Below are 72089 nucleotides of genomic sequence, written 5' to 3'. Positions count from 1 at the left end.
GAGTTTACCTCTTGGACAATAGCATGCTCCCTTGGATAATGGAATTATCTAATGATGTCATCTCTTGAGGTTATCCCTAATTCTTACTTAGCATCTAATGCTTGCTTAGCATCCTCTCAAGCCATTTCAAGGTGACATTTGTCAACTTGAGATTGGATTGAATCCCCCTCATGGATTGATAACATTCAATCCTATCCCTTGTTAAGATTGCTCAATCTTGGCCATCCATTTCTCTATTTTCTCTATAAATAGATCTGATTTCTTCAATCTAAGGATCCATCATCTTGTGCGTCAAACTTATAGTCATTTTGTAGGTTATCAAGGAGCTCAATTTGTCATTTTCAAGCATTTAGATCATCTGAGTTGCATGCTAGTTTAGCTTTCATCATGTTGATAGTATCATGCTAATCCCATTTTCATTCTAGCTTAATTCATAGCCTTTGTATATCAATTTCATAGCAATATCCATGCTAGTATAATTAGCACACCTAAGCTTTCAATTTGGAATCAATCTTAATCTCATATCTTATATTTCAAATTTTCATATCATTTGATCATCTAGCTAGGATCTTAGTTGCATTCATTTTTATCTTGGCATATCCTTCAATCTCATTCTTTAGGTTGATATCTAAAAGATCAAGAGCTCTTCCAAGTGAGAGCCACCTTGAATCTTGAAGATCCTTGGAGATAGAGGAACATGAGACATGATTGGGGTTCTTGATTTTGAAGCTAACTTAGTTTAGTTTCTATTTTGATTTCTAACTCTAACATAATGTTTCATGTGTGTGTTTGATGTTGTTTGATTCTCTTTTGCATATTCCACACTTTCCACCACACATTTTATATGTGTCAGTCCATGCATTGGCTATAAATTTCACCTTGGTTCCTTGTACCCTAGTACATCACATACAATGATAAATCAAAATAGGTACTCACTATTGTTGTCACCAATATTGCACCCTTGGTGCTTAAGCTGAAATATTGGCAATCTTGTGAAACATGGGATGATTTCTAGGCTTGTGGGTTGCCTATGATAGAAATCAACCTCTAGAGAGAGTTGGTTCCCTTGATGAACCTCCTAAAAAATGACTTTCTGGGTAAAGGGATGGAAGGATAACTGACATTTAAATCTATCATAAGAGAAGGCGGTGCACCAAATGCTAATTGAGATATGAAACTTGTTTAACTCACAAAACCTTCAATAAATAGCCCTGAAACTCTCATAACTCAACTAAACATGTGATGCATAAGTATTTCATGAGAAAGGATTGAATTTAGAGTCTTCCTAAAGGAAAACAATGTATTTTCACAACTATAGACCACTAAAAATAGCTAGCACAATCTATGACTTGAACATGTCATGTATCTACCTACACCAATCATATTTAAATGAGACATATTTAAAGGATTAGGCATAAATCACAATAATAACATCAAATCATTCATCCATGAAACAATACAAGAAGTGCTACGAAGGAAAATGTTGTTATTTTATTGAAAATAAAGGTGTTTCTACTGTTACAAAACTCAAAAAATGAGCTACAATGCTTCATGCCTTGCTGAATGCAAAAGGCAGAGAAAAAAGAACTAACTGAAAAGTGAGAAGGAAAGAAGAATATATAGAAAAGAGGAGCTTCTTTGAACTAAAAGATGTGACTAATGTTGGACTCCACCTCTTCATATTTTATCTCAACTCTAACTGGTTGCTTCCATCTTGATTTTATCTCCAATTTGCATGAATGTTGCTAGGGGTCGAATTTGATGAGGAATCATGCAATAAGGGAGGTGGAACTGTTGGTAATTGAAAGTTGAATGCTCAAAACATGTCTTGACCCATGTGCACCTCATGTGGGGTCCTTAACTGGTGTTAGATAGCTTCAAATTCCTCTTTCTAAGGTTCTTAATTGATAAAACAATTAAGCATTCACCTCTTGCTTCTACAAGTAGCCTTAAACTGATATGCAAGATACAAAACTAGATCTGAAGCTTGAGTTAGCCTTTTTAGGCGTAGGAAGATTATAAGGATCTTCAACTTATTTATAATATTACTCAAGCTTGTCTCATCTTGTTAAAAGATTGACAATTTTTCAATCTTTCTCAACTCTATCACAAAAAAGGATGTTCTCATTGGCTGCTCTAGCCTAAAAGGCTTCTTGTTGTGACTTGACCTTTTACTATAGGTTATCATTGTTCATGGCCCAACTCACTGTTAATGACTTTAAACACTGTCTTTTTACTACCCTGTTCATTATGGTGATTGATCTTCATTCTCTATTTGATTCTTTATCTTTGTAGCATCGTAAATTGTACACCCTTAATTGGGTGGTAAAATTCCACGATTATGTTAGCACTCGCCTTAGTCTATTTGTATTTTGCATTTCAAATTCCTCCTTAAGCATTTAATTAATTGATTTAATTTAATTAAAATTATTCTCTTATCATTCTACCCATCATAAAATTGGGCCCTTTACCCCAAGTGTGCCCCTTTTTATTTTTATTCTCCCAATTAATCATTTCATCAAATACCCTAATTAAGGTCCAATTTCTCATATCTAAATGTGGAAAATACCCACATACTCCTGGAATTTTCTTTAAAATCACAATATCTTGCTTCCCCAAAGATTTGGCGAAAAGTTGGTTGGACCGTGTGTTCGGACCATGCTGGTACCAACATTGTCCCGACTTTTTCTCCCCGAATTTCGGGAGCATGTTTTGGTTGTATTTTTATATTCAAATCCAAGAGATTGGAGAAAATTATTATTTCTAAGCTGGCCTATGACTCAAAAAAAAGTTAGAGTCTCCTACATAAACCCTTCCTTTCCTCATTTGAAGATCTAATATCTAGTGATTGAAGGAGATTCTTATGAAGTGAAAGTGCAGGTTTTATGAAGTCTACAACAACAAATCAAGCATTAACCAAGTATACATCAAGTATTTTCAACACCCTTTAGGAGCTTTGAAGACATTGAAGAATAATAGATCACTGACTGATGATTGGCTTGTACCTCTCCCTTAGGGTTTGGTATGGTTTCATGTTGTTTTCATGTCTTTGTATAAGCTTCATTTTGTGATCTACATTCATGCTTTATATCTCTAGATCATTTATGATTTGAAGCATTTGCATTTATATTTATAAGTATTTAGGGTTTTTCTCTCCAAAGCGTAGGGTAGAACTCTAGATTTAATTTCTTATTCATTTAGGATATTTCATACACACAAGATTCTTGCACATACATTTTCAGTACATTATCTACTATTTGTGGAGGTGGAAATCACCAAAATGAGGGGTTTGACTAAGGTAAAACCCTATATAGCCACCTATACATCCTTTTTCAAGTTGCAAGTACAGGTACAGGAATCTAGCGGACACACAAATTTTGGGATCGACAAAAGACACAAAGATAGTCTCAGTGCTAGAATCTAATCTCAAATCACAGAAACAGTGGTGTGGCACCCTAGGATAGGACTAGAGCGTGGCGCCCTGGGATAGGACCAAGGCGTGGTGTCCTAGTCCCCAAGGTTTTGCAGTTTTCAATGCTAGATCTACATTTTAGACCCTCTGGACCTCAGATCTAGAAATCCAGCCTTCTGTCTGCACAGGGACCAAGGTGCCCAATGCCCTGGTCCTACCCATTCTACATCAAATTTCAACAGCAGGTGCACCTTTGAGTCCATTTTATAGTCCTTCTTTCTGTATCTTAGTTTTAATTTACATAGAATCTGCATTTTCAGTTTAAGTGTGCTTTGTTTCTCATCTCTTAGTTTAGTGGATTGTTGCATCATATTTCACATATCTACTCCTCATTTACAGCAAAGGAGTAGAAACTCTAAGAGATATTCCTTGACTCTCTCTTCCCTACAAGAAGTAGTCAAAGCGAGAAATCACCCTAGGTTCTTTCATATTCCACTATGTGTACATGAGAGTGGGATTAGGTCTCAGTTACTTGGTTCCATTTTTGTGCATCACAATCTCACGTCTTTGTTTTTAACATGCAAAATTATCTTTTGACAGTGATTTTTACCCTAAAGGCTGCAAAATAAAATGCCCAAATCTTTCATCTCTTCGTATTGTCTCTATTTCCTTGGGACTGTGGCCTTTTCCTTACTATTCTTCTTTTTATAATGGTCTTTGCTCCTTAAAAATGTAAGCTACTATCCTTCATTGTTGTGAGAATTGTTGTTATGATTGCATTTGGATTATCTTTTCTTAAAATTGTGCCTTGAAAGGTTCTTTGATTTTTGTTGAAAGTCTAATAGACATTTTTATTGCTCTATGAATCTTCTTGACTGCATTTTAGAGTCATAAGGAATCTACTTGACTATCTTTTAGTAGATGTTTGATTCCAGTCTTATTGTTTTATAATCTCTATGTCAAAGGCATGAGGTCTTCTCTATAATATGACAATTCCTTTGTTGAATCCTACTCTCTATCTTCCTTGGACTGGAATGCATCCCATTCATTCATCATCTATTCTTGTGACATGACTGTGTTTTGATGAATGCCCTACCCTATGTCTCAAAGTCTTGCAACATAACACTATGGTATTTTCAAATCAATATATCTTTTGTATAGGTTGTCTTTATTGCCCTTTCTGTCAAAACCTCTACTCATCTTTTGTTTGGATGAATGTTTGGAACCCTATGCTGAGGAAGTCATCTTTTCCTTTACTAACTGCAAAAAACTTTGTCTAGGCTCTCCTTTTGTAGCATTCTTATCATTGTTCACTATTGTGAGATCCTTTTTTGATTAATGTTATAGATTACTAGTATTTGCCCCTTTTGGCAAGCTTTTAGTTGCACTGTCTATGGTTGTCATTACTATCGACTATCCTAAAGCTTGACAATAATAAACATATCTACACCCATTGTTATAGAGGGTATGACCATACTCTCTTTGGGCTTAAAACCTTTCCTTATCTACCTTATGAATGGCTAGCTCCACATAGGGACTGTATTTACTTCTCACTGCCTATGGCTCTGTCTCTTTTGTGTCAAGGGCTTCCATTCATTAATCTATAATAGATGATTTACTTGTTACTCTTTATATTCATTGTTATAGTATCAATCCATCAAAACTACAGTTGTCACATGAATTGATTTCTTGTTCTTTTGGGACTACACTTCACCTTCATTTAGCCTTTAGCTTCTTGTAACCCTATGTATCTCAAAACCCTGTGAATTTCATGTATCCTTGGTTCTATCATGAGTAGATATTTGTTATTTTGAGGCTTCCTTATTGTATAATGTTGCAGATTTTTAAATATTTAACCTGACTGCTACAATAATTATTACCAAACTTTGGTCATGCAAATCCTTGATACATCAATCATGCAAATAACCATGATTTTTCTTTAACTGCTTTTTTTTTGTTCATGAAACCTACACGCTACTCACTATACACTGTGTATGACTGATTTTCATTAATGTTTCTATATGACTGCTCATTTGTAGCTATGATCTGAGATCATCTTTTGTTTTTTGATAGTGATCATGATTATACTAGTGATGAGATGAATCTAGGATTGCTTTCCTATATATGATATCATGGTTGTCTTGATGATATCTTTTCATGATATGAAATCTTACCTTGCTTCTATGGCTATTAAATACCACCATGAGTGTCTTCTTTGTTGTGATTGTAAGGGTTTGGCATTGAAATAAACTTGAATATGTTTTTTTCCTCTATCTTTTGAAGCCTTATCATTGTCTTTTTTCTTTATGCAAAGTACTTAGCACACTACCTCTTCATTGTTGTTTCATTCATTCAAATCTATCCATTGTTCCATATAATTGTATTAAAATCTTCATGACTTCTCTATAGGCTTTGATCTTGGTTTGCTCTTTCTAGCAAGATTTTGACCAAATCTTGTTAGCCTTACTAGGGCTTTCTTTGATGTCAACAACCTTTTCTACTTTTATCTTTATAAAAACACTGTCACTTCTTGCTAAGGACTATTATTTCATTCTCTATTCTCTGATACAAACTCTAGGGTTTGTCATTATTTCTTATATTTCTCTAAGCGCCAATGGTCTTCGTAGTCCATGAATCATAGCATGAAGGATGGCAACAATAATTTCAAAAGGTTTACTCACAAAGAGAACAACCATTCTCTTTCATTAAAAGATGCCTTTTAACCATGATTCTTTAGGAATAGAAGAAGTAAAAACAAAGGAAGACCTTCACTTATGTGCAAAAAAGATTCTATTTTTGAATGAAAAAAGAAAGCCTTAATGAGATAAAGGCAGACCTGGGAGGTGTAGAACATGATGCATGGTGTTTGTATGGAGTTTTCATGGCCTTTCCAGCATATAAACAACTTCTTGGACATTCAAAATTGCATGATGAAGGGAGATTATACGTGAAATCTTCTGAATCGCTACTTTGGAACCCTTAAGAACTGAAGATGCAAAGTGAACAATGCTTATTCCTTTTGAGATAACAATGACTTATACATGAAGGGCATGGAGGGACTTGGAAAGTACTGATAATTGTTGGAATCCAATAACACTGAGAGGGGGGGGGTGAATCAGTGTTATACTGGAATGATCAATTTTAGCCTTATTAAAACATGCATACACCAACTGGTATACCGATGCATACAAAATTTAAAGAAGTAAAGCAACCAATAAGCCAATCACATAAATGAGAACCATAACACATTTATATGTGGAAAACCTTAAAGAGGAAAAACCATGGTGGGATTTGTGACCCACAATATCAATCCACTGGCCATATGAAGAGATATTACAAAATATAAGGGGGCCTGCACTTGCAGGAAGGCTTACAGCCTAGAGCACACTGCTCAATCACAAAAGGAGCCTCACTAACTACATATAAATCCAGACTACAATCCAGAGAAGTGTTGAACTTCTAAGATAGCATCTTCTATGCCAGAATACAGTTTTGGTTTAAGCTCTGTATGTTCCGATCTAAAACTCTAAACCCTATACTGGAATAACCCTTGCATACTTATCCTCACATACATAATATCTCTAATATTTTTTGCATCTCCTTCCAATTACATATTCGTATCTTAATCATTATCTCAAAATGATCTATCAAACTGACCTATATACCCTATACAAATTATCATGCCTTATGTCGGCTTACAAAGATATATACAATATCAAATTACATGTCGGCTAGATAACATGAATGCATAAATATTAAGAACAATTGTCAATGTTGGATCCAAGAGATATTGGCCTCCAATACTGATAACCATATTCTAAACTATGTCGGCCTGCATTGTCGGTAACAAAAGAAATCCTTATGTCCTGTCGGTGCCGGTGTTGGTGTAGTGTCTGTGAAGTGCCTATCGGTACACAATTGAATCAAAACATGAAGCTGGAATAAGATACCATGTTGCCATCAATGACAACATAGTGAAACCAACCAATTAAGTGTTAATTGCCAACAATCTCCCCCTTTGGCATTGATGGCAACACTCATGTGAAAAATGGTCAAGGTTTCATCTGTCGGTTTCATTCTGCCTGCTCCCCCTGAGTTGAATATTCCTTAGTGCAAAATACTCCACATCTCCATAACTCCATATCTCCCCCTTATGTATGCAACTCCTTCTATTCTTTTTCACATTTATATCACTCCCCCTTTGACATCAATGCCATCAAAAATTCTAAAAAGAATGTCAAAGATCCAAAAAACTATACAATGAATATCCCAAAAATATATTACCAGAGCTTAACAAATTTTAAAATTTCTGGATAAGCCTTCTCCAGTAGCTCAAGGTAGGTATCCCAACCAGTTTGGAATGTGCCATAAATAGATACAAATCAACTTAATATATATGCAAATGACTCTTTCTCATTTACCTCTACCGGTGTGGGCTTTCCCACGATATCCATACATTCTTTCTTATGTACACTGAGTGAATCCAATGGGAGACTCACCAAGTCTCTCAAACTTCTGGCTCTTCTTATAATTTTGTCTCTTTCCTTCTCAAGAACAGAAATTTGGGCTTCCAAAATCAAAATTTGACCATCAATGGATGTAGTCAATGAAGTTAACTCGTCAAAAGAGTTAGCTATATTTGTAATTTTCTCCTGAAGTTCTTTTATCTTTTTATCCACATTAACTGTAAGTATATCAATGTTACAACATACCCTATAAATATGTGTACACTGCTTCAAAGAATTTTCTATCAGTTTGAGACTTTCTTCAATCTTCTTCTTCTCAGATTCAATCACCTGATCAAATGCATCTCTCTTAGCCTGAGTGAACCTCTCCAATGCTTGTCAGTTTGAAATCTATTGTAAGGATTGAAAATCCTTTGAAATATGCTCAGTAATTGTCTTAAGCTTGCCGAATGGGCTCACTTCATTGTCAATCTTGCACTCAGGGACTAGTCTGTGTAAAACAGTGATTGATTGATCAATATCCCTTTATCTGTAGATCCCTCCTTCATTAGTTTTTGTGTTGCCATCATCATGAGTTCAGTGGGACTCATCTTTGTTATGTTTTTCTTTTCAACCTATGAGGTGTCAATTGGCAACAATGATAGACCAACTATCAGTTCTCTATCGGTTTCCCCTTTCTTCTCCTCTAATGATTTAGCCTTTATAACCTCCTCACTTGCATCGGTGGCTTCAACACTTGGTGCAGTCTCTGTAACTGACAGTTCCTTTGTAGGAACTGTAATCTCAACCTGTACATTTGTATCTAGACGATTGTTATCCTCAATATTAGTATCCTATACATCATTAACTTTTTCACTCTCTGTGTTAACCAATTTCTCAATATTTGTTTGTACATTTGTATCAATCGGGGGTTGGATTTCCACTATCTTAATGTTTTCCAAAATTGAGGATGAAGTACCCATAATCCCTTTTCCTTTTCCTTCAACCGGGGTGTCTACAGTGTCTATCTTTGATTCTGGTGAAGTAAAGAATCCTTTGTTCTCTCCAAAAAACTTAACCCATGCTTTTTTAGTCTCCTTTATTATTGCATTTACCCTTACTAGCATCAGACTGGTTATTCTATGTTTGCTATTAAAAACATTACTATCTGCCACCTCAAGTGTCCTTTCCATTTCTTCTGGGGCAATAGTAACACAAACAGATAATATCTCTTGAATTTTAATATGCTTATGTTCTTGCATAGCTGACAGTCTTCTAGCATCTAACATATTATACAATTCTGTTGGTATTTGATTTTCTATTTCTATTAAGGCTTTCTTATAAATATCCAAGTATAATAAGACTGCTTCCTCTACCTCTCTTTGTTCATCATCCTCTAAATGATCATAGTAAAAATGTACATTCTTTAACATGCCATCCTTAGTGATTTCATCTACTAATTCTGCACAAGTTTTTGGTGGAACATTACCAGATTGAATAGTTGTATCAATGTCATTCTTCTTCTTCCTCTTTGCAGTACTGGATGTAGCTGAAGTGGTTACTTTTGGTGCTTGCTTCAGTGCCAGTATTTTGAATGTAACCTTCCTAACTAGTTTCTCTTTAGCTTCTACTTTTGTTTCCCTTGTTTTCTTCCTTACAACCCTCTTGAATGTCAACGGTGTGTCATCCTCAAATTCAGACTTTGCTGCAACATGCTCAATGTGTACTTCTGGATTCTTCTGCTTCCTGCCTTTCTTCGAGACAACATCAATTAATGCCTTAATGTCCTATGAGACCTTCTCAACAACTTTGCTTGCTTTTCCTTCTTGCTTCTCTCTCATATTCTGGTTGAACTTTGTTTCAACCTCATGTGTTTTTTGTTGTGTAGTACCATAGGGCTTCTTTGCCTCATCAATAGGTGCATCAATCAACATTTTTGCATAAGCATCAAGAATCTGTGCATCCACCTCATAGCCCATTTCCTCAATCCAAATCTTTCGGGGCTTAACCACTTCCATAAGTGTTTCATCCTTCTTCACCATGAAGCATATGTCAGCTGAATATTGTTCTACAATATGCTTAGGAACCCTTACCCTAGACTTCATAGATTTCTGGAATGCTTTCAAATATCCCCATACCTTATCATCTCTTTGACTGCCTAAAGCAACAATTGACTATTTCAATTGTCTCCCTACCAGGACGTCAAATGCCCATGGCCTTTTACCAAAACTGGGTGTATCATTTATGAAAAATAACATTAAGAAAACTATTAAGTTGCCATACCAGAAGGTTCCCTTCTTTTCTCCCTTAATATTTCCTAGGTTTATTAACAACTCATCTAACATCCAACCGCATAGATCCAATTTCACATTTTCTCTCATCATTCTGTATGCATCCAAAATCCAGGAACTAGAAACAGAATTCAGTCAGTTTTACTGAGTTACCTTATACCTGATGATCATGCTACTGAATCTGATGTCTGTGTTGGTAATAGTGCTTAGTCTCATAGATGTAATGCCCCGCCAGGAAACCCCGAAGGGATAAGCCAAAACACAAGAATAGAGTGCAATAATTTTTTTTTTAAAGTTACACCACATTAAGATACAACAAGATATCAAAGATTCAGATTACATAGCAGAAGACATCAACTAACACCTAAAGAGTTTCCCAACGAGATTACTTAAATTTCACAATTCACTTAACTCACACAATTAATCCAATATCAACGATAATCGCATAACGAAATCTCGATTAATTTAGTCCATTAATCTTTAATGCACAAACAAATATTTAATCAAATTAACTACTAAGGACTAATTAATAAATTTAACCATACACACCAAGCACGCAAACCAAGAAAGTTGATCAGACAGACGACTCGCAAACCCAACCAAAAAGGGAGAACCGATGACGAGTGACGATGCTCACTTGAGCATGACTATGGTCAACTAGGGTCCTACGACCACCTAATCCAACTCTAAGGATTAAAGAGGTACACTCAAACCTGTAAATCCAGGTGAAGACGAACCTCGCACTCATGCGGCGTTGTACCTAAAATCTCCTGCAACCAAGAGTCATACATGCATACATATATAAACTTAATGAAAGCGTTAGCCCGATATTAATACCACGAAATAGGAACACTAAACAACTTGCATACAACTAGTGCGAAAACCACATCAACAGCTATGCATTAAATCAAACATCTGACTATAACATTATATTAACATAAACTAACCAAGATTAAACCGAGATTAGAAATTGATTAGGGCAAGGGTACTACAATAGATCTCCTATCAGATGTCGCGTCGATGAGTTTTTTCATGAAATCATTTGAAACCTTCTTATCTGGATGTTGCCCAACCGATGGTAAACCAGTGATTGCCCTAATGACTTCCTTAGTGATCTTGTAAGGTCTATCTAGCCAGATAAACTCCCCATGTACTCTGCTCAAAACATACCTAATTATCTCATCTTTGAATTCTGGGATGTCCAGAATGTCGGTAAACCCTAAGTCTTCAATGTGTTTGTATGCCAGTTTGATCTTTCCAAATTCTCCCATCAACTCACTCATGTACATGCCCTTTATTTCAAATGTTCCCAAGTCCTCTATGTGGTAGTGTATGTATGCCCTAACATCTTCAACATAGACATCTCCCTCTGGAACACGGGAAAATGCTCCAACTGAATCTTCCAGGATAGCCACATGCGGATACCACTTGAAAATTGGCCTGGGGCGATCCTTGATCTCTGCTACAGTCAATTTTTCAACAAAGATAAGAATAGATGATGATCTCACTTCCATATTTAAAGATAAATACCTATTGATGGATTTCGGTGAAAACCCTTAACAAATTCTTCCAGTCGTTGGTGAAATCGCTCAAGGAGAAATTAGATTGCTCTGAAATGCCTTTGATCGCTCTTAGTCGCTCTTAATCACTCTAAAATCACTCTAAATGCAAGGTGATCAATAATGAAGTGAATTTGACCTTTTAACCTTTGAGAAAAACCCTAATCTTTCATTGACATAAATGACTACCGATGAAAGATACCGGATCTCAAACAGAACATATCCATGTCGGATAAGAATCTCCAATGTCTGGAACATCTTCCAGAACCTCTTCCCAGGGAATATGAAACATCTTCATGAATTTTTCCTACCCCTAAGGCATTTGCCTCAGTTACCAGATGAGTTATCTGTTAGTGCAGGAGCAACCTCCTCTGTCGGATAAGTAACCGGTGCATTTCCATCTGATGATTGTTCTTCAGTCTCCTAACCCATCTCTGAGTATGATCTTTCCGGATTTCACTAACCTTCTCTTTCCCTTTCTCATTTGATCCTCCATTACCAACCGGTGGAATTTTGCTTCTACAGAATTTAGCAATATGTCCAACCTCATTACATGCATAATATGTAACATTGTTCCTTTGAATTACTTTGCTAAAATCGGTGAAATTGCTTGACCTACACTAATTAGCCATATGTCCAAACTTTCCACATGCATACCATTTAACATTCATTCTGCAATCTTATGTCTTATGACCATACTTATTGCATTTAGAACATTTACTGGGAGCAGAATCAGGGTTCTGATTTGCTTTGTTTCTACATTGTCTAGCCATGTGACCAAATCTATTGCAAACAAAATATCTACCATTAAATATATAAGCATTAAATTGCCTTACCAATGCCTTGTGGTTTTGATCTTCATTAGAAGTACTGAAACTCTGTCCTTGCTCAAATCCAAGTCCACTGGAATCTCCAATCTACCTTTGTCTCTTCAATAACTCATCTAGCTGTGTTGAGCTAATCTTGAATTTTTCTTTATACTCACTTGCAGTAGTTAGATCTTCTCTAGGAATTATCATTTGTCTCTCAAGCTCTTGTTCATTACTCTGGGATTGTACTAAATCAATTCTCAACATATCATTCTCATGAACCAACCTACCACATTCTTCAAATTTGTTCTTCACGAATACAACAAGATTTTCTTCCTTTTTCTTTTGGTCCTCAATCTACTTAGACATTCTCATAGTTATAACTTGCATTTTATTTTTCATAACCATGTTCTCCTGACTCAATTTCTGACATTGTTCCTTAAGTGCATCTTTTTCTTCATCATCCCGACTTTGGAAAAGTTCCTTCCTCCTAGCCTGAATAGATGATAACCTTTCTTGTAGGATAAGAATGAATTCCTTAGCAAAATCCAATTCATCTTGTAGCTTTAAGTTCTTCAATCTTTCAGCATCATAATCTTCAAGTGCCATCTCAAGTTGCTTCTCCAAAGCCATATCCATGGATTCTGGATTCAGGATCTTCCTCAAGCTGTTAAACTTCCTCTAAGGCACAAGGCTCTGATACCAATTGTTGGAATCCAATAACACTGAGGGGGGTGAATCGGTGTTATACTGGAATGATTAATTTTAGCCTTATTAAAAAATGCACACACCAACTGATATACTAGTACATACAGAATTGAAAGAAGTAAAAAAAACAATATAAGTCAATCACATAAATGAGAACCATAACACACAAAATTATACATGGAAAACCTCAAAGAGGAAAAACCACGGTGGGATTTGTGACCCACAATATCAATCCACTGGCCATATGAAGAGATATTACAAAATATAAGGGGGCCTGCACTTGCAACAAGGCTTACAGCCTAGAGCACACTGCTCAATCACAAAAGGAGCCTCACTAACTACATATAAATCTAGACTACAATCCAGAGAAGTGTTGAACTGCTAAGATAACATCTTCTATGCCAGAATACAGTTCAGGTTTAAGCTCTGTCTATTTCGGTCTGAAACCCTAAACCCTTTACTAGAATAACCCTTACATACATATCCTCACATACATAATCTCTCTGATATATTTCACATCTCCTTCCAATTACATATTCGTATCGTAATCATTATCTCAAAATGATCTATCAAACTAACCTATATACCCTATACAAATTATCATGCCTTATGTCGGCTTACAAAGATATATACATTATCAAATTACATGTCGGCTAGATAACATGAATGCATAAATATTAAGAACAATTGTCGATGTCGAATACAAGAGATGTCGGCCTCCAATACCGATAACCATATTCTAAACTATGTTGGCTTGCATTGCTGGTAACCAAAGAAATCCTACTGTCATGTTGGTGTAGTGTCTTTGAAGTGTCTATCGGTACACAACTGAATCAAAACATGAAGTCGGAATAAGATACCATGTTGCCATCAATGACAACATAGTGAAACCAACCAATTAAGTGTCAATTTCCAACAATGATGTGAAGATTAGGACCTCAGCAAACATAAGAAAGGTTTACATCTCCTTGAAAACATAGACTTTTCTCCTTTACAACCCGAGTTACATCTCCTATGAGTTAAAACATGGTTAAGTCAAAGGAAAGCATTGAAAAGGTCTATAGGGTTTTCCCTCCAAAGCTTTATTAAAACTTCAACATTTAGCTTGCTCATCATGGAGAAGGAAACTTTGAGAGATTATTTAGAGCTTAAAGTAAATAAAAGGATATTATTTACCTTTCAGTCTACTTGGACAACCTAAACCAAGACTTTTGGAATGATTATTTTCCCTTTTTAGACCTTAGGAACAAACAAAGTAATTGAAGATACCTCTTTCTTGCTTTTCATAATCCTTTAACAATCCTTTTCAATAATAATTGAGGAGACAAATATGCCTTGATATGCCATTTTGACGTGAAGGGAGAAAATTGGCAACATTTACATTAGCAACTCATTCCAAGGGTGCTCACGCTCCATGATCTTCTCATCTACATTTTTTGTTGAATTACGTTTGCCTGATTCTTTTCCTTTTTCGGTTACAATTGGGAATGTGCACACGTCCCTTGTTCTTCCATCCATCTTTCTATCCTCATCGAATACCCCTTGATAATTCTAACTTCATCATCATATTAGTCCTACATTCGCACCTCATTACACATTCAAGTGCATCACATATTGCATCACAAATAGGTTAACACATAATCCACATACATCACATCTTGCATCATAGCTCTAGGTTAGTCCATAATGCATATTCATCCATCACATAGGCATCTCATGTGCATCCATACATGTCATATTGCATAATCATAGGAATGCATCATTCATATCATGTCCATACATCCATAATCTCATTACCCATACATGCATGTCATCCACATAAGCATAAATCACATAGAGAACATCATAAACACATCCCATCCTGCACCACAAATCCATCAGCACATGCATCTCATATCATAATCACATCATATAGTACAATCATCATGCATACACATCCCATCCTACATCACAAACATGTTAGTGCCTCCTATCAATTGCATCCATACATACATGTATTACAAATATAAAATGTATCATACACATGGGTCGAATCAGTCTCCATCACACACATATATATAGATAATGTCTATCAAAAATATATGTACAAGTATATCAATATATGCATCATATGATACATTAGATATGAAATAACTACATCTCTTATCATTATGAATGAAATAATGGAGTACACCACTCGTGCTAAAAAAAACGTATAGGGTGCAAATAATCAATTCAATATCTGAATCAAATCATGCGTATGGTACATCAAAAATAATCATAGCATCTACATCAAGTTGTATCAAAATGATCTGAGGAGACTAGGTCGGTCCTTGTCCATGATCTTGCCCCTGGGGTCCATGTATGGATCCTGACATTGAACCTATACTCTGCCCACTACCCTGTGTGTGGGTCCTCATGCCTGATTTGCCAGTAATCTAGCTAAATCTCCCTATCCCCCTGCTGGATCCTCCACTCTGGGATAAGTTGGATCATCTTTCTCTTAGAGGAAATGTGTATACCTCCCTCTACTAAATACAGATGACTCTCTCATATTGGGCCCTATACCATCCTGTTTGATGCGACGGTGCCTAAATCTCCTAAAGCTACCCCCCAATCATCTCGGCTGGGACTGCCTTTCCTTTGCCCTCACTGTCAACTATGCATCATACCTCATCCCTCTTCTGCTGGTACTAGGAGACCCAATCCTCTGTCCTCAACCATGCATGCTACATGGCATCCCTTGTAGTTAGGGTTGCATCCCTCTCCTAGACTAGTTTGTCTCTATCAGCCTGTAGTTGTGCTCTTGCCTACTCTATTGCATCTATCTCCTACAAAAGACTTCTTGGCATATGTGTAGAGTATGATGACATGATGATATTGTATGTTGTCATTGATGTCAAAATGTTGAAGAGTGAACCGGTATATGTGAAAAAAGTGAAGCGGTATGTTTGTCCAAGTGAACCGGTATGTTGAAATATGAACCGGTATGTGAAAAAGTGAAGCGGTATGTCCATCCAAGTGAACCGATATGTTGGTATGTGAACCGGTATATCGAATGTTTTTTATCAAGGTTTCATATGGTATGACTACTGGTTGGTAGTCTTAGCTTCAAGGTTTTTGGTTGAAGTGCTTTATGCCTGTGTGATTCAACCGATGACATTGTGTGATGAGTTAGCATTGTAATGCAAAACAGATTGTGTTGCCACGTCAGGATCGTGCATGAAGGAGATTGATCCTATCTACCTTGGGAATGTGTGAAGTCTCTGTAAACGGTGGAGAATGTGTGATGGGTTATCATCCTCCAAGAAGTGATGAAGAATGAACGTTGGAGAACATCTTGAGATCTGTTCAAGACTGTTGTAATCAATGCAATATGTTCAACTATTAGGATTGAACCGACTGAATTTCTTAACCTAAATGTTTAGGGTTTAGGTTTTATGCTACCGACCTATATGTTTCCTATAAGGCCGATGTTGATTTTCATATTAAGGTTGTTGGCAAATGTTGTGAGTGTATCTAAGTGTAGAGATACGTGATTCTTGCCAAACCAGATAAGAGAATAGAGACCTGCAGAGTGTAATTGTAGAAGGAAGGAACTAAAGCGGATCTACATTGACATTGAAGTGTTGTTACCAAATCATTGTAATACCTATTGACCTCTAACCAATTCAACAGTTGGAAAATTCCTTAACAGGGTAGCTTTAACCAGCTTGTTGTAAATCCTTTAACAAGGTGACTCAAAATCATTGAGTTCTTAAAATCCTCTAACAAGGTAACCTTTAACAGGGTTTAACCCTTAACCGAGTATTTTAGCCATCCCTTAACCAGATGATCCCTAGTAGGATCGGTTCCTAGCAGAACCTATTATAAAGTCTTTAACCAGACTAGGCTCCTAACAGAGCGGACTTCAAAAGGGTTCAAAGAACAGCTTGTGGGTATTCATCCCCACCATGGTTTTTCCCAATTGGGTTTCCACGTGAAAAATATGTGTGTTATGTGTTATGCTTTTCATGTGATGCTTTGTTATTCTCTGTCAAGCGGTAAAGCATGTTGAACTAGCAAGTCTTTACATTTATGTTGAAGTATTACTAGTGTATGCATATGGGTGAAGTGGAAATAAGATGTTAGATTGTGTGGAAAGCTGAGTTACTGGTTTATGTCTTTCACATTCTTACTGTGTTGAACTGGTAGTAATTTGGTTTAGACCAGTGCTATTGCTTGCCAGTCAAGTGCAATGTTCTCAGTCAAACCAGTTCAAGGAAAAGTGTTTTTGTCAGTACTGATTAACCCCCCCCCCTCTTAGTACCGATTTGGTACTAATTGTTCATCATTGATTCATCAATTGGTATCAGAGCATCTTCCAGGTCCTCTGTGTTGTAAGCTTAACTTCTTGAGGTAAAGATCCTACTCTAATGATGAAGAGGGAAGGTCCAAAGTTCAACAGAGATAACTTTAAAATATGGAAGGACAGAATGAAGATATACATCAGAAGCATGGGTGCCCAACACTGGAGCTATGTTGAGAATGCTTATGTTATCCCTACCGGTACTCTCACTGATGATCAAAAGAGAGAGATTCAGGAGAATGGGCAAGTCATGGAAGCCCTAATCAGTAGTTTATCTGACATTGAGTTTATTGATGTTCAAGATAAAGAGAATCCCAAAGAAGTATGGGATGCCCTTGAGAATATCTATGGCAGTGATGAGCATGTGAAACAAGCTAAGGAAGAAAGCCTTAGGGGAAAGTTTGAAGACATGAGGATGGTTGAAGGAGAGACCATTCAACAATATGGAATAAGAATCAAAACTGTTGTTGGAGATATCAAGTGTGTAGGTGGTAAAATGGAAGATTCCACTGTTGTTAGCAAAGTTTTGAGATCCTTATTACCGGTCTATGCAATAAGGGTTGCTGCTATTCAGCAGTTGAGGTCTGTAGACAAGACAAAGGTATCCCTGGACTCCATCATTGCAAAGTTAACAACTTATGAGCTAAATAATTATGATGGTTGTATTCAAAAGATTGAATCAGCCTTTAGAGCATCGGTTGCACCATCTACAAAAGGCAAAGAAGCTAGTACCAGTGGTGAACCAAGACAAAGTAGAGAAATGGATGATGAGGAGATCCTGATGGAATTTGAAGCTCTTCTGGCCAAGAGACTTCCCAAGGGAACCGGTAAATACAGAGGTAAGCTTCCTTTGAAATGTTTTTCTTGTAACCGGATAGGACACATTGTTGTAAACTGTCCTAATGGTGATAACAAGGACAAACCATAGAGGTTCAAGAAGTTCAAAGGAGGAAACCAGAGAAACTATTTTGTAGCGGTTGATGAAGGTGTCACTGATGAGGAATCAAAAGATGAAGAAAATGAAGATATTGTGTTTGTAGCAGTCAAGGAAGATGTGTCAGACAAGAAGGCTCTTATCTCCCGCTTTGATAATTCCAATGAATGGATTATTGACAGCGGTTTTTCTCACCATATGACTAGTGACCGGAGTAAATTTCTATCTCTAGAAGAGTATGATGGTGGTGTGGTTCATTTTGGTAATGATGCACCATGTATGGTAAAAGGCAAAGGGTCCATCTCTCTGAATGGAAGAAGCAGTGCTAACAATGTGTATTGGGTAGAAGGTCTTAGACACAACCTTTTGAGTGTTGCTCAACTGAATGATAATGGACTCACTCTGGAATTCAGAAATGGAGTGTGCAAAATCAAAGGAAAGAATGGTGAACTGATGGCTACCGATATGCAGACTAAAGGTAACCTATTTCAGCTAAATGCTAATGTCAGTACATGTCTAATGGCTAAGTTTGAGGATAGCTGGATATGGCATAAGAGACTCTGCCATGTAAAATTTGATAATATTGTGAAGGCCAATAAGATCAAGGCAGTTAGAGGATTGCCTATCCTGAGCAAACTAGAGAATCCTTTGTGCAGAGAGTGTCAACTAGGGAAAATGTCTTCCTCAACCTTCAAAGGTAAACCTTTCACTGCAGACAATTTACTTGATCTTGTGCATACTGATTTGTGTGGTCCTATGAAAACTAGGAGTGTGCGGGGAGATAGGTATTTTATGATTCTTACTAATGATTTCTCAAGAATGATGTGGATCACATTCTTGAAGGAAAAATATGAAGCTTTTGGAAAGTTCAAAGCCTTCAGAGAACTGGTTGAAAAATAAAGCGGTAAGAGGATTAAGTGCTTAAGAACTGATCAAGGAAGAGAATTCACTTCCAGTGAATTCAACAAATACTATGAAGAGAATGGCATCAAGAGGCAATTGTCTGCCCCCTGGACTCCACAGCAAAATGGCCTAGCAGAAAGGAACAACCGGACTGTGGTTGAAGCAGCTAGAACTATGTTGATCCAAGGGAAGGTTGCTCACACCTTTTGGAGAGAAGCGGTGAGCACTGCAGTCTACACAATGAACCAGGTACTCATCAAAAAGGGTAAGGATAAAACACCTTATGAGTATTGGACCGGTAAGACAACAGTGGTAAGCTACTTCAGAGTGTTTGGTAGTAAATGTTATATCAAGAGGAGTGAACATCAGAGCAAGTTTGATGCTAAATGTGATGAGGGAATATTCCTAGGATATTCCACAAAGAGCAAAGCTCTAAAATGTCTCAACAATAGGACTCAGAGAATTGTTGAAAGCATCAATGTTAGAGTTGATGAAACCTCTGAGAAATCTGAGGAAATCGGCAGTGAGCAAGTAGGAGATGAACCAGTTGTAACCTTCTGGGAACTAGTTGCAAAACAACCTAGCACCAGTAACAGTGCCCCTACATTGGTAGATGTTGATGTTGATGAAGATGAGGATGAAGAAGAAAAGCAAGAGGAAACAACTAAGATCATTCCTAGGTATGTAAAGATGAATCATGATCCAAAGCAGATCATAGGAGACAAGGATGCGGGAATTCTTACAAGAAGAAAGGTCAAAGAAAACTCTTGCATGATCTCTAAATTTGAGCCTAAAACATTTAGAGAGGCACATAAAGATGAAGACTAGATCAAGGCAATGGAAGAGGAACTTGACCAGATAGAAAAGAATGGTACATGGTCTTTGGTACCTAGACCAGAGCATAAAAATGTCATTGGCACCAAATGGGTTTTCAGAAATAAGCTGAATGAAGATGGTTCAGTGGTTAGAAACAAAGCCAGACTGGTGTGTAAAGGATATGCCCAAGAAGAAGGAGAAGACTATGGAGAAACATTTTCTCCAGTAGCCAGATTGGAAGGAGTTTGTATGCTTCTTGCATATGCAGCATTCAAGGGATTCAAAGTATATCAAATGGATGTAAATTCTGCATTCTTGAATGGAATACTAGAAGAGGAGGTGTATATAGAGCAACCAGATGGGTTTTCCCTATCAGAAGACAGTGACATGGTGTGTAGGCTACATAAGGCCTTGTATAGACTAAAGCAGGCACCTAGAGCATGGTATGAACGCTTGCACTCCCATCTTGTGAAGATTGGATTTGAGAGAACAAGTGAGGATAGTAATATCTACCTGAAGTCAGAAGGAGATCAGATTTTGATCTATGAGGTATTTGTTGATGACATAATCTTTGGAGGAGATGACAAGATGAGTCATGATTTTGCAGATGAGATGAAAAAGGAGTTTGAGATGTCACTTATAAGGGGAGATTAAGTTCTTCATTGGACTACAGATTCAATAAATGAAAGATGGAATCTTTATCACTCAGTCCAAATATGTCAAAGAGGTGTTGAAGACATTTGGCATGGAAGACAACAAACCGGTTGGTACACCGATGGTGACTGGTTGTAAATTATCAAAAGAGGATGACTCAGGGTTGGTAAATGAGAAGGAATATCGATCAATGATTGGTAAATTGCACTATGTAGTACATAGCAGACCGGACATTGCACATGCAGTGGGCATTACTACACGGTTCCAGAAAAGCCCAAGAGAATCCCACTTGGTAGCAGTCAAGCGGATTCTGAGATATCTGAAGGGAACTATTGACTATGGATTATGGTATCCATACAGTAATGATTTCAACCTGAAAGTATTTACAAATGCTGATTGGGTTGGTAATGTGGATGACCGGAAGAGCACAACCGGTGGTGCATTCTTTCTTGGTGGCAGACTAGTCTCATGGATGAGTAAGAAACAGAGTTGTATCTCTCAGTCTACAGTAGAAGCGGAGTATGTTGCAGCATTTATGAACTGCACCCAAATAATCTGGATGAAGCATGTATTAAATGGCTTCAAAGTTCCTATATCTGAACCGATAAGTATATTTTGTAACAACACAAGTGTGATTAACATCTCCAAGAATCCAGTTTTACATTCTAGAGCCAAGCACTTTGAGCTTAAGTATCATTTCTTAAGGGAAAAGGTTCAGAACAAAGAAGTTGTACTAGACCATATTTCAAGTAAGGAGCAGTTAGCAGACATATTCACCAAGCCTCTATCGAAGGCTACCTTTACCTATTTGAGAGGTGAATTAGGGGTGCTGCCCCTTCAAGAGGTGAACTAAAGGTGTGTGCTCCACATCAGTCAGGACTTACACTAATATATCTTTTTCAGGATTGGTGTGATGAAGGATGCTACTCCTTAGGGGGAGCAACATAGTAGAACATAGATGTATCTACCTTCACTTTGGCATTGTTGTCAAAGGGGGAGAAGATGTGAAGTGGAAAAGATATCTGCAGCATTGGGGGAGAAGATGTGAAGCGGAGAGATATCTTTGTATATTGCCATCAATGCCAAAGGGGAAGATTGTTGGCATATATGCAGAGTATGATGACATGATGATATTGTATGTTGTCATTGATGTCAATATGTTGAAGAGTGAACTGGTATATGTGAAAAAAGTGAAGCAGTATGTTTGTCCAAGTGAACCGGTATGTGAAAAAGTGAAGCGGTATGTCCGTCCAAGTGAACTGGTATGTTGGTATGTGAACCGATATATGGAATGTTTTGTATCAAGGTTTCATATGGTATGACTACCGATTGGTAGTCTTAGCTTCAGGGTTTTTGGTTGAAGTGCTCTATGCCTGTGTGATTCAACCGATGACATCGTGTAATGAGTTAGCATTATAATGAAGAATAGATTGTGTTGCCACATCAGCCTTGTGCGTGTGAAGGATCTTGCATGAAGGAGATTGATCCTATCTACCTCAGGAATGTGCGAAGTCTTTGTAAACGGTGGAGAATGAGTGATGGGTTATCAGCCTCCAAGAAGTGGTGAAGAACAAATGTTGGAGAACGTCTTGAGATCTGTTCAAGACTGTTGTAATCAATGCAATATGTTCAACGGTTAGGATTGAACCGACTGAATTGCTTAACCTAAATGTTTAGGGTTTAGGTTTTATGTTACCGACCTATCTATTTCCTATAAGGTCGATGTTGATTTTCATATTGAGGTTATTGGCAAATGTTGTGAGTGTATCTAAGTGCAAAGATACGTGATTCTTGCTAGACCGGATAAGAGAATAGATACCTGCAGAGTGTAATTGCAGAAGGAAGGAACTAAAGCGGATCTGCATTGGCATTGAAGTGTTGTTACTAGATCATTGTAATACTTGTTGACCTCTAACCACTTCAACAGTTGGAAAATCCCTTAACAGGGTAGTTTTAACCGGTTTGTTGTAAATCCTTTAACAGGGTGACTCAAAATCATTGAGTTCTTAAAATCCTCTAACAAGGTAACCTTTAACAGGGTTTAACCCCTAACTGAGTATTTTAGCCATCCCTTAACCGGATGATCCCTAGCAGGATCAGTTTCTAACAGAACCTATTGTAAAGTCTTTAACCGGACTAGGCTCCTAACAAAGTGGACTTCAAAAGGGTTCAAAGAACAGCTTGTGGGTATTCATCCCCACCATGGTTTTTCCCAATTGGGTTTCCACATGAAAAATATGTGTGTTATGTGTGATGCTTTGTTATTCTCTGTCAAGAGGTAAAGCATGTTGAACCAGTAAGTCTTTACATTTTTGTTGAAGTATTACTAGTGTATGCATATGGGTGAAGTGGAAATAAGATGTTATATTGTCTGGAAAGCTGAGTTACCAGTTTATGTCTTTCACATTCTTACTGTGTTGAACTGGTAGTAATCTGGTTTAGACCAGTGCTATTGCTTGCCAGTCAAGTGCAGTGTTCTCAGTCAAACCGGTTCAAGGAAAAGTGTTTTTGTAAGTACTGATTCACCCCCCCCCCTCTCAATACTAGTTTGGTACTAACTGTTCATCATTGATTCATCAAGACTGTCCCTCTCTATGGTCACTATCTTGATCCACTCCTTTTCTCTAGCCATTGCCTCCTATAATGACTGAATTTGTGCTATAGGATCTAGCGGTATTGACAACCCCTCTCCCCTCTCCTCCCTCCTTTGTATGTTTGTGTGCCCTGCCTCTGCCCATGTGCCTGTATTGGTGTTGGTAACTGTGCACTCTCATCTATGTCCTTATTCTGGGTATCCCCTCCTCTGGTCCTTGCATCTCCTCCTCCTGTCCTTCATCGCTCCCTCCTGGTTAGTGTTGTTGGTGCCACCAGTATACCCCTAGCCCTCCTCAAAACTGTGGCTACTGGTGCCATTTCTCTCCCTCAGGTTGGCTAATATGTGTCAAGATGGACCATACATCACCCATGCCACCCTTCTCCATGCACCCAAAGGTGCCAAACCTACCCTCCCAACTATTGATGACCTGCTCTACCAACCATGTCCTTTATGCATATGTCATCCTAATATTTGCAACTCCTACTAGAGGATCCCATGTTATAGGTGCAAGCCATGTCCTCTAATCTATCAACACCTACTTGTCTCCCAAAAGTGACCCAATCTCTACAATCCACTCTCTGGTAATCTGCCTAAATCTATGAGGAGCCTCTAGTACATCTTGTGCAAATAAAAAATAATGTTGGACTCTATTGGGTCTATACCTCTTGATGACGTACTCCCATTGGCCAATAATTTATATGTGTATAATCACGTAAGGGATGTGTTGAGGATCATTTGGCCAGCCTGTCATACCCATGTATGGGTGCCATGTAATTTGTGATGCATCTAGTTTGTCAAAAATGACCCGCTAGTGGTCCACATCCTTTGTCTCCTCATAATGTAATCCATATCTATAGCTATATACAATGGGTAAATCTATCACCCTATATGATTAGCCTATTGGCCAAGTAATTGCAATATGCTCCCATGTCCATACCTATAACAGTGTCACGTGAATTTAGCTATCCTAGATGCTTTTAAATAAATAATTACACATTATTTAATTGATTAGTGTTCCCCCCTTCTAGCTATAACTATGCTATAATCCCTTTTATTTTAATTATTTGACAACCATAAATCATTTAATTAATTAAATCCTATCTCTTCTTCTATTAAATAAATTGAATGCATAATTTGATTATTTAATTCACTTTTGTCCTTTCCTTCCTTTATGGAATTAATTAATTAAATTAATTAATCTTATTTTTCCCACATGTCTCCTAACCTAGACCCTTCATCTAACCTAACCCTTGGGTTCTAACCAACCCTATCCTTTCTAACCTCCCCCCTCATATTTGTGTGCACATTCCTTATATTTTCTAATATTTGGAAAAGAACCTTTATTTGGGTGTTTATCTCCCAAATAGACATGTGTCCTTGGGGACACATGTCATTCCTCTCCTTAACATTTGCCTTTCCCAAGGACACTTGTCATCTTTGGTCGAGCCACTTGTGTGGAGTCCCATTCCATGTGGCATCTTGAGGATTTCCACTCGTCCTCTTTGAGGATGAGTGTTTTCTTTTCAAGCCCTCACACCTCCCATCTTGGCCTATTTAATCCCTCCATTTTCCTTCCAATTTATCCACTTTCATGCAACCATATCATCATAATTCTGAATTAATTACTCACATCATTCTCATTTGCAACCTCATATCACATCCATTTGCATCCATTTTAAGTCTAGTTTGCATACTCATAATCATGGAGCACATTCAAGCGTCCTTGGAATCATAGAAATCGAGCACACATTGAAACAAATCGAAGGACAAATCCTCAACAAAATGAGCTATTGAGTTTGCATTTCTTGATCATTAATTGTCTTTCTAGCTTTCTTTTTATCATCCTATCTTGAGGGTTTTGCTTGTTGATTGTGTAGTTGGATTATTAAATAGCTTTTCAATCATTTTAATACTTACATTTTCACGCACACACTACCACTTTCTATTTGGCAATCAGTTCTCCTACATCAACGCTCCTTGATAAGATGCCCATGGAGGTGTGGTTAGGAAGAAGCCTTTTATAAGACATCTCAAAGTATTTGGTCGTGAGGCATATGTTCATGTGACAAATGAGAAAAGGTTTAAGTTTAAAAATAAGGTTTTAAAATGTATTTTCATTTCCAATGTTGTTGGTGTGAAAGGGTACAAGCTTTGGAATTCAATAGTTGAGAATGTTTTCTATGGTAGAGGTGTTATTTTTAGAAAGACAAAACCTTCCTATGTTGAACTGTAGACAAAGAAAGAAGATGTGAAAAATGGGGTAGCCTAGAATTCCACTCAATCTAATAAAAGAACTTTGTACTCCTATTGGATTTAATGATGAGGAGAGCTCTAGAAAATCTAGAAGTTTAGAAGAAAATGAAAAACCTCAACCTCAACCTTTGAGGAGATCCATGAGAATAAGGTGGAAACTAGAAATGTTTGGTTATTCATTGTTAAATTTTATTTGTATTTTTTCATTGATTTCTAACATTAATCAACCTATGACTATCAAAGAGGCTATGGATGTAAGTGATGTAGATTCTCAAATGAAAGCCATAGATGAATAAATGACTACTTTGAGAAAAATAATGCGTGGGATGGTAACTTTTCTTTAAGGACATACACATATTGGTTGCAAATGGATATTCAAGAAGAAGTTTGGTCGTAATGGTAGTTTTGAGAAGCATAAAGCATGGTTAGTTGTGAAAGGGTATTCATAGGTGGAGGAAATTGATTATGGTGAAATATTCACTCCTATTACAGATCTGACATCCATTTAGTTCTTGTTATTACTTATTGTAGCTTTTGGCTTAGAAGTTGAGCAGATGGATGTGAATGAAACATTCATTTATAGTGATTTGGGAGAAAAATCTATATGTCATAGCCAAAGTATTTTGTGGTAAAAGGTAAAGAAAAACTGATTTACAAGGTGAAAATATTTGTATAGTCTTAAATACTAAATAGTCTCCTAGGATACAGTACACAATTTTGATACCTATATGTTGAGTTTTAGATTTCATGGTCTAAATGTTAACAAAATCAACCATGATATCAATTCATTTCCTAGATAACCCTCCAAGAGAAAAGAATGCATGCAACTATACAAATAACCAAATGCAAATATCAAAGACATATTATGAGATAACACAAAATATACCCTAGGAATACCCTCATAGAGGTAAAAACCAAGCCTCCAAAAGCGTCCATACTCAATGTATTTTTTAACAATGAAACATTGAAATACACTTACAAAGCCTTTATGAACACCTTTGAAGCATCAAATCTCTCTAATGTATCCTCCATGTGTCCAATCATGTGATCACACATCTCATCCCATGCTTCACATATGCACTCCTTAGAAGAAGACTAGCCAACCTTAAAACACTAAACATTTGCTTGTTTTTATAACATAAGCTCACACAAAACCACCAAGTGATATTACATAAAATCACTAACCTCAAATTTAATAGGGTACTAAATTTTCACTTTATTAAACATATTTCCCCAAATATTAAAGTAAATACTTGTCTCATGTGTGATCCACGTGAATTATCTAACCCAATGTTACATACAACTTTACAAGTGGTCCCAAATAATTATTTAATGTAGATAAATAGTATGAGACTTCATTAGAAAGATGTTTCTCTAATAATATTTTATGCCATAATGTTATAAGGTAGAAATGACCAGTGTACCATATGTGAGTGTTGTTGGTAATCTTATGTATGGCATGGTCTATACTAGACCAAAAATTACCCAAGCAATGGGAGTCTTGACTGGATATATGTCTAATATTGGATAGGTGCATTAGGATGTAGTTAAAAGAGTGTTCAGGATTTTGAGGGGTACTTCTAAGTATTCCTTGTGTTTTCATGATTATCGTACTAAACCTCAACATTCAATATGTATTATGGATATGCACATTCATATTAGGTAGGTCAATTGACAATAGAAGATCCACTAGTCGATATATTTTCATGATGTTTAGTGGTGAAATCAATTTTATGAGTAAGGAACAAGTTGTAGTCATTTTATCCACGAGAGAAGAAAAGTATATGGCAACTACTCATTCTTGTAAGGATGTCATTTGGTTTAGATGGTTACATTATAATAATTAATTTGATGTAGAATAATTACTATATGTTTTTATAGTCAGAGTGCCATGCCTGAACAAAGCACATTGATGTTTAATTTTATTTCATTCATGATATGGTGGAAGATAGGAAAGTAAAATTGGAGAAGGTTGATACTTTGACAAATTTTGCATAGGCAATGACAAAACCTATGAGCATATAGAAGTTGAGATGGTATTCTAGTTCTATGGTCCTTATTCCCCCCTGCAGTTGATTTTCTTTTGGCTCTTGAAAGGTCTTCAACAAGTGGGAGAATGTTGGGATTAAGGTGTCTCAATATTTGCAAGTCTTATTTCATTTTTACCTACTAATGACATGTCATTTAGCGAGACCCACTGATGAGGTGCCATCCTACTTGGAGTTGATTGTAATGGCACACAAGTAGATAGCGTGGATGTAGGAATCCCACTTGGTGTACCAAACTATGCAACCATGTTGTTGCCATGTGTCAACTTACAACAAATTTTATGACAAAATATTATGTTTCACTAACTTATGATGGTGTAAGAGCAAGTTGTGATGGAATCTATGAAAAATTCCCACTATTATATGTTTGCACCTATGCATTCAAGGTGTTTGCATGCATGCATGTGTCCAGATGTTGAGGGTATCTTTTGCATGCAAGGAGGGCGTTGGAATTGGCATATTCTCTACAAGTGTATGATGGTGATTTTCATGCAAGATGATTGTATGCATGCAAGTACCATACATGTTAAGGAATTTATTCTAATCATTAGATTCGGGCCACATGGATCTCTGGTACCCATCATGGGCTCTCTCCTTATGCAATGTAAAACACATAAAATGACTATGTTGTTGAGTGTCTATGATAAGTTTTTTTGCAAAAATTGTGATGCTAACATTATTTATAGAGAATTCGAGTGATTAATTGTATACTCATGATAAAGAGGTTGGCTTTGTGATTTGTATTTTACACTATTCTATTTACTAGAAATATAAAGGGGCTATGCTTTTGGAATGTGGAGCTTTTCTCCCAAAAGGATTCTCCCCATGTATATTTGTGTGTTATATTAACTATCTTTTATGAATGTTATTTGAACATGATTCTCTTTCTATAATTGTTTAAATGTTGTAAGAAAATTGCATTATCTCCCCCACTTTGATTAGTGTTGGAAGCATTTTTTTGCATGTCTTTCTTCTTTTCAATTTTCATTTCATAACATTAGCAATCTTCCATTATTCCATTGCAAAGTAGTAGGTTGTTTCCAAAGTCTTAACTTATTTATGATATAAAAATAGATATGTTTTTACCTATACATGATTTGATATGATAGTGTACTTACATGTTTATTAGCTTTTGGTGATAAGAGGAATAAAAACTAAGAAATATAATTAAGTTTGACTTATTTTTGTGTGACTATAATTCACTATTTATCCCCATTAATAGTTTCTTTCTATTACTATTAAGGACATCTTATGGGCTATGATAGAGTTAAAGAAAAAGAAATAGTTGATCTCGATCCAAGGTATCTCAGAGGTGTGTCATTACTATTATATTTTTAGTAAATTATGTAACATGCAATGCGTTTTATTTCAAGCTCCAACTAGTTCCTTTTTTTTGGTTATTTTCATAGTTTGTTTTGACATAATTTAGTGACTCACCCAATTTCCATTAGTTTAAACGCATAGCAGTATGTCATGAAATATTATTAGACAAACATCTTGTTAATGGAGTTTCAGACTGTTCTTTTCCTACCAATAAATGAATATATTTAAAGTTTTTTTTACTATTTGTTCTTATTTTGCTACATTTGTTGAGAGAATACATATTTGTGTGAGGTGCTCATACCAAATGAGATTAGATAGATAATTTATATCAATTGTTACAAAATGTACAAGTCATTGCAATGGAATGTGCAAGTCATTGCAATGGTGAACTGGTTTTATATATATATATATATATAGAGAGAGAGAGAGAGAGAGAGAGAGAGAGAGAGAGAGAGAGAGAGAGAGAGAGAGAGAGAGAGAGAGAGAGAGAGAGAGAGAGAGAGAGAGAGAGAGAGAGAGAGAGAGAGAGAGAGAGAGAGATGGAGATGGGGTAGTTTGGAGCTAAGAACATAATGAAAATGAAGTGAGGTTACATGGAAGCTTTTAATAAAATGAAAATGTTACATGGAAGCTTTTAATAAAATTACAAGATTTTTGTAGCATACTTTTACTACTCTACTACCAAATCACATATCACCATCCTGAATTAGTAAAGATTTTAGGTGGTGGAGACAATAAATAAATATAAACAAATATTAACTTCCACTTTTACCTGATTGCCACTTCCTACCAAGTATTAAAATGATTGGTTGAAATTAGTTTGATCACCTTGCATCCTTTGGATGAAATGGCAATTGTTGATCACTGAGAACATATCGCCCCTTTTCATTGAAGGAATGCTTTTAGCAGAAAAATATTTAAACATGAGAAATTTGAGTAATGAATAAATAAGTAAAAATTGAACTCATAATATAGGAGAAAGGATTCAATTGCCTTTGTTTCAATAATCGTTTTCAAATACATGTTAATTAAAAATTCTCTAAATTTGTTTATATGTATCAATAATTTCCCACTTGTATACCAATAGTAAAAAAAGGAAAATATTTATTAGAAGACTATGTATTGGATTAATTGTGTGGTGGTCTATTGTATGTCACGTTGAAAGGATCATTTTTGAACGGTGCACCACTTTTGGGTAAGCGCGATTTGGATAACCACACCAGCCAAATCTCGTTGTAGACATTCAACATTAATCAAATTTTTATCTGCTGGTGGGTATGTGATGGAAGAAAAATCCTCTTCTGGTTCTGATACTTCTTCAGATTCAGAAAATTCAAGCCCTGCACCAGTAAAATTTTCGTTGCATTTGCATAGCAAACCCTATGTCAAACCTAAATCTTATGAAAAATCTGAGGAGAATGTCCAATACATAACCGAATTTGATTATAAGCCCCAGTCTCTCAAAACCATTCCCAGGCTAAGTAATTCACGACGCCTATTTATGGTCAACAATTCCCACTTGAATGCGAAAGCTCAGAGTTTCGAACTTCCGACTCAAATATTGCAAGATAACTCAATTATGTCAGAGGAGGGTTTCTTGTCCAAGGATGAGATGGAAAAACAAAAACTGCGAGAAGATATAGAACTGTGTGCTGACGAAGCGTCGCTGGAAGCTTACGAGAGGATGCCCGTAGAGGAATTTGGAGAAGCCCTATTGCGAGGGATGGGATGGTCATATGGAAAAGCAATAGGGCTTAATTGCAGGGATCCAGGACTGCCTTATCAATACCCTAACAGGAGTGTTGCCAGACTGGGATTTGGAGCCTCTCTTCCCCTTAAGAATAGCACCTAACGATTTAGGGTTTCAGGTGCTTTAAAAAATGCTATACCTTAACTAAACGTTTTAAGGCTGCAGCTAGATAGTTTGTCTTGTTTTTCAAGAATCAAATCCTCAGATATTTTATCAAATCCTAACTCTAAACCCTTCAAAAGATTTATGAAGGTTTGTATAAATATGCTATTTATTCAAGAGATATTTTTTTATATCTAAAATTCTGTGAAAATATGCAATAGAAAAATTTAAAAACTATTCGGACTATTCTGTGACAATTGAATGGACTGGTATGTTGTGCAGCTGCACTTCCTCAGAAATTTTTTAAAATGACTCAGCGAATTTCTGATTATTTGTTTAATCTTGTGTATGTGTGTTATTTTTTCGAGAATCTTAAACGCCTCTTAAGAGGTTTTAAATGACCAGGAGATGCAGAAATCATGCCTTGTTTTCTCTACAAAGTTTATGTCCGATACTTGGAGAAACCCTAACTCAAAATACCGACTAGAAGGCAGAGGATATGTCCTTTTTTCCTTAGAAGGACTTTGGTATGCGAGAAACTGTTGTAAATTTCTGCAGCTTTATGCAGCTTATCTTCTTGAAAGTATCCATGCTATTGTTCTACTATTGGTTAGCATGATTTGTTGTGCAGTGGTTCTAGATTCATAAATAATAAGCGTCACAGCGCACTTGTTTGATTTTGTTTGAGCCGGATACTTTCTAAACATCTAATATGCTAGCAAAGTTTGTGGTTGATGCTGAACTGAAGAAATTTTAATATGGGAAAAAATTGTAAAGTTTTATGAATGCAAATTTTGTCGTTGCAAATCATCATGCCATTTTATGGGTTAGAAATATTTGCAGTGAAATGGTGCTAGCTGCTTTGGATAAATTTAACTCGGCACAATCTTGTTTTCAATTAAATTTTGTATGCTTATGTTTATGTGCATTTGAAAATTCTTTCCTTCTTGCTGGTCTTTGCAAAGTTACAAACCATTAAATATATGCTACAGCAGGAGGATGTTTGTTTTTATCCTGTGTTTGTCTGAGTTTCGATGGAGGGCTTCAGGAATGGCAATTTTTTTTTAAAGGTTTTGTGGATGCCTATTTTTTTATGATGTGTGGGTTCTACAGGGGCTCACTCCCAAGAGAAAGAAAATACACATAGAGGCTAGAGAGTCAATAATCCAAAAAATAAGTTATAGTGATCCTGTAGTACAATGATAATATCCACCATGCAAAAATCAAACACCACCACTCTAAGATGCCTGCAAGTCAGGTACAACATAAGCTCAATCCACATCTTTGACTATCTGAACCACCCGGCTTCAAGAAGGGATTCTGCATAGCTCACTGCACACCATCGGCAGAAAGCACCAGCAATGAGACCAAACTAGAAACCCCCAAACATTTATCTCTAAACGCTGTCCTCAAATGCAAAAATTTGAAATGTCATCTGCTCTTGCAGAGAGCAGTCCCTGAGGACGGGGCACACAAACAGTTGTCGGTAAATCAACTCACACACTGTCACTCTCTGCCATATCTTTGATGCAGGGCATCCACGTGCTGGTGGGAACCAAAATTTGAAATTTCAAAATATCCTTCAGTAGGCGTTAGAACCGTTGGCCGGCTCTTTTAGGCTTTTTATTTTGTTTGTAGTGGGGAGTTTTAAAATAGCCTGACATCCTCGGAGTACTGGAGTCCCCCGTAGACTCTAAAATTAGCAAATGTGAATTAATTTTATTCTACGGGAGGAGTGTAGTGGGAGTTTTTTTTCTTTATTTCTTTTCAGTTTTGGTGGTGTTTTTTTGGGAGGCTGGGCGTAGCATCTTGGGGGAGGAGGTTTTTGGAGTTGGTTTTTGATTTCAGGAGCAGGGTTTTCTGAAAAGGAAAAAGAAGTCCCAGATTGTAGAGAAAAGACAGAGAGCTGGGTGTAGTTTTGGTGTGGAAACATGAACATCTTGTTTATTGCAGGTGAAATTTTGGGGAGAGAAGCTAGAAGGAAGGCTTTTGAGAAGCCATTTGCTGCTGTTAATATAGTTTGTTGCAGGTTTATGAGCGGACCACATCTGATCTGGAACTGTAAGCGGACCACATCTGATCTGGAACTGTATTCATCAGTCCATCAGATGCAATCACATGTATTTGCAGATTTGTGTAGTCATTGTCTGATTTTGAAGATATTGAATGAAGATATAGAGTTTCAATTTGTAGATTTTCAATTCTATTTCATAGTATTTCAAATACATTCAAGTTTTTGTTTCTGTGACAATGTCTGTGTTTTATCTCTCTCTTACGCCAATCTTTCATGTCCTCCTTAATCTGGTGGGAATTTACATAGGATCCATGAACGTATAGCCATATCTGCAACCTGACCTCCAATTTTGCTACAAAATCATGGACAAAGGATGTATGTGCCTGTAGCATACCACCAATAAGATAACGTTTCAGTCCCAAGGATTTCTCTTAGAAAATCCAGATGGTCCCAGATAGTTATTTCAAATATGAAACTGCTCTTCTAAATGCCTCATCGATACCTACCCTGCACTGGTCCCTTTTGCCTTCTCTATTGCAGTTGTATCTTCCAACTTACATATTCTATCCTGCACGTCAGTAAAACAAACCAAAACAATGCTGACGGACTTATACCATCTCTTGCATCTAACTTACCTTCACACACAAGGTAATTAATTTCAATGTAAATGGCATCAATGTGCCATGTGGAACAATACAGTTAGCATTACTTACCATCTGGGAAATTGTCATAACCCAGTACAAATGGACAAAACAATTAATTCAAGAGAATGAAAAATTAGCATCGGCTTAGGGCAGCCTTGCAACTGCTCACACTTCAAAAAGAATATCAATATGAATATCCCATTAATTGCTATCAATATTGACATTAAAAGAGAATGGATAATGGGCTACCCCATTATCAGTTAGAATAGAATGGATAATGGGCTACCCCATTATCAGTTAGAATAGAATGGATAATGGGCTATCAATATTGACATTAGAAGAGACCGAATGAATCAATTTGGGTTGTGCATGTGATTTTTCTTGTTTTCTTGAGTTTGACCCAAGTTTCAATCTCTGTTTGGCCTAATTATGTTTAGTTCATCTTATGATTACCTTTGGTTTTACGAATAGTGAATAGTGAGTTAGGAAAGAGATCCATTTTCTGGATTTGAGAGCTATTGCAAGAATTTTTATCATTTAAAACCTTTCTTATCAACCTTGCATGCCTTTGTTTAGCCAGCACAAACCACATCATTGTTTGTGCATAGCCATCTTAGTTTTGTCTATATACTGTTGAGGATGCGCTGCCAACTTTCAAATCACATATACATTTATGCCACAATCGGTCAGAGGTGTGAAGTTTTTAACTCAACTAGATTCCAGTTTTAGTAGTGTAGGAAAATTTGTTTTTTCTTAATGTGTTTGTTGTGTTTATGAAATATGTGTTTAAAAAGTAGATTAGATTTCATTCCAGCAAGTTGCATTTACCTTTTTTTAATCGCAAATTTTTTTTTAAATAATTGTTTGGTTTGAGAAGAGCTCTATTATAAATCTAAATCAATCATCTTACTTCCGAGCATCTTCTATGTTTGTCAATTCAAAATTTTCTTTAATCATTTAATAAATAAATCAAGTATAAGAAATAAACATAAACTTCCCATGAAGAATTCTCCAAAGGATTATTTTAGATCCCTTAATTTGTTCGAAGGATTTTGAGACCTAATAAGAGATATCCATTTGGTATTGGAAAGTATACATACCAAAAGAAGCCACTAAATAAGAAATAAATTAAGAAAAAACAAAAAATAGTTTTACTATTTCTTACCATTTTGCCTTTTGCTTGCTGAAAGTTATTTTGTGTGAAAGGAAAGAAAACTTTTTTCTTATTGCTTTTACATATTTTCTGAATTAATAATTAGATTTTATTAGTTAACTTATCTTTACTTATCTTTACTTGCTAGAGGCATTTTAATTTTTTTAAATTAATAATTAGATTTTATTAGTTAACTAATTATATTAAATTAATAGAATCATTTAAATTGACTTAATTAATTAGATTATTAGCTATAACATAAATCCAAACTACTTAAAGTATATCACAAAAGGTGCATTAAGTTAATTACAATAAAATTACATTCTCAAATTTTAAATTAGAGAAACAAAAATTTAAATTAATAAGAAATTAATGTAGGGTGCTATTGTTTTTTTATTTTAATTTATGCTAAATAAAATATGGTATTTAAAAAGAGAATCAAGAATTTGTTAAATTAATTGTTTACAAAATATCATTTAAGAATTGTAAACTAGAGAAGAGCATCAGTTACTGTTCATGTTGTTGGCAAATGCACACTTCAATGAGAAATTGTAGGTGATTGAAGGTTTTGTCATTGATGGCAACCTTGCAATCATATGATACTGGCAACAAGACAAAAAATCGACACCGACAGAGAAACTCTACACCGGGCTTCCTCGTTAAAATACTGTGTTATGGTGTTATTCTTGTTTACTGCATTATTTTTGGTTTACCGGTACACAGTTTTAATATGTTTTTCATGTTTTAAGTCAAGTAAATTTATAAACCGGTTAGATATTGATTCACCCCACCCCCCCCCCAGTATCTTTAGGAATCCTAACAATTGGTATCAGAGCCTGGTCCTCTATTTTCATAAGCCTAACAGCTTGAGGAAGATCTTGTCACCGGTAGAGATGGAAAACTTGAGAAAACAATTGGAAACAACTCTTTCAGACTATGATGCAGAAAAGATGAAGAATATCAAACTTGAAGATGATCTAAAGGTTGCTTAGGATATCATTCAAGCACTTCAAGAAAATCTTACCATTGCAAGAAATAAGAGGAGAACTTTGTGAAAAGATGCAGAATGAGAATGATGAAAAGGAAACTCTTAATGATCTGGTAAACAAGCTAAGACAAGAGATCAGTACAACACAGAATGAGATGCAGGATATGACTATGAGATTTTGTAAAGAAATTGAAGATAGAAAGAAGAATGAAGAAGACTTGGTTAGAAGACTAAATGATGCTGGAAATGAAAACACAAGACTTGGTCATGAAAATGATATGTTGAAGACAGATCTAATGCACACACAAAATGATAGAATTGAACTCATAAGACAGAAAGGAATCTTGGAAAGTGAACTAACTGCTGCAAATCATCACAAGGAAAAATTCAAGAAAAGTTCAAAAGAACTTGGTGACATGCTGAAAAATCAGAAACCTAATGGTGATACAAATGGCCTTGGCTTTGAAGTTGGTGAAAGCTCCAGTACTGCAAACAATCATGATCATAGCAAACCGGCAAGACAACCTACTGCTTACAAGTTTAATGGCAAATGCTTTAACTGTAACAAGTATGGTTATAGAGTAAATCAGTGTAGATCTAGAAATTATCAGAACATTAATACACCCACCGGTCAATGTTCTAAATGCAACAAAGTTGGTCATAATTCAGAAAATTGCAGAATGAATGTGAGATGTTATGTTTGTGGAATATTTCTGCACTTATCTAATCAATGCAGAACACATATCGGCATAGGATATGGGAAAGCTATTCAGAAGAACAACGTGACTTGTTATGCCTGTAACAAGATTGGACATATTGCTAAATTTTGTAGAAGTAAGGCATCACCGGCAAATAACAAAGGTCCTAGTTTGAAAGGTAAAGAAAAAGTTGAAGAGGTAAAGTAAGAATTCTCAAAACAATGGATCAGAAAGTCAGATCAGAATGTTGATGTGACTACTCCTCCACCGGCAGAACAGAGTAACACTCCACCGGTAGAAGACTCTTCATCTAACTGAAGAAAATTCTTCTGGGGGTTTAGCAACAAAATGAAAAACATGCTATTATTCCCTCGGTTGATGGTGAGAAGTTGAAATTACTTCTATACCGGCAGATGAGTTAAGTTGTGACTTAATCGGCAAGCATTAAATATGGTAGTTGGAGAAAATAACATTATAAAGCAAGTGTTTTGGCTCCTTTTTCATTCACCGAGCATTCAAATCTTCAAGAGCGCGAAAATTCCCGAGCGAAGGTACTCCAAGCAAAGAAGTGAAGCAATCCATCAAATCATTCATCCTTAAGGCAGATTGAGGTATTTATAGCTATGGCATCTTCATTCACTCCTGAATTTATTGCAAACCCTATTGTTGTTGAAGTTGTTAAGTGACCTAGACCCATTTTTCAGCTAGTTCCCAAAATTGCTAAGAAAGATGATAGCATAGGTGCATTCTCTCAAATCCCTAAAGGAGTAGTATATGTTGAAGACCCTAGAATGTATATACATTGTCATATTGATGAACTAGGTAATGATGAAATTAAAAATATGTATGAGACTGTAATTTGTGATGAATCCGAAAATGTCAAACCTGAACATAAGATAGTAGAAACCATAGGTTTCACTGAAATTCTTAGTATCCCGGATTTCCCCAAGGATATCATAAGGATTGTGTTAAGCAAAGTACATGGTGAATTTTTTTGGTTAGACTCTATTCATAAAATCACAAAAGAAGCAGTAAAAGTTGTAACAGGGTTACCCTCCACCGGCAACAGGCCTGACAAAACTAAGAAGGTCTCAAATGACTTAGCGACAAACCTAACCGGTGCAACATTTGATAAGAGATCTCTAAGGGTAAACGATGTGAATGATACAAATATCAGATTTATCAATATGATCTTAGGTTATAAGGCTACACATGCAAATAGGTCAAACTCAATTTCTAGCATATGTATTAAGAGTGCCTATGATATGATAAATGATAATGCAAGAATAGACATATGTGAATTGCTCAAAGATGAGTTGATAGACAATTTGGGTAAGATCAAAACAGACAAAAAGGGGACATTCAGATTTGGAAACTTACTTGTTTGTCTGATGCTATACATAACCAAACAAGTACCTAGTATTGGTGCTAGAGATTTTGGACTTGATATACTGGTAGGAAAACAACTATCAAAACTATTGAACAATATGGGAGAGAACAGGGAGAAAAACATAAATGAGCATTTTCAAGCATTAAAGGCTTGAATGAAGACCAAAGTAAGACTATCACAAGCTATTGTGGATAAGTATCAAAAGGAAATCTGTTTTGTGATCAAGAAAGATGAAATTTGGATGGAGGCAGTTATCCCTAGAACCATATGGGTAACTGAAATGGGCTATGAGATAGATGATAACATCATAGAAACTTATGCAAAAGCCCTCCTTGAAGCTCCTAAGGAACCGGAAGAGAAAGTATTTGGCAGTGCAGAAACAATTGAGAGCACTATACAATCAAGGAAAAGAGTTAAGAAGGTAGAAGCAACCGTTAGAAAAGGAACCCGACAGGCAAAGGCAATCAAGGAAGATGTGCTAAAACAAACTGGTATAACTGAAAGTGAGTTGGAAGCACTTCAACCGGAAACTCACCTTTCACCGGTTGGAACTTCTTCAGAAAGTGACATACCTGTTGTATTCAAGAGAGTTGAGAGGAAAAGAAAACCTTCACCAGCACCTTCTCCTACACCAAAAAGGACAAGACAAAAGCAACAGACAGTAAGGCCTCCGACAAAGAAGATGACTCCTAAGAAGAAGGTAAAACAAACTTTTGCCCCCATTGACAAACTTCTTAACGAAATTACAAAGGATGGTAAGCTGAAGAACATCAATAAAATGTACAATACACTATCAGCTGATGATAAGGAAAGCATAGAGAACAGTGTAATTCTACACTTAGATATATACAAGAAATTTTTTATGCAAATTGTTGATGAAATTCCAAATGACTTGTATAGGAGATTAGAAGCTAGAAGATTATCTATTGTTGAACTAGATAAAAAGATTAAGATTGAAAAATTACTGGCAGTACATCTAGTTAACTCACCTGATGAAATAGACAAATTAATCAGTGAGGCCAACCGGACAGTATTCTCTACTGCTCACCGGCATGTAGCACTAATGGCTGGCAGAGTAACTGAAGTTTATGAGGAAACTGCTGATGGATGGGATATTTTCTTTGCGGAGAAAGAAAAGAGGAAGAATTACTCAAACCTAAAACTATCAAAGTATATCAAAAGGATAGAGACAAGGGTAAAGGAAAGGTAGGTGGACCACCAAGTTTAAAAATAACTGGCAATATGCCCCAACCTCCTTCAGATACTCCACCAGTAGACACTATTGCAAATCAACCGGCCACTAAGAGTATGGAGACTCCGGTAGAAGATACAAACCCTGAATCAGAAATTTTGTATACAGTAAATGTAGATACTCAGGAAGTTAATGTCATGGTTGACAGAGAGACCACTGAGGATAAAGAGAAAGGTGTGACCATTGAGTCACCGGCTGCAGAAGTTGAGTTAAACACATAAAAACCTACACAGGCAGAGCAACCGACAGAGGAATTCACTGAGAAACCGGTAGATATAACAGACAAACCATCTGAAGAACCGGCTAAGGAAAGTTTGGAGGCACAAACTGAGGAACCAGCAACTGAAAGCTCAGAGAAACCGTTTGAGACACAATTGGAGAAACCCAAATTGGTACAGGTTGAAGCACAGGTATAGACAGAGACGGTGCCACCCGACCAAACTGAAAAGCCTAAACCTTTGTTTGTAGAATTGCAAACACAAACAGACCTACCAGAGGTTGAACAAAGAAAGGAAATAACTACAACCGGTAACGTGGCTATTGTAAAAATTGTTGGACAAACATCTGGTACAGCTATGACAAAATTCAGACCTACTAATGTAACTGAGGTCTTATTAGATTCAATAAAGAAGATCACGGAATGCAATGCACAAGCCTATAGGGCTATTGATGATACTATACCAATTCTTAAATTGATAGCACCAAAGTGTAGTGTTGAGAATAAAGATTCTTTAGGTCAACTACACACATTGTCTAAGTTTATCACCAGCAACCTAGTAATCATTGATCAAATAAATGAGGATACATTTAAGGAGATAATGATAAAAGAAAAAGAGAAATTATTTGAGGATATTGTAAAGAAAAACAAGGAAGAAATGGATACCCTTTTACTGGAACTTGGAGAAAAATCTTTGACTTCAAGAAATTGTACAGGGATACTTGCAAAACAAATGTCTTAACAGAGGATCTTGACAAGGAGATCAACAAAGCTCAAGAGAAGATTAATAATATTGCTGACAATTTGATTAGAACATCAGATTCATTTTTGGAATTAGAAAAGAAAATTGCAGAGCAGGAAGAGAAAATCAAGAAATTGGAGAAAGACAAACAGGGAATAAAGGATAAGGCAAAGGACTTAAAATGCAGACTTAGTCCAAGACTAGAGTATCTTATTTCTTTGAGAAAAGAAATATCTGAGGCTCTGGTTCCCAGACTGAAGACACCGGAAGAGAAAATGCACATACTCACCGGTACAGTGCAGAGAACACAAGAGGCCATAAAGACTACAAAACATTCAGCAATGGCATCAATTTAGTTTTGACAGATATCTTTCAGATTGTAACCCATCGGTTACAAGAAACCAGGCACGACTCCACTAACAGCAAATGACAACCTTTGTCATTGATGTCAAAGGGGGAGTAGTGGGATGAGAAAAAATGGTCAGAAGGAAGGGACTTCATTTGCTCAAGGGGAGCATACAGTTTTGAGCATACAGTTCTGGTAAGACAATTTTGGCAGCCTATCTTTGGATATCATTTTGGACACCTTTTTTATTTTTCTCATGAGTGTTGCCATCAATGCCAAAGGGGGAGATTGTTGGCAAATGCACACTCCAATGAGAAATTGTAGGTGATTGAAGATTTTGTCATTGATGGCAACCTTGCAATCATATGATACTGGCAAGACAAAGAACCGGCACCGATAAACAAACTCTACACCGGGTTTCCTCGTTAAAATACTGTGTTATGGTGTGCTTCTCATGTGGTTGTTGTTATTCTTGTTTACTGCATTATTTCTGGTTTACCGGTACACAGTTTTAATATGCTTTTCATGTTTTAAGTCAAGTAAATTTATAAACCGGTTAGATACTGATTCACACCCCCCCCCAACCCTCTTAGTATCTTTGGGAATCCTAACACATGTTCTAATAACCATTTACTCCTTGCACACTCAATCCCTCAATTACTAACTTTTGAAAAACCAAAAAACAAATAACTAAAAAGTCCATTAATAAATTTTCCATGTACCAATAGCCACTCATTTTTTAGTTTTTTTGGATCGTAATTGGCCCATTTGTGCACCTTTATTGGTACCCATAGCGCACAACTATTGGGGCATTTGTGCATAAGTATTGACAATTTTAAGTGCACAATTATTAGGGCATCTTTAAGCAAGTATCGTGCGACACTTTGAAATGTGTACTTTTTGACCCTTGCGTGCATAACGGATCCCATAGTGTGCATTGTTACTATCCAAAAGCCAAAACAATTGCTATAAGCAATTAAGCTAAATGCGGAGACAACAAAAAAAAATCTTCAGAATTCGATGTACCGTTTAGAATTTGTGGGTGCGTGAAGTTAGCTATAACGATTACTCATATGCCTTCCCTAGAACATTGTACAAAGACAAGAATCACAAACACAGAATAAGCACTATAAATTCTAACAAAATTATAGAAGAGGATACATGTGAATGTGCTAGAGTTTATATAAATGTGCTAGCATCCATATAAATAGAAAATTAAAGTATAACAAAATTTTGTGAATAGATGCAAAACAAGCAAGAAAAATGAAATCTTGAAAATCTCTAGGAAAACAATAGGATAATTTGAAACATGCAAATTAATTGCAAACTAGATTAAACTAATTTAAATGACATAAATTATGAAGTAAAGAAAGAAATACAAAACTATCGATAAGCAATCGAATATATAGAATAAAAGTTACAAAATCACTAACATTTAGAACAAGAGAAAAAGGGATGACAACATAGGAGCTTGCTAAAATGGTCAAGCCATTTTTTAATCTTTAAACCTCCATAGATATAGTCAAATAGAAGATGGAGTTGTTTTTGTGTGCGCTTTTAATCTTGGATGTGTTTAGAATCTAAAGAATGACAAACTAAATGCATATGAATAACAATAACTCATGTCTACAAAGATATTATTATCCGACTACCTATGTAAAGGAAACCATGGAGATGAAAATTTTGGAGCAACTAAATAGAAGAATCTAAATCACAATGTATGATGAATAATTGTTTTGTATTGATTTTCTATGAAGAGGAAAAATGTAATAGAAACCTTATAGGAATACTCACAAACTTGAAATTTAATGAAATGCAAATTTTTAGTAACAAATATGCCCAAAAATCACATACAATAACCCAAAATAAATGGAGGGATTTCAATAGATATAAGGCAATGCACATGAAGAAAGATTTCAACAATTGATATAGAGAAGTTGTTTTTGTCTTAGAAAATAAACAACCAACAATAGTGATTCTTCCTAAACATGCAAATTTGAGATTTTTTATACTATAGATAATGAAAATTTAAGCAAGCATTAAATAAAAAGTGATGAAATGATCACAATGTAGCAAAAGATTGTAAGGAGGTTGAAAAATGTTTAGGAAAGCTTAAGTGCTCAAAAGTTGCAACAAAAACTAGTCAAGCCACTAAAAGCTTCAAAGGCAATTTTTGAAATTATATTCCTTACATTATTATTCTTGGAAAGAGTGTCAAGAAGAATTGTTAAAACTTTGTTAGATTAAGTTGAAGGAAAGGGAGCATAATGTTTTTTTTGTCCATTGTAAAAGATGGTGTGGTCATTTTGAACATATCATTAGGTTCATGGGGGGTCTTGGGTACTTATGGCATCCAAACTCAATGGTGGTACAAATCCCCCACTCCTCTCTAAAATGGTGGTTCATTTTGTTTCTTGTGTATGGTCTCATTAAAATAGAAGATAAATTAAGGGTCTAGATGGAAATTACCAGTTTCACCCTTCCCATAAGGGATGACCATTCCATTTTGGGGGCTGAATTCAATGTTGTCCTCTCATGTGATGGGAAGATTGGGGGATCATGAAACCTTCTATAACATATCTCCAATTTTAAGACTTTGTGAAATAATTGGCGTTGGCATTTACAATTCCAAAAGGTGGTCAATATAAATGGAGAAATGGACAAAAGGGCTTCATTAACATATTTGAATGATTATATTAGTTTAAGTATCCCGAGTGTTAATTTTGTAATCCCATCATCTTTGATTCTTCAATTCTATTGATTTTAGCTTTGATCACTTCTTAGTCTAACTAGTGTTGATTGTACATCCTCTTGTGTACTTCTCTTTCAAATTTGAGTGAATGTAGTTTCACTACAAGGAGCTGGTGGATTTGGCCAAGGGGTGGTGGTTAAAGGAAAACTTTCAAAATGGTTCCAAGATGTTTACATTCACTAAGAAATAGGGATACCTAAAAATAAAGCTAAAAGAATGGAATCAAACATCCTTCAAAAACATCAGAAAAAAAGTATAATTTTAAGTCAAAGTTGGAGGTTTTGAATAAAGAGATCACTACAAGTGGTATGCTTTAAAGTCACCACATTTGAGAGAAGCATCTAATTGAATTAGATATGGAACTAATTGAATTATATATGGAAATACTTGCTTGGGAGGAGGCTTGTTGGAGGTCAAAGTGTTGATATGTTGCTATTAATCATGTTGCTAGGCTTAAATTTTGATGACCTTGTAGTTGCATTTTCACCCAAATCAATTAATGAGGGAGTGTAGAGGGGGCACTCCCCCAATAATTGATTTGGTATGTAAACCCAAAAAAGACTTAATAAATTATAAGTGGTTGTGGAATGTGAAAAGATAATATATTTGAGGGAGCATGAGTGCATTGATGTAGCACACACCAACGAATTTGCTACAAGATAGTAATTTGTTTTTCACTTGATAATAGAAGAAAGTGGACGATTGTTTCTTTGTGGATGTAGCCCACATTGGATGAGCCACATTAAACCTTTTGTGTTATGAATTATTGCTATTTTTGTATTTTAATTAAACATTATAATTGATATTGTTTATTGCTCCAATCTGCTTGAATCCTAACACAAAGTCCAAAGAATTGTGGTAGGCAAGGGGGGATTTAAATTCAAATAAAAAATTCATAACACAACAAAATTTTTGGAGGAGTTGGAATGGAATTTTCACGATCAAGGATTGGGATGGTTCCATAATTACAAATAATGAGGATATTTAGCAAGCCACAATGTCCTTTTTTTAGGGTCTCTTAGGTCATGTGGGTGTGGTGGATGCCTAGAAAGTGAGCCCCTTCACTAGAATATTCACAAATTGGTTATACCTATCACCTTGTACAACATAATTTATAAGATCATATCTAAGATTATGACAAACCAACTGAAGATTCTCCTCCTAAACATCTTTTCAATGAGCAAAGTGGTTTTACTCTAGGAAGGACCATCACTAATGGCATTATCATAACACATGAGGTGATACAATACCAAAAAGTATGGTAATCAAGCTTGATATAAGCAAAGCATGTGACCAAGTTAGCTAGTTGTTCCTTATATGAAGTCTTTAAGTTTTTAATTTTGGAAAAGAATGGTTGGATTGGGTGTTTGGATGTGTCTCTTTGGCTATATTATTGATCCAATTCAATGGGAACCCTTACAATTTCCTTGATTCTTTCGAGGGGTTAAGGTGTGAGGATTTATTGTCATCTTTTCTTTTTTGTTTTCATAGCATAAAAAATTGGGTATGGATATAAAGGAAAAGGTTGTGAAAGGTCTATGGTTTGGTGTTTAGGTGGCTACAAGTCTTGACTTCACACATCAACAATTTGTAGATGATACCATTCTATATGTGGAGGCTCAATTGGAGTTTGTAAATACAATCAAAAACACCTTGGATCTAAACTCTAAGCTTTTACACCATGTCATTAATAAGTATAAATTATGTAGTTTCTTCATCCATGTACAAAGTGTGACTCAACATAGGATTGTCAAAATCCTCAACTTCAAGATTGATTTCATTTTTGGGAAATATTTGGGTATCCCATTCTTTAAAGGCGTGACCAAAATATTTCTTTAGGGTGATACTATGGAGAATGCAAGTTGAAGGTAGAGGCTTAGAAAGCCTGATTTATTTCTCTAGCAAGGAGAATTATCATGATTAAGGAGAATCTACATGATGTCTTGTATACAAGAAATGAAAAGAGTTGTGATGAATCCAAATGGTATAATGAAGAAATTATTATGGAAAGGCTCATATGAAAATAGTAGAATTTATCTCATCAATCCTACTATGGCTAGGAAAAGGAAGGAGGATCAAGGTGTTTGCATAAGATGCATTATGAAATATAATAAGGTCCTTGGGGAGATCAGTGTTGAAATTTGAGAAAACCATCATAGTACTTTGGTGCCAAATATTCTAACAAAAACACTTGGACTGTGATGTGCCCAATCATATTCTCTCAATTATGAATCCATCAAATGGTTCCCATATTTGGCATTTTGTAAGAACCATCTAAGTTGATCCTCAAATCATCACACTTTTTTACCACAATTATCTTTAGTTATATAGAGCAAACACCCACTAGATAAGACGCAAATACCAAACATGATAGGATCGGTAACAACCATATAATTAGTTAACAAATTATAAAATGATTATTAATAAAATTAATGAACATATTAATGTTCAATAGTCTCAATTGAATATCAACAATTAAGAATAGCTCTTTTAGGCTAACTTGTTGAATACAAGACAATAATTACATCTCCAATATGGGCTCTTCAACGTATTGAGATAACTTGTCCATATAAGACAAACAATCTATCATGATCAATACTTATCATGCTTCCATCCAATAAGGTAAATGGATGGTATTCAATCATCCAAATGAGCCTTAACAGATAAACATCAAAATAATATTATATGGCTAGAAACTTTGACTCATCAAGACCAATCCAAGTGTTGAGTCAGTTACAAAAGACTTCATATCATACCCATTATATGGTACCATGGGTTTCCATAAGTTCACAAAATCTAAAAACAAAAGATCTTCTATCCTTCCTTGGGTTTCAAACAACCAACCAACTACATGACCATCGAGGTTTTCTAAGAACTTCCAAGGGCCTTGTACCCTTCCTCGGGTTTCAAGCAATTTGACCAAGTACAATTCCATTCTACTCTATGGATTCTTTTGAGTGTCAAAGACTCATATTTTATTCTTATACCAATTAGGTTTAGAGTTTTAACTTTAGGAAATAGGTCACAAAACCCCACAATTTCCTCTACATTTGAGTATTAAAAACATCCTTCACAAGATCAAGATACTAAAGAACCAAGTGTAGCAAATATGTAATTAGATTTGAAACTATGTTTATCTAATTGTACAAGTGGGTATGCAAACCTTTCTAGGGTTTTATTTCCCTAGACAGTTCTTCCTTGACTACCAGCCACTTAGGTGAAGCAAAGATGAAAACCTCAAAAAGCATCTACTTGCAAACACTTAAAAAGGGTGTATGGTGTGAAGTTTAATATGAAATGAGTTCTTGTTTACCTAGATTGCATCTTTATTTATTTATTTTAAAATGTTATTGGTTTTACAAATTATGTGTCTAATACCCAATACCTAAGAATTTTTTTTTTATATAAATTCAATGAATCTAAAAATCATATCTAACTATGATGATAACCCAATACCTTGTTCTGTTGCTTCATTAATAAAAAATATGACCACTTAACCGAATAATCATTCAACTGAATTTTAAAATAATACCATGTAAACTTACCATCTAATAAAAGTGTCCTCAAAGAATACATACCCATTAGTAGTTCATAACATTTAATAAATCAAAAAAAAAAACACAATGACTGTCGGTCTCGCTCAAGAGGCAATTTCAAAACACATTTTTGTAAACCGTGTTTTTGTCTGTAATGAATCTCCTATGTGTGTGATACCCTCTACAGTGGTCGCTCATGTCATGGATTCCCTCCCTAGTGGCGGTGTTGTTGTTGTGGGTGGCTTGCACGCCCCCTCCCCTGAGGGTTTTGTGGGTGCCTTTGCTGCGAATGGTTTCATGGGTACTAGAGTTGGTTCGTGCCCTCCCCCACCCATGGTTCCCCTTTTAAGGGGCATCAATAGTGGTGACTCTTTGGGGGATGCTTCTCAGTCAGTTGCTACTGATGCTATGGGTGTTAAGGTCCCACCCAGACCTTCTTTTGTTGGCAAGTGTAGCTTTTCTTGTGTGGCTAGATCTACTGCCCAACCCTCCAAGGGGGTTCATCCTCGTCCCTATGCCAAATTCTCTCCTCTAGTGGTTTGTGCACAGGATTTGGTGGACAACATTGGGTTCTACCAATGTTGTGCTTTAGTGTGCAAATTCTCTTGGATTTGGACCTCACTACCAGACCTCCATCGTTGGTCGTTGGGTGAGTAACTCTTGGAGGCCTTTGGTGGCTCATAATATTAAGCTTTTTCCTTATGCTAAAGGTTTTTTCATTGCTTCTTTTAGCTCTTCGGTTGATCGAGATTTGGTTATGGGAAAGTTGTGGGCTTAGGGAGTGCACTCCCTCTCTGTTAAGCCTTGGAAAACTTCCTTTAACCCTCTCACTGAACCACTTAATGTGCATCCAGTTTGGGTTCACCTTCCTAATCTTCCTCTTCATTTTTGGGAGCGTTCTTGCTATGAGGCTATCGGTAACTCCATTGGTTGTTTCTTAAAGGTTGATGATTCTATGTCTTAATGGACCATACTACCTTTTCTTACATCCTAGTTGATATTAACATCTCCTCGCCTCTCCCAAGAGACGTGGTTCTCATGGTCAGGGATCAGCCTTGGACACAACCTTTGGATTTTGAGGGCCTCCTCTTCTTCCGTTGGAAATATTTCTCTATGGGTCATCTTGCTTTGGACTGCTCCATTTCATACCACAAAGGTGTTGCTACTTGGTGGATGGATGCTACTATTGATCATTTGACCATCCATGTTGCTAATCTTGATTCTGATGGCTCCTCTTAGGAGATTGAGGTGTCTCTTATTGTTGTCGATGTTGTAGTCGATTCCATTGTTTTGGCTCCTACTAGTTTTGCTCCTAATGTCGCTCCTCTGCAGTAGCCTGTTGTTGTTTTGCAACAACCCGCTATTGTCCTACATCAATCGACTATTGTCCTGCAACAACACTTTGTTGGCTCTACTGATGGTTTCCAAGTGGGATCATTACTGCTTGATCATTCTCTTGATGGCCCCAATAACAGTATCGTCTGGACTGTAGTTTGTCGCAAGAGGAAGGGGAAGTCCTCCCCACCCCCCAAAACCCTCCTTGTCAAGGCTCGGGTGTCCATACCCCTCCTTGAGTTGCGTTTGGGTTGTTGAAGGTTAGACAGGTTTTCTATTTCTTTGTCTGACCTTGTTTGTTTGGGGGTTGCTCCCATATGTTGTTGTTTTCTTACTACCTGCAAGCTTTTGTATTTGATAGTCTCTGACTATGTAAAGGGTCAACACCCTGGTTAATGTTTCTTTTTAATAAAAAACATTCAATAAATCAAAGCTCTTATCATGAAACCTAAACCAAATGAAATATTCATTGATTCAAATTACTATACGAATGAAGTTGTTATCAACCTTAAGTTTGAACTCACCTAATTATAGACATCAATAATTTATTTCTATCATTGTGTGCCTCCAATTTACTACTCGTATGCTTGTATTCACTTGGTCACAAGGTAAGGGTATAGGTTTGCAACATTAAAAATTAAACATACTTCTTATTCCCTTTGGCAACTCTATCTTGTAGGCTCATTTTGTTTGAAGTCATGCAAGAGTTTCATGGCCCTATATTATTTCATTTCAACTTGTTATATGTTCCTTTTGGGAAATTCTCCATGGGCAAGTAAGCTAGCATTAGATCACCCACCTACAACTCTACTTTTCACCTCATATTGTGTGTGTGTGCTCCTTATACTAGATATTAATCTTTTATAGTTATTAACATGCCTATTTGTGTATATTATGTATATATTTAAAAATTCTTATGCCTCAATGCTCTTTTTCTCCTAGAACATCACCCAATTATGTGACTCCTCTTGGACTCTACCCATAGACTATTTGAATGAGGTCTTCCAATGCTTCACTTTATTAATTTATATGCAAATTATTCTTGCACTAAGACCAAATCCCAAAATCATGGCTTCTCTCACACCAAATACCTTAATAGGTCTATTAGACTCCTATTGACTGCCTCCATCTATCCATCTATCTAAAATGGTATGCTAAGCTAGACTAAAATCAAGTATTTATAACTTCTTCCATAATGTTTTCTAAAAATACCCCATAAACTTGCTATCCCAATTCGATAAAAATTGACTAGAAACTCATACAACCTCACCACCTCTTTAAAGAATAAGTTGGCCACCTATGTGGTGTCATTTGTTTGTTTGCAAGGATAGAATACATCACTTGAAAAATCCATCAACCAAATAAATATTGAATCATGGCTACTATGCATTTTTGGAAACCTAAGAAAAAGATCCATGCCTAGATGCTCCTTGTTGGGATAGGTGTCATATACATTTCAATCCTAATGTTTGAATTATTTTGTTTATTTATTTATTTAGTACACCCACATACTTGGGGTGTTCTACTTGGAGTGGCACTAGTTGTCACAAGATGTTTATATTTTAGAAAACTTGTAAGATTAACTTAATATCATGGAAGTTGCTTGCAAATATGACAAATTTTAAGGTCTGGAAGAGTTGTCAAAAGGGGAAATAGCATGATGAGAGGGAGTTAATTGTGGACTTGAAGAAAATCATGGAGTAGTTATGAAAATGTGGGATAAGACTACTTGAGAACCCAAGTTTAGTAGTTCCAATTATTAATTTGTTGGCAATTAACTCAACCTTATTTTGGTATTGGATTTTTGCATGGATATGGGTGCCTATTTTTGATCTAGTAGTTTCCAACATATAATCTGAGAAACCATTCATGGTTTGTGTTTTTGTACATACCTATATATATTGAGTGCTTGAGTTAGAAGAGTTATCACAACATTTAATAGGTACCATAAATACTATCAAAATATCTTCGACAATGTATTGATTTGTATGCCTCCTATGACGACTTGAGCTTAGACTTGTATTATAATCATTGGTGCTAAATTGGGAATACAATTAGTTCAAGTTTGGAGGCTAGCTTTTTAACATAAAGGGTTTTTTATTGTAATACTATGTCAACTATATATTTCTTTTAGTTGCATGTCAATGAATGTTCTTGTATGTGTCATTTTTTTATCTCCTCATAAATCAATGTAGAAAGTGTTTCCACCATCTCAACTTCCTTTCATTTGTTATTAAAGCCTAATTAACTCGAGTCCTAGGTGCTAGGAAAAAACAATGAGCTAATACTGACTTAAGTTGTACATAGAGAATATCTATATTTCAAGAAAAAAGTACGCCAAACTCAACTTGTGACTTCGAATTGGAACAAGACTATACCTCAAACTTAGCAAAAGAAACATTATTAAGTTATACATAAAGGATATCTATATTTCAGAGAAAAAGTATATCAAAATTGTACATTGAATCAAGACTGATATTTGAAAAATTAGAGAAGTATCAAATCAAATTAAAATCGTATACTTGGAACTAGAACCATATACGTTTTGATAGCTCAATCAAAGGGAAGATCATGAGTGGGCCACGAGGAGTTCAAGAACGTTGTGGCCTCAATACTCAATCCGGTGTCATCAAGAGCGTCATGGCAGAACCCTCATACTACAGTCAAGGCTTTTACATAAGAGGGCCCTGAAGACTATATCACACTGCTAATGCAAGACTCCCCTTATCGTACGCATTAATGATAGTATGAATAAGATGTCATACTAAGTTCGAAGATTCGATCCTAGGTCGATGCTGAATAGTTGGCAAAACTTTTGATAGCATTTAACTCTACTATTCAACCATTGTGTTTCATGCTTTTGATAGCTCCTAAGGTGGCTGAAAAAGACTTGCTCGAACATGAGTGTTGTATGAAAGTTGTTCACTTTCTTGAACGAGGTGAAATGAATGGTCACGACCTCTAGATTGCTTAGCCCATCAAATTGGATGTAGATTCTCGATGATCTATTCTTGCCTAAAAGTATTAAGACTCTTTCTTTCCTCAAATCTATACAATTCATTTTATGTGTTAAGGAGAAACCCATAAGGGAAGATGCCTCCTACTTTCAAATTCAATTATATTAGCAACTTAAATGCATTAATTTAAAATGTGCCACCAACTCTCTAATAGTTAGCCACCACACCCTTTGACATGTGTGCAAATCATGTGATCTTTCACCTCATGTCAATTCCTACACATTTGGTGACTCTGTTTGCCAACCACTTTGCTTGGATGCTCTTATATCAAACTCTTTGAATAAAATGAATAACCATCATCCTCTAGTCATGAGATGGGTCCCCTAGTCATGTGCAGGGTCTGAGTGGTTCATTGACTTTTTCACATATTGATGAATTAAAATGCACTCAACCAAGTTGCATCCTCAATTTTGTGTCCCTTTCATTTGACCATATATTCTTTTTACCATTCATTTGTGTTTTTAACTCTAGTGACCAATACTTACTTCTTCACACTATCTATCTAGCACTGTGTGCCTCCAATTTATTACGTTTATAATTGTATTCATGTGTTCATCTTCCTCATTTGGTCATCCCTCGAGGTAAGTGTATAGGTTTACAACATTAAAAATTAAAAATATGTAATTCCATTTGGAAATTCTATCTTATAAATTTCATTTAAAGTCTTCAAAGAGCTTGCATGGCCTTATATTCTTTCTTTTTACTGTGTTATATGTTCTTTTTAGAAAACTCTCATTGAGAAAGTGTGCTAACACTAGATCAACCCACCTAGAATTCTACTTCTTACCTCCTCTTGTCTTTGTGCTACCTATACTACACATCATTCTTCATTAGTTGTTTGCATGCCTCTTTTTGTGCATCATCCATATATTTTGCATTTTTTGGTGCCTCGACACTCCTCTTTTTTTCTCCTAGAACATCACACAATTCTACTTCCCTTAGACTTCACTCATAGACTATTTCGAATGGGGTATTACTAATGCTTCAAGTTATTAAGTTGCATGAAAATTATGCTTGTACTAAGGAAAAATTCCAATATCATGGCTTCCCTCCCACAAAATACCTCAATAGGTCTCCTAGACTCTTGTTAACTACCTCCATCTTCCCATCTATCTAATATTTGTTAGCTAAGCTAAACTATAATCAAGTTCAATTTCTTCCATAGTGTTTTTGAGAAATACCCAATAAACTTGGTATCCCAATTTGATAAGAAATTAGTGGAAACCCATATGACCTCACCGCCTCCTTGAAAAACAAATTGGTCACCTTTGTAGTGTCATTTGTTAGCAAGCACGAAATGCATCATTTTGGAAAATCTATCAATCAATATAAGCATTGAATCATGGTTGCTATGTATTCTTTGAAACCTAAGAATAAGATCCACATGCTTAGATGCTCGTTGTTGGGATAGGTGTCATACAAATTACAATCTTAATGTTTGAAGAATCTTGGATAATTATTTATTTATTCATTTCACCCACATACTTGGGGTGTCCTACTTGGAATGGCACTAGTTCCTATTTTGGTAAATGTAACTCTCAATATCATGGAAGTTGCTAATTTTACAAATATGACAACTTGTAAAGTGTGTAAGAGTTATCAAAAAGGAAAGAGAATGATGAGAGAGGAGTTAATTATGAACTACAATAAAATAATCATTATTATATTCATTATAAATAGTTAGCAAAAATTCCTAGAAGTTTTAAATATTCATTTCCACTTATTTGTAAACTATTTTGTATATATTTTTGCCACTAATTACTTGTCATATGTAATGCCTAAGCCACTCTATTTTAATCTCTTTTTAGCGAAGTACTACAAGATACAATAAATAAATAATATGATCAGCTAATTTGTATCCAAGATACACTTTTCCATATTTTATAGTCTATATTTTAAAACCTATCAGTGGCATCCTAACACAATAATAAAGATATTGAATATTAGAGATCAACTACCTATCATTCCCATGATTTTTCTAGTTAATTGAGGGACATGTTAATGGGTGTAATAGTATTCCAAGGTTTTTTAAGTGGTTTTGACTTGGGTTTTTAACACTCAAATTACCATACACACTTGATTTAACAACCACCAGTTCTTTATACTCATTGGTTTCACAAGGATTTTGTAAAACAACATGGAGTTGGCAGGTAATTATAATGTCAAATTTTCATAGACGCCCACTTCATTATTGAAATGAAAACCCTTGATTGTGTCCATTATTTTGATAAGTAGTTTTCGGTTCAAATTTATGACTTGTTGAAGATCTACAATATCTAAAGAAAAATAAAAAAATATTAAAATGTTTGTAGATGGAAAGTACACTTTTCTAAATTTCCATTGGCTATTTATTTCCAAAATTCCAACACCTGAAAAAAAAATTGCAATTTCAAGAAAGGCCACAATGGCCCTTGGGGAACATCATCAATAAAGGTGTTGGGCTAATAGCCATAAGAATAGCATTGTGATGGTTTTTGGTGCTAGGGAAGAGTGGTTAGCAATTTGAGAAGAGCATTTGGTGGTGTTTTATGTTTTATCTATAATGATTTCAGCAAGCTGCTAGTGACTTCTTTGGGGACACAAATTTAAGTAGACCAAAGACTCTCGCATTGCAAGTGTAGCCCTTAAGGCACTAGCGCTAGACGCTCAGACCAATGCTTAAGTTGTTAGCATTAGGTTTCTAGTGTCTAGTGCTAAAAGCAATGTGCTTGAGTTATTTATTTTATTTTAAAAATATGCACCTCAATCTGTGTTGGGGGGCTATGCACCCCTCCTAGCATAAAACTTTCACAAATTCACCCAACATCAAAAGTAGCCAAGTCAATGGGCCCTTGGTCTACTAGTGAAGTTGAATTGTCCTTAATGATCCCACCAAGGATCAAGTCCTGCTAAGTGCAAGGTTTCAACATCATAAGGGATGAGGTCAGGATCGTGCCTCGAGCAAATTTGGCAGAATGGATACCCCTTAGTCCTTGGCTCTTAGTCGAAGAGGTTTTAGCCTAAGTTTTGTGCTCTTGTATCAAGTAGATAAATATGACCTTGTGGATAAAAAATCCTCCATCAAAAAAAAGTAGCCAATTTAATATGGAAATGGAGATTTTGGGGCTTTATGGATGCAATTTTAAGGTCATTTTGGTGCAAAAATATCCCATATGAAATTTATTTTCTAGATAAACATCAAACCCTCATTTACTATTGTATCTGTAGTGTCATAAATTTTAACTGGTCGAATTTACACATCATGTTTGTGCTCCCACTTTAGTGTGTCATATCCCCATCCCCTCTCTAAGTCTAATATGACCCTATTCTCCAACTTTAATGCCATGAATACACTTTAGTAGGTCCTATCATGGGATCCCCTCCCCCCATGCTATTTATTTTGGTCATGTTTGTAGAAGGACCAATGCATGGGACACCCTAGTCTAGCTAGGATAAACAAAAATTATTTCTAGCTAGGATAAACACATTATCCAAAATGCTTAACCATGTCCCAAAAATGCAAGGTCAGAATCAATCAATTAAAGAAATATGGATGTCAAAACCAATTGTTCTGTTCTAGAGGAACAAAGCAACTAACAAGCTGAATTGTTGGACCATGTATCTCACCTTTTGAAGACCCAAAAAACATGAAATCTGGAATACAGGTAATTCTAGTATATATGAGTGTACTACCCAAACCGCAAATCCATATCTACAACTACAAAGAAACGTGGAGCAAAACATGATGGAAAGAATCGCCAAAATACCAGAGCAACAACATACAAGTCAACAAAAATATGTTTACATCAATGACAACTGGTAGCCAGCACAACATTCTCCTTCATCAATGACAAAACTCCAACAATCTCCCCCTCTGTCATTGATGGCAACATGTATTCAAAAAAAAGAAACAAACTATCATACAAGACATTAACTATTCTACCATTTTCTTCCTCTCTACTTATACTTCAAATTCTCAAAAAATTCACATCTCTACATACTCTATCTTCACATTTCTACATTCTCTCTCCCTTTACTAGACATCTCATCTTCCCATTCTCTCCCCCTTTGCCAGATATTTCATCTTCTCATTCTCTCCCCATCTGCCATCAAAGACAAAGGGTATCAAAAAGATACCTATCTACATCAATGCACCGAAAAGAAAGTCTCAATTACCTCTTTGCGAAAAAATATCCTTGTATTTTTCTTTGTTTCAATAAAAAGAGTTCCAAGAACTAATAGTGTAGATACCTAAAATTGTCCTTTCTAATTAAATAAATATCTTTATTTATTTAACTGTTTTAGCCTAATTCTTCTATTAATTAAATAAATCTTTATTTATTTAATTAATTCATTTATCCTCTTCTAGCCTTATTTCTCATTTAAATAAATAATTTTATTTATTTAAATTATCCTTTTCCTAAATTAAATAAATATTTTATTTATTTAATTGATCCCACTTCCTCTATTAATTAAATAAATCTTTATTTATTTAATTAATTCATTAACCTTTTCTACCCATGACACATGTCATTCATCTCTTAATTCCTATACTACCTACCCTCTTATTATTTTGTTATTTTCTCTACCTACCCTCTAATCTTAGCCGACCATTTATCTTTTACACCTCTCAATCTTATCCCTCCATTTCTTACAGTGTCTTCTATATAAGGAGATGCTTCCTTCATTATCAACCCTAATCATTCTAATCAACCCCAACTACGCTTTCAAATTTTCATATGCGATCAAGCCTACTTGCAACCACATTTCCGTTCTTTGTTGAGATCTTGTGCACACATAAAATCTGAGAGCAAATATATCAAGCAAGATCAATGGAGATAGGAAGAATGGAGATCAAAACCCTATTGGACATGTGATGGTACAATCTTTGTGATTTTATTTGATTTGCATTGTCTTAGGTAATCTTCATATGTTATGGTGGATCTTTGTTGTTGTTAGGCTAGGGTTTTGTGGTTGAATTCATTTAGCCTTTCAATATTGTTGTTTTCATTTTTAGCATAAACATTTTGGCATGCCCGGTGGGACTCTTGTCCCTTTTGCATTCAACATCTTTTGTTGCAAATTTTGTATTTTTGAAGTTGTAGATCTGACATTTTCGACAAACTTTCGGCATTTCCGCATCTGCGCATCCTAGAACCGCATTTTTTCTTTTCTATCGCATCTGTGACCTTCGTAATTGTGTCTATGTTCTGCATTATTTTATCTTATTTTGCAGATTGCAGGGTTGTGTCTCTGTTTTCAAACCGCATCTGTGAACCTTTCAGACGCGTCTGTGTTATCTAGGCGCGTCTGCGAAGGATTTAGGCACATTTGTGATTTTTTGCTGCGTCTGCGTTAGGTTTAATCACGTTTGTGTTTCAGATCTTGCATTTTTTATTTTTTGATCTAGTTTTGAGGCTTTATTTCGTCATTTGGATTTCAGATCTGGTTTATTTCGGGCTAACACCTTGTGATCTAGCTAACAAAATTGGTGCAGCTTGTCTTGGAAGCGAATCGTCTTGTTGAAGGACCCTATTTCACAAAGTCTTTTGGATCTAAAATTTACCTAACTTGTGTGCTTGCAAGAGGGGTATTATTGCAAAACTACTAACAAATCTTTGTTGTAAAACTTTGGCAAGGGTTTTTTATCTTTATTTTATGCCTTGTTTTCATATACTAGTAAACACTTCAATTGGTGCACTAAAATTGAACCAGTGTCTTTTGTGTCTTGAGCAATAGGCTCTTTTTGTTTAATCTCTAGAGGGCCTGTCTCCCCGTGTGGTTATTAGGACTTCTAGTGATGAGAGAATGACCCAAGTGGTAGCAAGGAAAACCCACCTCTTCCTAACCACTATAAATAAATGTATCTATGGTGAAAGCCATGGGTAACATGTGTTGATTAATTCATACCGACACTATGTCTCCCCATAAACCCGCTTGATCAAATTTATTTGATCAGTTGTAGGGCGTAACCCCTACCGGCTAGGAGCCTTCTGTATTTACAGAGCTGAAAGTGTCGCATGTATGGCCACACGAGCGGATGCCCTTACTAGCACCTTTTTGTTTTAGAAAGCCAAAATCCTTCTATTTGTTGGGGTAGGAGGTCGGATCTTTGGAGCGGCCCACACACATATGGTTCTTAGTAGAGATACAAAGTTCACCATGGGGAGTTTTCGTAGGGACTAATGCTTGGCTGCCCCAGAGAAGTGAGTGCTGAGGGTGGAGCCAGTGGAGTCAAGCATCTAAGTATCCGCTTTGAATAGCATAGCCTCAGGGGAAACCCCATGTGGGATCAACAACTATTGTCCTGGCCAACCATAAGAATTGTGTTTGTCTTATTTTAAACATTCAAACATTCAAGATCAAACATCAAAACATTGTGTCTTTTGTGTCTTCAAGTGTATGCAAAACATTTTTACATCAAACAACACACTTTTCTTTGAGTCATTTTGAGTCTAAACACTTACAAACATTAAGTCTTCATCAATATTGTGTCCTCTTGTCACGGAAAAACAGTAAAAAATCCAGATTTGGTCACAACAAACAACTTTACAAATTGGAAAAATTGCACTCAGTTTCCAGAAACGCGTCTATGTCTGACAAAAACATGTCTGTGTCATTTAACCGTATCTATGAAGCACAGAAACGCGTCTGAGTCATCCTCAAGAAAATTGCATTCACAAAATCTCAAGAACGCGTATGTGTAGTGTTCAACCATGTTTGTGTCATTTAACCGCATCTGTGAAGTATACAGGCACGTCTATGTTCAAAATTGGAAAAAATTACAATCCAGCAAACAAGAGCAATCAGTTTCAGACTTATTGAAATTCCTAGGTTATCTCTCTAGGTTTTCATCTAAAATTCAGCCTATTTCTAGGTCTCACAAAGTCCATCATTACTTTACACCTTGCATTACATTCACATTTGTCTAAACTTGAGTCGAAAGGTCACTTGCTTGTCCTCATCATACTTTGTCAACACACTACATACAACAACATTTTGCTAAGTGGTCCCTCATCAAGGTCTATCACCTTTGGGTCTCATTTGGTCTTACTTAGAGTCAAGGTCAACTTACCTCATCAAGAGAAACTATCATCTCTTTGGAAGCCACACCTACTCTACTACATACATACTTGGTCTTACACTTTGGACATTGCAAGTAGACTTCAGATCCATTTATATTCCATCCAACTCTTGGTCTTCCATACTCTTTTCCATTTTCATCTAGTCTCACACATCTTGGTCAAGACCTAGTTCATGGTTGAAACCCGTTCCCAAAAATCTAGGAGAGAAGCTAAAGAGGCTCAAGAGTCTGCAAACATGAGTGCCTATGACTATGACAATGATGTTTTTTTCAATTATGATCATACTACATTACCTGACATGGACGCTTATAGAAACATTAAAAATGTTGAGATCATGGATAACACAAACAACAATGATACACACAATGACAATATGGACAACTTTTCCGTACATTCAACAGAAGTGGAAGACTCCATTATGGATCCCCATTTCAATCGATTGGTTGAGGAAATAATGAGGAGAGATAGACAATATTTCTAACAAGTGATGGTACAAAGTGGAGCCAAGATCCCTCGGGATTTTGACATGTCTCAAATAATGAAAAATCAACCTTTGCAAGAACCTCAACTCAACATGGATCAAAGGAGGCCTAATAGTGGAGGCAATAGAGGACCACATCTTGTGCCTGAATCACCATCATCTTTGTTTCAAAAACCTGAGGTCCCACATACACATGGTCTTGCATATGATACTCACCTTCGCAGACCATTATGGAAGTCTTATGCAGAAAAATATACTCAATCACATGCCAATGCTAAGGACCAACCACCAAAGCAATTGGATATCCAAAGGCATGTTCAAAATTTGGACACAAGGAAAACCCCCCATCAAATTTGGGGGCAACACATTAGAACAAACTCATGACATGCCTATAGAGTATGGTATACATGGACAAAACAAATATTCCATTCCTCATCATGACTCTATGCCAAGTGGTCCATATAAGCAGCATCATTATAGACCTCCTCCATATGAACATGTGTATGATCAGTATCATCCATATATGAAACATAATCCTTCTCCACTTGGTGCCTCAAGCATGGGATATGGTCCAAGAAGTCGGTCTCCACCTAAGAACAATTTGGAACAGCAAATTAAGGACTTACAAAAGAAAATGGAGGACATAAATACACCGAAGCCAACTTACACATGAGAGACATATGTCCCTATCCATTTGACAAAAGCATTCTAATGCCTCATTTTCCTACACATTTCATGACACCTAAGTTAGATAAGTATAGAGGAAAAGGAGACCCTAAGGCACATATAAGACAGTTTTTCACGGCTTGCATTGAGGTAGCAGCAGAAGAGACATATTTGATGAGATTATTCCCACAAAGCTTAGGTGATCAAGCTATGGAATGGTTCTCCCAACTCCCACCTGGAATTAAGTCATGGGGTGACTTAGCAGAGGCATTTATCCAATATTTCTCATACAACATAGAGACAGACATATTAGTCACTACTTTGTGCAACACCAAGCAAAAGGATGGAGAGTCTTTTTCATCATTTTTACAAAGATGGAGGAATCTAGCCAGCAGATGCTCTTGTGAAATTCCACAAAAGCAAATGGTAGAGATGTTCACCCAGAATGTTAACAAAGACATTGGTTATGACCTGAGGAAAGCTTGCTTGTCCACTTTCAAGGACGTTATTGAAAAAGGCTTAGCAACATAGAAGGTACTAATTGAACAAGGAGTAATTAAGATATTCAAATAAAACAAAGAGGACTTTAAAGGAAAAGACAAGCCAAGATTTTGGAATAAAAAAAAGAACACACTCAATGATGGTGTTATTGATGCCAATATAGTATGACCCAAAATCATTTTTTTCTGGATCAAGCTCTACAAACAATCAAGTGAATACTCAAACAACTTCAAAACCACGAAGGAAATACACCCCATTGGGAGAATCACTTGAGTCAACTTTCAAGAAGCTAGTGGCAAACAAAATAATAACAATTCCAGATATGCCTCCATATGAGCCAAAGGTCAAACCAAATTGGTGGAATGACGATGAATACTGCGAATATCACAAAAGCAAGGGTCATAAAACAGGAAATTGTCATCGACTGAAGAACATTATACAAGATCTTATTGATAGAGGAGACATTGAGATCGAAGGACACTCATCCAATCAAGAACATGAAATGTTTAAAGAACCATTCCCAAAACACGACAAGGGAAAAGCTAAAGCCATAGATGAGCATACCAACTATACCAAAGCATCCTATAAATATGATTCAACTGTCAATCACATTTCGGTGGACAATTATGTCTCTACTATTATCATCAAAGACAAAACACCTGAAAATTCTACCCAAAGACCCAAGGTTGTCCTAAAAGGCATTGGATCTTCTTCCGAACCTACCTCTAAATGTAATATTACAACTCGTCGAGGTAAATTCACTTTGCAAGGTGCTCCAGCTGAAAACAATGCTTCCTCATCAACCAAACCCAAGTATGACCTTGTAGAACAGTTAGGGAAAACACTCGCGCTTATCTCCATCCTTAAAATTTTACGCATATCCCCTACACATAAAGTCATTCTTGACAAAACTTTGAGAGACACTTATGTCCCCACTAATCTGAACGTGGGCCAGTTTCAAGCCATGTTGGGATACCTTTTCGTTCCACACTCCCTTACATTCATAGAAGTTGACGACGCCTCCATGAGCCAACTGCATAATGCACTTTTACACATTGAATCCTTCCGACACAAACATCGAATAAAACGAGTCCTGGTAGATGGAGGAGCAGGTCTAAATATTTGTACATTGAATATTCTTAAGCAATTGGGATATTCTGAAAAAGCTGTGAATTCTACACATGTAATAACCATCAAGGCATATGATGACGAAGAGAGTTCATCCAAGGGCACATTCACCTTACCTCTCAGAGTAGGGCCAGTTACAAAGGATGTAGTTTGTCAAGTCCTAGACCTCGATCTCACATACAACATATTGTTGGGACACCCATGGATTCATGAAATGAGAGTTGTTCCATCAACATATCATCGATGTATCAAGTTTCCACACAATGGAGTTGAAGTGACCGTCATATCTGATCCAAATCCATTCATATATTGCAACAATCTGTGACCTAGATTAGAAATAACAATTCCAGTCAATCGAGAGGTTGTTTCTTTATCAGCATATGCTGATCCATAATCCTTAAAATCTTCTACATTAAAACAAGTAGAGATTAAAGAAAAGTTCAAGATTAAAGACATGGGATGTGGTGAGTATATCTTTCATGTTGATCAACTCCCACTATCTCCTAACACATTTAGTCGACATGAACAATCTATAAATAATTTGCAAGGAATTGGGTGTGAACCACCTAGTGTCGTGGCTACTAAGATTGAATGAAAATCTCCTCAAGTGGTGCAAGCAACTCTTGATATCAATAGTCCTAAGAGTGGTTCCAGTGAAGAATCTATTGAGTGTATCGCCGACCCTCTTGAGAAATCACATAGCCCTACCTTTTCTTCCACTCATTCCATTTCCAGACCTCTCCCAGACTTGGATCAACAAGAATCAGAAAAGCCCTTACTCATTGGGGATGAAAAATTAAGGTTTGGAAAGAAAAATCTAAAAGTCAAAAATAAAGAGAAGTCCTTTAGTTCAAATCAAAATCAAAAGCTATTGGACTCTGCAAAAATCAAGGTCAAGGATAAAGATCCTATGAAAGAAAAAGAACAAGAGTTGATCTCCCCTAATATCAAAATAACTGGGGGTAAAAGTTCTAAAATTTCAAGTCAAAAAGCATACTTGTTGATCCTAAGTCTCCATCATGCTATCCTACTTTCACTTCTTTTCGCAATCATAATCCTTCATCACTCATCCACTTGTTCTGCACATCCATTCCCTTCTGGCAATACATCATGGACCTTTAATGGATCTTCCTTGAAGGACTTTGTTATCAGGGATGCCCAAACTTCTTTAGCTGACATGCATACGGACCTGTGTAGCCCACACACTAGTAATTCTATCTCAGTTCCTTTATCAAGGAAGACAGTCACTCGAGCTACACATCATTCAATCAAGGAACAATGCAGTTACAATCATAAGGTAAAGCCTCGCACATTTGAGGTAGGTGACTTAGTTCTCAAAGAAAATCCTAAAAATCAGCAAGACAGAGAAAAGAAGGGCAAATTCTAACCAAATTGGCTTGGTCCTTACATCATTACAGCAGCCTATGGATCCGGTGCATATCAGCTCTCAACTCCAGATGGCGAACCTTTGGAGGATCCTATCAATAGCATGCACCTTCGCAGGTTTTACACATATCTCTTCAGAGTATCCTAATTCAAAAACACAAAAAAATCAAAAAATTCAAAAAAGACAAAAAAAATCATAAAAATAAAAAATTGTTACTTGGTGAAAACTTGGCAAACAAGCGCCTTGTGACACAAAAAAATTGAAAAATTAAAAAAATTAAAGAGAAATAAATTCATCCAATAGTGAAAACCACTTTGGTGGCACCCTGGGCAAGTACCATGGTGAAAACCGGGTCACCGGCACCATGTGTAGAGACATTGCTCCTCCCTCCTTCAAGATTTCATTTCATCCTTTCACTTTGCACACACTCACAACCTCTTCATCCATTATAAACTTTACACATTGTCATCATTGCTTGTTATTGATCTACCTAAGATTAGTTAGCCATTCATAATAATCCCTCCTTTTCACCCCTTTCCATCCATAATAAATCAGCTCCTATCTGTGGCTAAGGCAAATCCTATGTCTAGTGATGGGTGTGGAACTAAGCACATCGCATGTTTCGAGGAGTACAGTTTCTTTCAATTTTCTTTAGTCTATCCATGCACAATCCGCAATAAAGTTTCATCTTCTCCGCAATAAAGTATCAGTTGCATGGATTCAGTTAGTTTCAGATGAGACACAACAACAACAATGGGCTTCAACAAATCAAATCTTTCAACAGACTCGGACAATATTATGGTTCAGTGCTATCTATCCTTTTGTAAAAGTAAACATTGTGACCACAATCAAATAGACTTATACAAGTGACAACAGACACTAAACTTGAGGACTATAGTAGATGTTGGTGTCGAGTCTTGGTTTTCTTTTGATTTTATCTTTTGGTGACATGTCTTTTCGTTTTTCTGGGATGTCTTTGACTAGAGATTTTATCTCTAGGATGTCTTTGACTAGAAAAGAGAGGATGGGGTATCATCACCTATTTATTTTTCTTTGTTGTCTATGGATTCTCTCTTAGTAATCCTTTGACTTGTCCAAGGATATGAGGACACTATGAGTCTAGTATGAACTGGGGCATTCTTTGTTTGCGACTGTCTGATCTCCATGCAAACAGATACAATAACTTTTTGGGTCAAACATATATCTAGATTGTCATAACCTATTTACCATAATAAAGCTCAATGATGATAATGCACAAGAAGCTCTTTCACTTCCATACCTTCTATCTTCCATCCCCCTTTCTTGATTGACCTTCATTGTCCTTCCTGAGTCCGTGTAGCCCACTATCACACGACTGAGTAAAATGACACCAAAAATATTTGCATTTCATGTAGTTTGCATTTCATACATACATATAGATATCACAATTGCATCACATCCTGCACACAACACATGTTAGCACATTTTACATTCTCATCATGTAAATAGTTATTTGCATCATCATATACATTTGCATTTCATACATTCACATTGGCATAACATATTAAAACATAAAAGAACAAAAATATTGCATTACATCATGTCATATTTGCATCAATATCATAAGCATCACATAGATACATGCATCACATAGAAACATCACATAGGTACACATGCATATAGTTGCCGCAAGGATGAATCATCTCATATATATGTATCTCAAAATCATAAGTGTCATGATACAATGATGTCAAAATCATATGGCTACAATCACCCAAAGGTGTCTGCATCATCATACAAAATGGTACAAAACTGATACATAGGGAGCCCTCCAAGGCTATGATGAACTCCCTCCCTCATAGCCGGTTGGCCTCGACGAAGTTTGAGCCCTAGAAGGACCCACCCTAGGATCATCTCTCCTACCCCCTCTATCTGGTGGTGGTGGAGGACCCATGACCCCACCACTAGACGCCTGTCTCTTGTCTCTCCCTCCAGTGGTCGTCGTAGTCCGCGATGGTCACCGGAAGCTCCTCGCCCACTGATCTGGTGTCACCGCTCCATAGTATAGGTCTCTCCAGTAGCCTATCTCCTCCCCTATCCATAGAACATAGGCGTATCCAGCCCCTGTGTCCTTCATTGCCTGCATGTCTGCCCTCAGTGCTATCTCAACCTTTGTATAGCATTGAATAGCCTGATCCCTCTCCTGCTCAATGTCCCTCAGCTGTCTCCTGAGCCTAGTTGTCTCCCTCTCCAAATCCTGGATCTCATCTGCCTGTCCCTAGTAGATCTCCCTCAAGGATAGTAGCTCATCCTCCTCCTCTCCTCCCTCACTCTGTTCATGTGGCTGCTCCTGTCCCTGTACTTGCTCTTGTCCCTGTACCTGTCTAGGAGCTTGTACCTGTCTAGGAACCTATGTTGTTGGCATCTGTAATGATAATCCACCTCTGCCCCTTACTACATGAACCTGTTGAGCCTGTCTCTCCTCTCCGCCCTCTCTCCTCGGAGCCACTCTCCTCTCTGCCACTGCGCCCCACCTCTGTCGTCTGCCTCTACCTCCACCATCTCCACTATCATCTCCATCACCTCCACCGTCTCCCTCTATCAGCTCCCCTGGATCCGTCTGCCATGGAAACAGATGCTCTGCCCAATATGCAGTGTACTCTACATCCATCCCTACATCCTCTACATCTACCCATATATCCCAAGGCATGGACCCATCTCCTGCGGCTGTGTCACTGACTGATCATAAGACAATAACGGACCCAAATGCACCTGATCCCTCACTGTCTGTGCATACATCCCCGAACCCCGTGGCATTTGTTGTATCCTATCGAACTGCCTGCATACTTTGTCAATCAACAGCCTCTCAATAATATATGGTGTTCGACCGATCAGATACCTACTCCTAAATACATATGGCAACTCCACTGCATCATCCTCCCACTGCTCACAATCTAAGTATGACCTCCATACCACACTGTCTATCTCATCACTAACTCGGCGCCAGTACTCCAACCTCCCAATCTGTGGCTGAGAAGTAATCATATCATACAGATGCACATAGTTGCGCCCATGTCCCCTACCTCTAAAGTTTATCGGTCGTGTAACCGAAAGATGCTCATATGCCCATACCTACAATAGTGTCACTCTACATCCCAATCCTATTGATCCATGATACATAAACTGATGCAGCTCATAATACAAGTGTGCCAGCAAACACATTCCCCATGCAAACCTGGTGTGCTCTGTCAGCAATCTCTCTAGAGTCCTCCCCCATCCCACAACCAACCCTCGTGTCGCCCTATCCGGACAGAGGAACCCACTGATCACTCTTGCTAGCACCATCAGTAGCGCCAATCCTGTCGTTGTCATGGTGTCCCAAGCCACATGTCCTGCCCTCATCTCTAGTCCTAGATCCTAAAACATCTGTCTCAGTGCATCCATGTCTTTGTCTCGATCGTAAGGAACTAACTCCCCATCGATCGACAATCTTAGTATCCTGTATACATCCTCTAAGGTGACTGTCATCTCACCCATCGACAAATGAAACATGCAAGTCTCTGAGTGCCATCTCTATGCTAATGCAGTCAACAACCCCATGTTCACCCAAAACTCAAACATATGCATAATATATCACAAGCCCATGACCTCAACCGCTGCTCTATCCTCGAGTGTCAGCTTTGCTCGTAAACTCTGAGTCGACGAGAATCTCTCTCGTGACTCCAGCATAGGTAAGCCCTCCTGCAATCAAGCAAATCAACTGTGTCAATCCTAGTGGTACTCCCTGATCATCACAAAGTGCTGTTTTTTATCTTAGTGCTTATATCTATCATATGGCACTCTATCCTAGTGGTACTCCTTGTTCATCACAAAGTGTTGCTTCCTATCCTAGTGGTACTCCCTATTCATCACAAAGTGTTGCTTTCTATCCTAGTAGCATTCCCTGTTCATCACAAAGTGTTGCTTTGATCTTATCTTTTAGGGCACCTAATTGAGTGTATCCTCTTGAGTAGCTTATCCAATTGACAATGTATGTTCTATCACAGAATTGTCAATTCCAACCTAATCCAATTGGCAATGCATGTTCTATCACAAAATTGTCAATTTTAGCCTGATTCAATTGGCAACATATGTTCTATCATAGAATTGTCAATTTCTATGGTACTCCATGTTCATCACAAAGTGCCTCGATCTATCCTATCCTAGGGCCTCTGCTTGAGTGCATCCTCTTGAGTAGTTTCTTGATTGGCATCATATGTTCTATCACAGAATTGTTATTCCTAGCCCTATCTACTATCCTAGTCTTCCCTTGAGGACATGTTTGAGTGTATCCTCTCAGCAACTTATCCAATCAAGAGCATATGTTTATCATAGAACTATCAATTTGAACTTGAAGACATAAACACGCATTCATGACGCAAACACGCTTACATACTTCACAAGCATGCTTGTCCTGCATAAATGCACCTGAAATACACAGACGCGCTCACATCTAACACAGACGCGCTCACATCTAACACAGACGCTACTAAAATCATAGATGTGCCTGGCACAAACATAGACGTGTCTAGCTTACCCAGATGCACCTGGCACCAACATAGACGTTCCTTAACATTTTTCCCCCGCTTGACATTTTTCTAGACCTACCTAGAGCATATTTATTGCAATACCTGACATGCATTTATGACAATAATTAATGCAACAAAGTACAAGGAGGTTTTGTGGTACTCAGTGGCTCTCCTCCATTTGTTGGCCTCTCAAATCGGCGAACACAATCAAATCTATGCACCAATGCCATCGTTGTCGACTGCTCTCTACTCTCTCTGCACTCTGGTCTCTTAGGTGTGTGGATGACAATGAGGATGTTTTCCCTCGTAGTCTATCTTATAGACTACCCTAGCCCTAGTCTCCTGAGTCAGTCTTCTTTATCTCGTGACTTTGTCACCCTATCCTATCTTGTCAGCCCTTTATAGCCTTTCTTTCTTATCAAGAGATTGTTTGTAATCTTTTCAGACATTTTCATCCAATCTCTCGAGGGGGCATATCATTCCCATTTTGGGGCAACTTTTATCAGCTCATCTTATCTTCTTTGAAACAACGCAACAAGTTGCATTATCTCAAAGAGGGGCAAAATGTAGACACCTAAAATTGTCCTTTCTAATTAAATAAATATCTTTATTTATTTAATTATTTTAGCCTAATTCTTCTATTAATTAAATAAATCTTTATTTATTTAATTCATTCATTTATCCTCTTCTAGCCTTATTTCTCATTTAAATTTTAATTATCCTTTTCCTAAATTAAATAAATATTTTATTTATTTAATTGATCCCACTTCCTCTATTATTTAAATAAATATTTATTTATTTAATTAATTCATTAACCTTTTCTACCCATGACACATGTCATTCATCTCTTAATTCCTACACTACCTACCCTCTCATTATTTTGTTATTTTCTCTACCTACCCTCTAATCTTAGTCGACCATTTATCTTTTACACCTCTCAATCTTATCCCTCTATTTCTTATAGTGTCTTCTATATAAGGAGATGCTTCCTTCATTATCAACCCTAATCATTCTAATCAACCCCAACTACGCTTTCAAAATTTCATATGCGATCAAGCCTACTTGCAACCACATTTTTGTTCTTTGTTGAGCTCTTGTGCACACATAAAATCTGAGAGCAAATATATCAAGCAAGATCAATGGAGATAGGAAGAATAGAGATCCAAACCCTATTGGACATGTGATGGTACAATCTTTGTGATTTTATTTGATTTGCATTGTCTTAGGTGATCTTCACATGTTATGGTGGATCTTTGTTGTTGTTAGGCTAGGGTTTTGTGGTTGAATTCATTTAGTCTTTCAATATTGTTGTTTCCATTTTTACCATAAATAAATAGCATATGTCAATATTGTGCACTAACAATTGCACTAGATAAGCAAGTCAATAGCACTAATCAAGTCATCCAGGATAAGCAAATTAAACTCTGTCTTTTCGTCATCTTCCAACAAACGATTATAATGATCCATTCTAGTTTCAACAATCTCTTCAACCATCCAGAACTTCCTGCAATTTAAGTCATATTTCTTTGCACTGAGGATAATTCCAATTGTAAAGAGTTAATCTTATTCCTTAATACACCATCCTTGTCTTTAAAAATATTGAAAGATTCAGCTCAACTATTCATCTCAAACTCAAGGTAGTCAATATTTGCCTTGTGATTTGTTGTGGCAGCAAGACACTTGATACAATACTTCTAAACACTGGAAATTACACCCATGCACTTCCTGGTGTCCTTTATGCACTCAATAAACTTCTTTTGTGCAACAACACATTTTGTGCTCATGGCTCTTCGCACTTCATCTTCAAGATTTGGTTTTTATTTTTTAGAGGCTTTAAGGGCTAAATGCTCACTCAATTGTTCAAACAATTCTTTCGGGAGCAAATTCTCAATTGAACCAAGAACTATGTCATTTCAAAGTAAATCAGTAGTCAATGCTTCTTCAATCATGTCTAGGTCATACGATGGTTACAATGACCATGCATCTCCAATTTTCTTAATTCCATCAGGTTCCTCAAGTACTTTCAATACTTTGACAACTTCGAAAAGATCTTTATTAGAAAAATTGGAGGGTTCCTTCTACACTTCTTCTTCTGTCACAACTATTTCCTTCTTCTTAACATCAACTTCAATGGTCTCGACATCATCAATACTGATAATTTCAGCCTTATCTTTTAAGTTTGACTTACTCTTCTTAAAGACCGGAGAAGGGGTCTCAATTGATTTTTTGCTTCTCTTCTTTCTAGAGGAGGGTCCTTTCGAAGCCACGTGTTCAACAACATTTGAACCAACAAGTTCTTCATAAGTTTCAAACTTATCTTTAGTGAGATTTACTTAAAGACTAAAAATTTCATTTGCATACATTACACATTCTTCATCGTTGCTTTCATATCCAAATCTTGATAACCAAACTTTCTGGGGCAAAATGACTTCCATAGAACAATTATTAGTATTTACCAAGAAAGTAATAGTATCTTTGTACTTCTCAACACATCTTTCTGAGATCCCATATCTTGAAATTAAGCTCTTCCAGAGTTAATAAAATTATTCTTTGCACACTCTGTCTCTATCATTCAAATTGTCTAAATATCTTTCAATTTGTTTTCCAATAGGCAAGTTCTCATCCCAAGCAACATTCTCCTTCAATGGTAATAAATTTTAAAAGTAGAAACCAAGACCAACAAAGGCAACCATACAACCATTTAAGGCTAAGAAGGAGTTTAATTCGTAGTGAATGTCAACATGATCAACTATGAGTTGTTAAGGCCAATAATGGCTTTTGAAAAACAAAATTGTAAAATGTTGTCATTTTATCCTGAAAATTGTCATTTATTGTCAAAAAATGTAAATTTGGTCAAAACATCCAATAAAGGATTTAGGAAGGTTTAGGATGGTTAAATATGCCATATGGGATGCAAATCCATCATTAATAATGTTGGTTTTCAGTTTGTAATACATTTTCCAAAAGTTGAAAATTCAAATATTTGAATTTCAATGTCTATAAGGAATTAGGTGGGAAACTTAGATTAGTGGCTTTTTTATGCAAAATAAATATTGTAACCAACCAATAAGTGGTTGAACAAGCTTGGAGGATTTATTTTAATGCTTGGTACGGACAGACAAGACCTGAAGTGTACAAATTGCAAGAGAAGGTTGAATAAAATTCAGTTCTCAAGCCATTTTTCTGCTATTTTATGATTTTGTGAGACTTCCTTTGCTTGGTATTTATGGTATATCATTCCTGAGTATCAGCTTGGGCATATTACACATCTTTGAATTCTTTAGGGTCATTTTTCAATCAATTTTTTGACTGTACATTCATTATTGCAGTAATTTAGACTAGTTTCTTAACAATTTCTGACAAGTTCTAACCATGGAGGGTCATTCCATGAATGTTTGATTTTTGTTTCTCATGGAATGATCTCTTTTTGACATGTACATTATGATTTAACTATCAGATTTGCAGATAACAGGGTTTTGATAGGGTGATCACCATTTGTTGAGTTGGAAAACCTAGTGAAGAGGCTAGGTAGGATGAAGGTTGGAGAGATCTACCCATTGGAGGGGTACATTTTATGATTTGGATAGTTGTAAAATTCTTATCTAAAGGTGTATCAACAATAATTTGTTTCCAGAAGTGAGTGGAAGTGGGAGATAGGAGAAACCCTTGGTTTTAAGGGTTTAAGAGAAGAATTTGGGGTTTGTGGGCATAGAGGCCTCATAAATTGAATTTGATTTCATTTTCCTTCCTTATTTTCCATATTATTCTGCTATTTTGTGGTTATAAGTGATAGGGAGTCATATTTTCAGTACTTGCTTTGTAAAACCACCCTTTTTAGTGCTAAAAAATAGGGCATGTTGTAAAGGCAGAATATATTTTCCAAAACAACCTATTAAACCCTGTGGATATGTTATAGAGGAGCCAAAAGGGTATCCAAATCTGTATTTTATTTGTCTCATGTTTTGGAAGTTTTTGGAGTTATCATTAAATTTCTCCCGCCGCTACACTAGTTGGGATTCTAGGCCTAGAAGGAGCAAATTTGGAGTTTGAGCATTTGGATATTGAATAGAAGACTAAAACCAGTTGAATCCTTTTATATTAGACCTAAGAAAATATTCTAAGTCATCATTTTCCTTAGGTGAATTCTTGATCCATATTTGGTCCATTTGAGCCATTTAGGGTGTTTGTAGGCTGAAGGAAATTTGTCATTTCTTACCTTGATATCATACAAAGTATTCATTACCTATTTGGGAATTGTTTCATACCACCATACCTCGTCCTACTCTGCACCAAAGACCAACAAAGGAAACCATACAACCATCTGAGGCTAAGAAGGAGTTTAATTCATCAATGAATGTCAACATGATCAACTATGAGTTGTTAAGGCCAATAATGGCTTTTGAAAAAAAAAATTGTAAAATGTTGTCATTTTATCCTGAAAATTGTCATTTATTGTCAAAAAATGTAAATTTGGTCAAAACACCCAATAAAGGATTTAGGAAGGTTTAGGATGGTTAAATATGCCATATGGGATGCAAATCCATCATTAATAATGTTGGTTTTCAGTTTGTAATACATTTTCCAAAAGTTGAAAATCCAAATATTTGAATTACAACGTCTATAAGGAATTAGGTGGGAAACTTAGATTAGTGGCTTTTTTATGCAAAATAAATATTATAACCAACCAATAAGTGGTTGAACAACCTTGGGGGAGTTATTTTAATGCTTTTCAATGCTTGGTACAGACAGTCAAGACCTGAAGTGTACGGATTGCAAGAGAAGGTTGAATAAAATTCAGTTCTCAAGCCATTTTTTTGCTATTTTATGATTTTGTGAGACTTCCTTTGCTTTTTATTTATGGTATATCATTTCTGAGTATCAGCCTGGGCATATTACACATCTTTGAATGCTTTAGGGTTGTTGTTCAATCATCTTTTTGGCTGTACATTCATTATTGCAGCAATTTAGACTAGTTTCTTAACAATTTCTGACAAGTTCTAACCATGGAGGATCATTCCATGAATGTTTGATTTCTGTTTCTCATGGAATGATATCTTTTTGACATGTACGTTATGATTTAACTATCAGATTTGCAGATAACAGGGTTTTGATAGGGTGATCACCATTTGTTGAGTTGGAAAACCTAGTGAAGAGGCTAGGTAGGATGAAGGTTGGAGAGATCTACCCATTGGAGGGGTAAATTTTGTGATTTGGATAGTTGTAAAATTCCTATCTAAAGGTGTAGCAACAATCATTTGTTTCCAGAAGTGAGTGGAATTGGGAGATAGGAGAAACCCTTGG

At 36.3% G+C, this 72089-nt stretch overlaps 1 protein-coding gene across 1 annotated transcript; it reads left to right on the top strand.

Moving 5' to 3' along the window:
* Positions 1 to 30203: 30203 nt before the first annotated feature.
* LOC131043620 (pre-mRNA-splicing factor SPP2) lies at positions 30204 to 31176 on the top strand. The gene has a single exon (XM_057976854.2). It carries the CDS (start codon positions 30361 to 30363, stop codon positions 30928 to 30930), a length of 570 nt encoding a protein of 189 aa, XP_057832837.2. The 5' UTR covers positions 30204 to 30360; the 3' UTR covers positions 30931 to 31176.
* Positions 31177 to 72089: the final 40913 nt, after the last annotated feature.

This window comes from Cryptomeria japonica, chromosome 1 (assembly GCF_030272615.1).
Source record: "Cryptomeria japonica chromosome 1, Sugi_1.0, whole genome shotgun sequence".
Taxonomy (NCBI): domain Eukaryota; kingdom Viridiplantae; phylum Streptophyta; class Pinopsida; order Cupressales; family Cupressaceae; genus Cryptomeria; species Cryptomeria japonica.
The sequence above is the reverse complement of the archived record's forward strand: the minus strand, read 5'-3'. Positions and strand labels throughout refer to the sequence as shown.

Bases quoted from the DNA above. Each gene is read 5' to 3' on its own strand.
- LOC131043620 (XM_057976854.2), top strand. From the start codon at position 30,361: ATGGAAGAAAAATCCTCTTCTGGTTCTGATACTTCTTCAGATTCAGAA.